At 47.0% G+C, this 60,948-nt stretch overlaps 3 protein-coding genes and 1 long non-coding RNA gene across 5 annotated transcripts; 2 read left to right on the plus strand and 2 right to left on the minus strand.

The window, feature by feature from the left end:
* Positions 1-2,537: 2,537 nt before the first annotated feature.
* Positions 2,538-6,760, minus strand: LOC135328055 (uncharacterized). The gene is made up of 2 exons (XR_010388782.1): positions 6,336-6,760; positions 2,538-3,174 (listed from the first exon to the last, which is right to left on the minus strand). It is a non-coding gene; the product is annotated as an uncharacterized LOC135328055 (long non-coding RNA).
* On the plus strand, positions 6,699-27,869 carry IGFBP7 (insulin like growth factor binding protein 7). Its single transcript, XM_026110394.2, has 5 exons — positions 6,699-7,211; positions 23,094-23,203; positions 24,698-24,814; positions 26,030-26,156; positions 27,676-27,869. The coding sequence occupies exons 1-5, from the start codon at positions 6,758-6,760 to the stop codon at positions 27,693-27,695; spliced, it is 828 nt and encodes a 275-aa protein (XP_025966179.2). The 5' UTR covers positions 6,699-6,757; the 3' UTR covers positions 27,696-27,869.
* POLR2B (RNA polymerase II subunit B) lies at positions 27,865-48,250 on the minus strand. 2 transcript variants are annotated; one of them, XM_026110373.2, is made up of 25 exons: positions 48,079-48,250; positions 47,710-47,782; positions 46,008-46,158; positions 42,653-42,765; positions 42,168-42,387; positions 41,028-41,186; positions 39,707-39,871; positions 38,956-39,152; positions 38,038-38,157; positions 37,432-37,618; positions 36,124-36,267; positions 35,709-35,848; positions 35,510-35,621; positions 35,026-35,180; positions 34,535-34,733; positions 33,315-33,483; positions 32,743-32,839; positions 31,536-31,630; positions 30,996-31,246; positions 30,819-30,908; positions 30,452-30,559; positions 29,861-29,974; positions 29,597-29,757; positions 28,963-29,158; positions 27,865-28,114 (listed from the first exon to the last, which is right to left on the minus strand). In XM_026110373.2, exons 1-25 carry the CDS (start codon positions 48,095-48,097, stop codon positions 28,025-28,027), a joined length of 3,525 nt encoding a protein of 1,174 aa, XP_025966158.1. In that variant the 5' UTR covers positions 48,098-48,250; the 3' UTR covers positions 27,865-28,024. The 2 variants fall into 2 exon arrangements, with proteins under 2 accessions (XP_025966158.1, XP_064366275.1); XM_064510205.1 differs by lacking the exons at positions 46,008-46,158; positions 47,710-47,782; positions 48,079-48,250 and adding an exon at positions 43,255-44,498.
* A 76-nt stretch (positions 48,251-48,326) lies between these two features.
* Positions 48,327-59,046, plus strand: NOA1 (nitric oxide associated 1). The gene is made up of 7 exons (XM_064510206.1): positions 48,327-49,345; positions 49,998-50,162; positions 51,281-51,477; positions 54,097-54,228; positions 56,423-56,539; positions 57,418-57,535; positions 58,110-59,046. The coding sequence occupies exons 1-7, from the start codon at positions 48,433-48,435 to the stop codon at positions 58,313-58,315; spliced, it is 1,848 nt and encodes a 615-aa protein (XP_064366276.1). The 5' UTR covers positions 48,327-48,432; the 3' UTR covers positions 58,316-59,046.
* The last annotated feature ends 1,902 nt before the right edge of the window (positions 59,047-60,948 follow it).

Consider the following 60,948-nt stretch of genomic DNA (forward strand, 5'->3'; position numbering starts at 1 on the left):
GTTGGGGTCATGCTAAATAGCAGGCTGTATTGCCTGCTGTTGTCTCCTGGGTGCTGCCAGGCAGGTCATTTTGGGGAGCCATTAGCATCCCTGGACCTTCCATGGCAGAGAGCCATTTCCCAGCTGGTGTTTGTTAGGCTGGAGTTTGCAGGACAGGAGCCTCACCTGGGATGTGGGGCACTGGAAAGAGATGTGTTGGTCTTGCCCCCATTCTGCTCTTCTTTACTCATGAGGGGCTACTTTTCAGCACAGTCAATACTGTGTGATTACAATGAAGTGCCAGAAGCTCCCACTGACAAGCACAGCCCTGTCCAGGACAGAGAGTGAGGGAGTATCCTGGAAACAGTAGGAGCTTTCAGGTAAGTCCTTTAGAGTGGTGACTGACCAAAGCTCAGACCCACTCTGGCTTTGGGGACCTGAGCACAGCTTTGGGGACCTGAGCTCGGCCACAGATGGGTGGATGGTCTCCTTGAGGAGCTAGAGCGACTGGGCATTGGCACAGCATGCCCACGCTCCTCCTTGCCCTACTCTCTGCAGCTGCTTTGGCCCTCCTGTGCCCAGCTTGGTATTACACTAGGGGGGCCGTGGATGTGCTTTATGAGAATAGCCACGGCCTGTGCATGCTCAGCGGGGTTTTGCTTGCATGCTGGCAGCGGAGACAGGCGGATGTGATGGAACTCAATCAGGCAGGATGGTGCCAGGTCGCTGGGAGCAGGGAACCGCAAAGGCCTTGGGCCAAGGATGCTTAGAACAGGGAATAAAGTCCAGCGTGGATAAGAACGTCTTAATAGGACCCAAGGTCTCTCCCTCTTCCTCTTCCCCAGGCCTCTTTCTGCTCTCCAGGGGGAAAAGGCTGGTCTGGGTTTAAACTAGGAAGAAAATACACAGGAGGAAACCCTGCCTGAGGTTTTCTTAGCACAACCTACTGCCTGGAGCCCCCCCCCCCAAAGCCTGAGTTTCTGGAGAAGAGGCCAAGCCCAGCTGGACAGGTCTCAGCCCCCAGGCCACTGCCCACTTCATCGTGCTCTCTGCCCTGCTGTTGCAAGGAGGTGGGCCAGGCACCCTTCACCTGCCAGGGCAGGTGCCCCTGCAATAGCTACAAGGTGCTCTGCTGGCTGGAGGCAAACACTGCCTTCATGGAGAAGTACGTGAGACATCTGTGCCACTGGCACCTGCATGACAGCAGGCACCAGGGACGGACTAGGAGGAGAAAGGTGGAATCACAGAATCACAGAAGGGTTGAGGTTGGAAGGGACCTCTGGAGATCATCTAGTCCAACCCCCCTGCTCAAGCAGGGCCACCTAGAGCTTGTTGCCCAGGATCGTGTCCAGGCAGGTTTCGAGTATCTCCAAGGATGGAGACTTCACAACCTCTCTGGGTAACCTGTTCCAGTGCTCTGTTTCCCTCACAGTAAAGAAGCTTCTTCTCATGTTCAGATGGAACTTCCTGTGTTTCAGACTGTGCCCGTTGCCTCTTATCCTATTGCTGGGCACCCCTGAAAAGAGCCTGGCCCCATCCTCTGACACCCTCCCTTCAGATACTGGGAGATCCCACCTAAGCCTTCTCTTCTCCAGGCTGAACAGTCCCAGCTCTCTCAGCCTTTCCTCATATGACACATGCTCCAGTCCCTTCATCATCTTAGTAGCTCTTTGCTGGAGTAGAGGGGATCACCTCCCTCGACATGCTGGAAATGCTCTTCCCAGGGTTTTCTGGGCAGAGGTGCATTGGCAGCACCAGTTTTCATTACACAAAAGATCTCCTGCAATCCTTCGGCAGGCTAAATTAGCATCAAAATCAGTTGACATTGTCCAAGTCAGACCACGAATTCATGCTCTCATCTAGAGCCTTGACTCTTAGTAAGCATTACTATTTTTACTAATGCAGAACCTCACTCAGGACCATGGTGCTAAACAGAAAAAAAACAGCCCTCTGATCATGCAGTGTGTTAATGACCTGAGCCGCTCTTGTGAAACATTAAAAATTGGACTTCTTGATCTTATCCATCTCCCTAGATGGACACTGTTATTTAGTGTTGAACAAACAGGAAGTAGATTCAAGCTGTCATCTTAATGTTCACTTGTCTACATAAATAAAACAGGAGACAGTGCAATTGCAGCACTGGAGGAAATACACTTTAAGAATTACAGAAAGATTTGTCACGTAACCAAGGGGAACATGAGAGGCGTTATATGCTGTTTCCACTCTGAAGAGCAATCGTCAGTGTGGATAAAAAGGACTTCATGCTCCTGAGTGTTTCTACCCACACACCTGTATTTATGCACACACACATTTGTAGTGTTACACTAACAATTGCACTAACAATTAACATTTCAGCAAGTGATCACTAGTCAGGAGAAAATCATACACTCTTCCAAGCAAGGCAACCAAGAAAGACCTATTTAGAACTGTTTTGCCTTCATTGTACAGCAGATTAAAAGGTAGGAAAATAATTTTAAAATCTTCGTGCTTCAACAGACCTTTAATTCAACACAAGCCTTTCAAGAATGGGTAAAATAATGCCAATATGCACACTAGCATTGGTTTAAAACACAAAATATAGTCAATTTAATGAAACCAAAAGGAAGAGAGGTATACAAAGTATGGAGACAAAAGGGCAGAGATGGTGATGCCGTCATTTATATATCTAGATGCATAAAATCAGACAAATCTGTGGATTTTCAACAATCATTGCTGAACATATGATAACAACAGCAACGAAGGAAAAAAAGCAGTTTAAATTAGTGACATTTCCCTCTGCTCCTACAGAAATAGTTTCTTTATCCCTCTGTTTCCTAAAGAAATAGCTATTAAAATTTATAAAACAAGTTTTTTAATCAAAGTTTGGTGACAGAATATTTAGTTGAAAACAATGCCAGATATTCATTAACAAAACATCTTTCATAACAGCTAAATCAAGGTCTTGGGAGCATTTCAACGAGAAAACCATTGGTCTCTTTCTGCAGAGTAGATGCTTTGTAACACTGACAAACAGAAACCTTTCCAGGATGACCTCATATAAATGACGCACCTGTAACTCTTCACCTTCTTTTTGACCCACTCCTTCGGGGGGGGGGGGTCCCATGGTGGCCTCACTGCTTTGGCCAAGCACTGTGCGATCACTGATGAACCCATCTCTCAGTGCCCACTGCGACATCAGGCCCCCGGTTACACAGCCTGGGAGGAGAAAAGGATCAGAGTGTCTCTGAAGTGTGGCTGCCCCTTTCAAGATGTCTGAGCACAGTGTCCTCCTCGAGGACCTAGGGGCCTGGTACGCTCAGTGCATTGCTCCAGTTGGCATTCAGTTGTGATTCCCAGGGCAATTTTTCAGCCGTCACTTTGTAGCCAGCTGTGCTCAGCATCTAGTAGGACCCTATGGCAAGGGCAGGAGAGAATTCAGCTTCTCAAACCAGCCTCCGCTGGCTTTAACTATGAAATTATCCTTTCCTTGCTGTAGTGCTCTGCCTTCTGTACACTGTGACTTTTATAGCAACCAAAGCAGGCATCTTAGAGATGGCAAAATCATGTCCGTTTCTCAGCCACCCTCCAACCACCAGCAATTCCTGTCTTGAGTCACTGAGAGCAGCAAGGACTTGGTAGAATGTGAATTAGAAGTGTAACACAACACATAACCTTTCATTGGGGTAATTTCCTAACATCTGAGAACTTGACTTTATAAGCTAGTAGTAGAGTTCTGACCAATGTTCTCTTTATACACCTAAAAACCAAACAGATTAAAGAACTAAACACACAAATTCCACCAATATGAAACTGTTTAGTACAAACCTCCCCCACTTCAACTAGCAGAATAACTCAGAGCAGAAGCACACAGCTCCCTTCCCTGGGAACCAATCTCTGAAAGGGGCAAGGATCTCCACCACCATTTCCCGAGCACAGGGGCCAGTTCCTCCAAGGGGCAACCGACCTGCCCAGGCTCCCGTGTCAGCTGCTGCCCAGCACCTCTGCTCTGCCTTTTCTGCAGAGGCTGGCACCAAGGCTGTGCAGCCCTGTGCTCCGTCCAGGGGCCAGCAGAACCAGCTCTGAGGATTCAGGAGCCTTTGCAAATAGTGACAATTAAAATTTCAAATTCGGAGAGGTTTTTCTTGGCTTTGCCACCAAATTGGAAGATGAAATAAACACACCTTTGGGGACTTGGCTCTGGGCTTCTTCCCAAAGCATTTCCATCCTCCTCCCGGATAACGCAATGGCTTCACAAAGTGTTGCCTTCTCTTCAAATCCTGCCACGCTGGTTTCCTAGAAACCTTTAATGTGGTGCCCTGCAGAACACTGGCATAGCACATATAGGTCAGGGCTTGCAGAGTGGGACTTTTTGATTCACAGAGGCACCCAAACTGATCTCTTCCCCTGTCCCCAGTACAAAGTGTGAAATGCACATTTCAACAGCCGCTCTCCTGAAAAACATGCTGCAAATACCACCACCGTGCTACCAAGTAAAATTGGTTTAGGAGTATATTTGAGATACATTAGACAGAGAAATACTGAGCTACAGCGGTGAGGCCAAAGTATGAGATATGGAGAGACACTAGAGGTCCTTCTATCCCAAGGGATGAGCTAACACATCCTCTCCAAGGGAAAATGTGCCCCAGGCAGAGGAAAGGGCAATCTCCTATTTCACACAGAAATGAATAGCTTCGGGGCAGGAAAGGAAACTTATTTATGCCCTTCTCCCTTACTTAGCTACATTTTCCTCCTGCTGAATGGACTACTGACAGTGAGTTCCTGTTGGAAAGGTTCACTTTGATAAGGCACTGCAGTTTCCTTAAATGCCCTGTGGCTTGCTGCTCCAGAGGTGTCAGGGCTCGTCATAATCTGCCTGAAAGAAATTTGGAGGCCTGTGAAAGAGGTGCCTGGGAACTGGCAAGAGAATAGGGCAAGCGAAAGAGGTTAATTAATTGTGCAAAATGATTTTCATATCACAGCTTACAAAATCAAATTGATTCCTATGGCCAGAATTGGGTTTTAAAGACCTGACCATACTTTGGTCCAGAATTTACCACTTTTATAGTAAGTTACCAAAGCAAAAAAAAAACAAAACAAAACAAAAAACTTTTCAAACATTTAGAGATTTGCATAATGCTCGATTATGACTACAGAAGGCTGCAATTCTCTCAGGAGAAGAGCAGAGAGCACTCCTAGGGTAACAGGAACAGACAAATCTGATGAAATGTGTGCAAAAGCCACAAAAATCAGCTGTTACTTGTATTCAGAGTTGCTCTCACCTCCAAGGCCAGTTCTTGTGGAGAGTTCAACTTTCATATGTAAGCTAAAATGATGAGACAGTGTCCTAGGAGCTCTGATGGGTGGGAGGGTGCCAGAGAGAGCGGGTGCCAGGCTTTTGGGAGGTCAAGCCACAAAGGGCCAGCAGTGTCCACAGTGCATCTCTGGACATTCGGGCATACTGATGTCTCTTGGATTCACTCACGGGGCTGAGTTCTTGGAGAAATGCCATCTCACAGTGCCTCTCTCCTGCACTGTCCCTTCTCATAGCACTGCGCTCTGTCTCTTCTCCTAATATCACCTTTTCCCTCATTTATAGCCCTTCTGCGTCTTGCATGTCTGCCCTTCCTTCCTCGCCCATGCTCTCTGAAGGCATCCAGCCCTGTGAGAAGCTCCACATGCACATCCCAAAGCCTCCTCTCTCCAGTCACAGTTCAGAAATAGCCTCTGCTCCCTGCATGGCTCAGGGCAGATGTGCAGGCCCGAGGGAGCCGATGACGAGTGTGGCGGGAGTCCATTCCCACACTGTCAGCAGCCGAATCAGCAGGAACGAGTCAGTCCCTCCGGAGCAGAGTTTGGAGTCTGGGAAACTTCCTGTCCCATAAGGCCTCTCTTGGCCAGTCAGTCTAAGTCATGGCACCAAGTACGTGGGCTGCTCTGTGTGAGAAGGGATGTGGCCCCCTCGGAGCCCAGCCGGCAAGGCTCAGGTGCTGGGAACACGCCGGGGCCGTGAAGCATTGCTCCTCCACAGCAGGTGAGACCACACAATACTGCATCCCCCAGTTTCGCAGTGAGGGATACTAATGACTTATGTTCTCCTTCACTGCAAAGTGCCACAACAGCCAACTGTGTGGACCCTGGCAGTGGAAGGGCTAGAGAAACAATGGTGGCATTGCCTTGGCCTGGACTTCCCAGCATCAGACAAAGCCCCCCCACCCCGATGCAATCAAACCAGGGTGGAGGGAATTAACACGATGACAGAAAAGACCCCTCTGTGCCACTTCCAAAGCCCACCGCCCTTTGTTTGACGAGTTTAACAGCATCACGATGCCTGGGGGTATTGCAGTTTTTGGGTGCTAACCCGAGAGATTTACACTGACCTGGAGGCAACTAGAGTAAGATTTCTCAGCGTACCCCAGTATGCTGCTGGAGAGACGGCATCTTTGAGGCAGGTGTGATGGTGCTGGAGGCCTCATCGAGCAGCACCTCCCTCGGGGCCTCGCGTTCCTCTCGATGCCCGTTTAAAACCACCGTGTTGTGGCCGAGCCGCGCATTGCACCTCGCAGAGAGGCACCGGCTGTGGAGGCAGAGGGTGATGCCGCAGCGCTCGGGACGGCAGCTTCGGCGAGCAGCGGAAAAGCGGTGCCGGGATTGCGGGCTTGGCCCCACGGGACGGGTTTCGGGGCCGGAGCGGGAGCCGGGGGCGGGGGCGGGCCGGGCCTGGGCCCGCCCGGGGAGGGGTTTCAAGCGCCGCCGCTTAAGCGGCGAGCGGGCCGGGGGGGAGCCGTGCTGCCGTGCTGCCATGCTGCCCTGCGCGCTGTTGCTGCTGGCGCTGGCGGCCCCCGCGCTGCCGGCGCGGGCGGCGGCGGAGGTTGGCGGCTGCGGGCCGTGCGAGGCGGCGAGGTGCCCGGCGCTGCCGGCGCGGGGCTGCCCGCTGGGCCGGGTGCGGGACGCCTGCGGCTGCTGCTGGGAGTGCGGGCGCGGCGAGGGCGAGGCGTGCGGCGGCGAGGGGCGCTGCGCCGCCGGCCTGGAGTGCGTGAAGAGCCGCAAGCGCCGCAAGGCCAAGGGTAGCCCGGGCCCCGCCGCCGCCGCCGCCGCCCCGCTCGGCGTGTGCATGTGCAAGAGCCGCTACCCGGTGTGCGGCAGCGACGGGCTCACCTACGGCAGCGGCTGCCAGCTGCGCGCCGCCAGCCTGCGCGCCCAGAGCCGCGGCGAGCCCGCCGTCAGCCAGCGCAGCAAGGGAGCCTGCGAGCAAGGTGCGCGGGGGGCGCCGCCGGGGGAGGGCCCCAGGCCCCTGCGGGGAGTGCGTCGCCCTGGAGCGAGGGGTGTGCGCGGAGGGGCGGTTGCTGCTGTCGGCAGGGCAGCGGGAGAGGATTTGGGGGGGAGGGGGGGTGCTTTCTTTTCTCTTCCCGGGGGCTTGTTCCAGAAACTCGGTAGCGCCTCACGGATCCCGTATCCCCCCCCCAAAGCCGGAACCCAGCAGAGGAAACCAAAAAGCGCTACGTTGCGGCGGGATTTAGCCACGTTGCGGGTGTCGTCTGGTTTCTCTCCCTGCCTCTGTTAGAACAAATTGCATTTAGTAAAACAAACTGTGTGCTGCGCACTCTGATATAAATAACATCGCCTAGGAGATTGTCTTCCTCTTATAGCTATGTATGGGTTGAGCTGTGTGGGAAGCCGCATCTGCATGCTGAGTCAAACTCATGCCAGGCAAGTTAAAAGCTTTGTAAAGACAGCTTTTTAAATATCAATGACTAATTCATACACCTGCCTGTCCACCAGGGCTGGCACAGCCCTCGTAGCCATCCGGGGAGTGCCAGCGGACATCCAGCTGTGCCATCTGTCTTTCCGCAGTGAAAAAGCTGGTCCGGAATGTCCCTCGTAGTGTTTTATCCTATTGGGATGCTTATTATAAAGTTGAAATGATTTCAAAACCACCTTAAATGGACTTGAGAATCCAAGTCACATGAAGCTGCCTAAACTTGGAGTAAAACTTTAGCTGTGTCCCGGAAATACACAAAAATGTAGCCACTCTCCATGGGCTTCCAGCTGTGGGAGAGCCACGCAGCCCTGCTTTGCTGTGCTCAAATGTACTTTGCCTGCAGCTTGTGATTTGGGATGCTGTGACATGGGACGAAAGGCTTGAGCCATCTGGGGGAGGATTCAGCAGGGGAAGCTTACAAACAGTGAGAAGAGAAGGTTTGGAAATTTTCTGATTAAATGGATGTGAAAGCTGCAGAAATTCAGAGTCAATGTTATCATCATTGCCTTGTTCTGGTTTGAAGTGAAAACAGCGGCTTTCTTCGAATTGGCTCATAGCAATTTGTGCTCGCAGCGTTTCCAGTCAGAAGGGCTGCATTCTAGCAGGAGCTCCAGTCTTCCCAAGCTTTTGCTTAGAGAAAGTGCTCTAGGAAGAGAAGTTTCTGCTGCAAAGCCTCTGCTAGAAAGCCTGGCTTCCGAGCAGTGCTCCAGCTGAGCAGTTATGAGAGTGGGTTTTGCTGGGAGGCAGGGTGGGACAGGACACCCCCGCTGCGCTGTTTGCAGCACGTCTCAAGGACAGTACTGCAGCACCAATGCTCTTTTGCTGGAGGAGTGTTTTCATAAACACAGTGTGTGTAGGGTCACAACCTCCACCTCCTCCCTCTCTTTCTTCCCATAACTTAGGCCAACTATGTCTTGCAAAACAATGTTTCTGGAATATCCACAGCCCAAGGAAAGCAGTAAAGGCTGGGCAAGCATTGGATTATGCACTTTGCTGTTCCCCACTAACACCTTGTGTGGCTCTGTGCGAACCTTGTGCAAAAGATCAGGCTTGTACGTTAGCCAGAAATGCTGTGATGCAAAGTGTTAACCTTGGAGGGAATGTACTGAGAGGCAGAGCAAATTAGTGTGGGTGGAGACTGCTCTACCATGTACCCTGCTTCAGGTATCTGTGCTAGCAGATATCTAAAACTAGCTTGGGTTTCTCTGCACTTTCTGTGGCAGGACAGATCCTTGTAGGCTCACTGTTCTTTGGGCCTTGCCAGTGTCCTTAAAAGGGAGGGAGGAGCAGATGCCAGAGCAGGGGCCCCAAAACACCAGCCTGTCAATGCAGTTTGCATGGGTGGCAAACTGGGGCTCCTGCCCTCATGATAAGGTGGGATGGGACAAGCACAGCCTGTGCCTGAGCCTCCATTGGGAGGCATTGGGAAAGATTTCTTTCCTTTCTTCTCCAGAGGAGTCAGAAGATGGCCACAGCACTTCCAAAAAACCGCGTTACTTCTTGGCCCTACTAACTCAGTTCAAGCAAGCAGACGTTTGGAAGATGGTGGCTGAGGTCATGCTTTAGAAGAGGGCTGTGTTCTCCATCTTCTTGCCCAAGGTTATCCAAGAGTTCATTGATACTTGTGCTGTAAGCTGCTGCCCTTCCTTGTGTCTGTCACAGGCTGGATGCCTGCGAGGCCTGGCTGGGCTTTGACCCAGGCTGCAGAGACAGAGTCCAAAGGGGTAATGGCAAACATGAGCCGTCAGACAAGAAGGCGAGAGGCACGGGGTGAAGAATGTCTCTGACCCACTAGCCTGGAACAGCTTCCACAAGACTTTCTCGATCTTCTGATCGTCACAGTGGCAGCCAGGGAGCTATGAACAGGACCAGGATGTTTGGGACATCCACCCCATGCACAAACAGCATCCTTTCCTTGGAAATGGACCCTCTGGGTGTGCAGCCATGCAGCAAGACACCTTCGCAGGCTGTCATTGGCTCTCTGTTATCCGATGTTTAAAAACTCCACTGGAGATGTGGTGATGAGTCATTGGCAAAATATCCCCTCCTTTGTGGCTCTGGGGAGCTGCTTTTCTTTTGAAAGGAGAGCTCTGACCTGGCGTTGCAGGGAAGGGAGCAGGAGAGGCAGTCTGCTCAGCAATCATGTTGCAAGAGACTTTTCTCAGCCTTCCCTCAGGTGCAGTATCCTCCCTTGAGCTGCAGACCTTCCTCTGGTGATACGCATCGCTGGCTCACAGCTGAGAGGCAGAGATTCAGCCCCCGTATCTGGTAGTGGGACATCTGGAAGTATTTCTGTGGCCCTCAGGAGTGCCTCCCAGCTCCTAGGACTTTTGGGTGGGGAGAAAAGGAGGGTTGTAAATCTCAACGCTGATTTTGAAACAACGGTGGGAGCAATACAAAGGAGCATCTCATCCCATCAATTTCTCTGTGTCTTTCCAGATAGGTGTTAGCTCTTTTCTGGGTTTCTAAAGAAATGTAAGTGCTGTGTAAGTCAAAGAATGAAAGTCTGGCCTTTTGCCATTTCCCACCACAAATGGGCACGGTCTCCTTATGGAGCTTGCTGAGGTTGGATCCTGCACAGAAGGACCCCAGCCAGGCAGGATCCTGTCTCTGTCAATCTTGTGTGCGATGGCTTCCAAGTGCATTTTGCACAGAAAGTAGCGTTTGGGGGACAGGGGACTTGGGCTTCATGCGCATGGCAGACTGGGTGCTGAAGTGTTCATGTGCAATTCCTGGACTATTGGGCCTGTGTCCTTTGGGGACAACAGGGAGCAGCCTTTGAAGTCTGAGAAGCAATCCAGAAAAACATGTTCACATGTTGACTGTGTTGGAGATATATATATGTGTATCCAACATATATATATATATATATGTACATATATATATATGCTTTTTTTTTTTCTCTCTCCTCAAGTGACGCCAGACAGAGAGGGCTTGTTTTGATTTAACGTTGCTCATTTGTACAGGAGGAAATGCAGAGCTGTGACTGCTGTTGGCCTTCACTGTCGTCAGTAGGAAGGGAGGTGGCTAGAGATGGGGCGTCTAGCGGAAAAAGAGAATGAGGCTGGGAGCAAGTTATTGTTAGATGCCCTTCCTCCCCCATCCCACCACCACAGAGTGCTGGGGGTTGAAGGGCAGGAGACAGGACACAGAGATGCAAGTGGGGCAGATGCTGACATTTTATTCCTTTCATCATTCCTGCCAGTGTTTGCGCAAACTTCACCTCCTGGGCAAGGTGGCAGTGGGTCTTCCCACAAGCACAGATTTGGGATCCTACTCCTTGTTTAACTGGGATTGCATTTCAAACTCTTCCTCCCACCTTGTCTCCCTTTGTGTCACATGTATACCAGGTATTGAAAAGGGTCTGAATATTTCATTACCTGCTGGGAGGGTCAGTCCTACTGATTTATTGTAGGCGACAGTGTGCAGGCACAGTAAGTTAATTTATTTACCTCTTCCGCTGTTTGAGTCTGTTGCGTCATTCCCTCTGAATAGTCCCACTTTAAGGAGACGTTAAGCAACTTTCTAACCACCCCAGAGGGAAGACTCACAGAGCATGCTTTTGTGTGTGATAAAGATCCATGTGCACAGAAGCATCCAACAAAATACTCAGAGATTAAAATGCATGGGCAGTGCCACTCGATTACTTGCATTGGATTTCACAAGAGATCATTTGCAGACCTAATAAAGCAGCCCAGAAACAAAGAACTCATTATAGAGGGAGTTGCATAACGTTTAGCATGCAAATTATTACTTCAGATGCACAGATTTTTCCACCACAGATTTATTTCTGAGGGAATAAAAGTTCATTAAAATGCTGTTTGACAAAGCTGACAAAATACATGGCCTGTTGAACTTTCCATATTCATCACGGTGCCTATCACAGCATTTGCTGCACAGCCCTCTGCAGCTTTTGCTTACCAAGAGGTACTGCCTGCCAGCTGGGAAAGACTTGCACATTTCTTGTTGTTAAACAGTGAAAGGAAGCAGCCATTTCTCGGGCCTGAATAATTTGCCCTGACCTTGTCCTTGGGATTTTCTTTGTGCCATGTGTTTTCCAGACCTCTCTAATCTGATGCCTGCATTCTTTGTGTGAAAACAGTGAAGCAGTGCAGAAAAAGGTATTTGCAGAACAGCCAAAATTTCCTGCTAGAGAGCAAAGGAAATCAGTTGAGAGGGGCTTGAGAGGATGGAAATAACGATCCGTGCTTGGCAGGTGCAGACGTGCAGCCAATCCTTCCTGGAGTGGCCTGTACAAAGATAGGACCATTGGGAAGGAGCTGGAGAAAGGCATAATCTCTTTGCCTGAGATTTTAACTTTTTACACTGAGACTCCTGTCTTGTTGAGACTGTGTGCCTGCCTCTGGGGCTGCGTTGGCAGGGTGCACCAGAGCTGCACGCATTTGCTCTAGGTGAACAGGCTGCAACGTTGCGGGGCTCATGCTGGCTCTGGGTTCACGCTGCTCTCCGCCAGGGAGCTGCTACCCGCAGCGCTTTCCTCCTTGCACTCCAAGAGCCTCTTTGTAACTCCGGGCCGGAGGCCCTGAGGGAGATGGGTGCTGTGAAGCTGCTTTCCAGCATTGCCTTTAAATGGATTGGCTTTTGTTTGTTCTTTGCTCTGCCTGTGAATATTAATAGCTACATTCACATCTGCTGCCAGCTCTGGCAGGCACGAGCACAAGCCGGGAGACTGCCGGTGGGACAAGTGCGGCAGGACAGCTGTGCTAGCTCCAGTGCTCTGGCCAGGAGGGAGTCTGCGGTGGCAGCTTGGGAGCTGTCCTCGGTGGCCACTTGGCTGCCATCACCCAGGTGTGTTCAGATGCTGGGAAGAGCCTCTTACGGACTTGGCGGCTTTTATTTTTCAGCCTGAAATTCATCTTGCAGTGTATGCACTGAGGCTGTTTACAGGCAGCTAGGACCCAGGGCGTGAGGACTGTGGTATCCAGTGCCGTTCAAAGCCAGCTGGCATACGGAATTAGGGTTGCATGGCTCAGCTCAAGCCATGCAGAACAAACCCTCAAAGCACCAACCCCCATCAAAAAAACTGGAAGGATTTTTGGTGTGACGATCTCTCTGAGCAGAAAAATGCCAGGCCTGCACTTGTTGCCCAACCAGTGCAAGAACAGACAGGCTCAGGTTCAGGACAAATCCCGCCTTGAGTCACTGTTATCATTAGCTATTGGCAAATCCCTGCTTTGAGGAACAATTTGCAACTGCTTGAATACCTCTGAAGTTGCCTTATTACAACCCATAGGACTTGAGGGACCTGCAGGGCTTTGGGGTTTGAAGTCCCCGATACTTGTTCCTGCAAGCTTGGGGTCTCCAGGTTGTCTTGCCTTGTCTGTCGAGGACATGTTTTTCCTTGCTATAGTTTATGCTCACTTCTGCCTTGGGCATGGAAGCCAAGTGCCAGTTCTTGCACAAATGCAGCGTAATGCAAAGCAGCTCTTGGCAGATGGCAGAGAACAGCGTTTTACTGTCAGGGAACTGGTACTGGTTTGTACCTGCCCATAGAATACCTGATGGAGGTAGAGCTCAGGGGCTCCTCTGGCTGAAGGGTGGATTTGCTGTCTTGCCAAGTAGCTTGCTTTATTTCTGCTGCTCTGAACATGGTCCACATCCCACATCCCATTAAAGTCCTTTCCCAACATAAGGATTGGGCCCATCACAGAGAAGACAAAGCAGTACCTTGCAGGATCCATCCTGCAGGCTGCAGAGCTGATGAGGAAGCAACAAAGCAGGGATCTGCCCCCCCCACCCCCTCCAGCCTCCGCAGTGATTTGTTTTGCATATTTGAACACAGGTCACGTTTGTTTTCTTTCACAAAGGGGAAAGATGTGGAGCTGATGAAGAGGACGCAGTTTGCAATGGCAGCCAGTCAGTTGTTTCTCTGGAGAACCCAGTTTCCATTGCGGGGCGCTGCGGTCCCCACAGAGCCACTCAAGGTCTGCAGCACGGAGATCAGATCCAGGATCTGCTGTAAATCACTTCCCCAAGCATGGAGACATGCCTCTTCTCCCTAGAGGGGAGATTTCTGGGGTGAGATGATAGGCTTTTCTGTAGGAAAATTTAGACCAAGCAAGACCAGGAGAGAGTCTTTTAAAGCTGCCTGTAACCAGCACTAAAGGATGCCCAGTTTGGGGAGATCCCAGTCACTACAGCTGTGCTTTCCCCATGAGGTTACGGATGCTGTGCCTCTGCAGCAGAGGAGCGTTTTTTTTGGGGGGGGGGGGGGGGGTTTGGCTTGCCAGATGCCCAGGTAGCATCTCTCCTGGAAGGGTTTTTGGTGGGTGCCTCCAGCCAGCACAGGGTCTTGGGAAAAGGTGGGTGCAAGGTTTCTCAAGTGTCTACAAGGATTAAAAAATGGTATGATGGATGTAGGATGAGGCCTACCAGGCTCTTTTGGAGATTGACAGACCTGGGGGGAAATGTGCCCCTGCAAATTCCTGCCACTTCACCCCAGCAGTGCTTTTTCCTTGCAGATGCCCCAGCATCCCATAAAGCTACTTCTGCTCTGCAAACAGAGAGGAACTGAGTTCCCACAGATCGATTTTAAAATAAGAAACATATATCACTTGCGGGCTTGTTCCATCCAAATTCAGCTGTGGTGGCTTTGCCAAGGGTATTTTGTTTTATTTATTTTTTTAATCCACTGCCAGAGTAGAGCAGGGCATTTTAGGGAAGGACCTTGGGAGGTGGCAGACTTCTGCTCACCACTGGCATAGACTCATATTCTCCTGACATAACTGCCTTAAATTCAAAGGCTCCTGAGTCTTTCAGACACCAGAGAGCATAGCTCATATCAGATCACATTTTGCAAGAAATGCCTGGATTTCTGTTTTTTTAATTAACAAGTGGCTTGGATTGCTTTACCTCTTTCCTACTGCTCTTTCTTCCCTGGATTTTAAAGGACTCCAAAGAATATCCACATTTTATGAGCAGTTTCTAGCTGTTGGTGAGAGGATTAGGGCAGTTTCTGCTAGTCAGAAAAAATCCCCCATTCCTCCTGTGCAGCTGGTTTGGGTTTCTGCACTGGATGGTAGCAGTGGCCTGCTACCCACTTTTTCCCACTGTGAACAAGAGCTGTGCACTTGTGGGTGGATCTTGCAAGCATCCTTGTGCAGGGTCCGCAGAGATCGTGGCACAGCAGAGTCATGTGTGCAGGTGCTGGGGGAACGTGGTTGTTCGTACCACAGGGCCCTTTCAGATGGAGCATTGCGGGGGGCATAGAAGCAGCTGTTCTTCAGTGCTGTGCTTGCTCTTCTGGCACATAGTGGATTAGGATTTTGAGACACTATTAGTAGGGCTGAAGTTGTGTAATTGAATTTTTAAAATTCATCTACAACTTTGGGATTTTCCACTATTAGAGAATAGGCCCTAATTCCTTCTTAAAAGGCATTTAGTTATTTGGAAGGGTTTTGGTTCACTGAAGCTTAATACACTTTGAGCTTTTTATGGTTACCATGCTAAGATCTTACTAGGGAAGCTGTTTAATATATAACTTGGCAGTTCAGAGCACATTACCTGGCATGCCTCTAGGAGAGCACGAGCATATCTGGGGCTTTTCAACACCTCGGCTAACCAAGAGTATCCCATATTTTACCTGTGTCTTCTTTCAAAATCATGGCATATTAAAATTGCTAGGGAGGAATGATTTTAGCTCAGCAAATTCCTCCCCATGTTTGTTATTTCTGCTGCTGGAAAGGCATGCTGTGTTTAAAAAAATCTTTTTAATCCTTTGTTGGACAGAGGTTGATTGAGGTTCATACTAAATTGGAGATTACCAAGTAACGAGTCTAATCAGGTTGGACTTTTGAAAGCCCTGCTCACTTTACCATGAATAAATGCTGCCATGCCTAGTTTCCGCATCTCCCAGCCCTCACACTGCAAGCTTTTTGCATTCCTTCCAGCTTTATATCTGCTTGACAAAAGGGCTCTTGAAAGGAGGCAAGCTGATTAACAACCAGTATCTTGCAAGAACGGGGTCCTTTCTGCTCAAGAGGGTGGCTTACGCCAGCTCGGCGTGTTGAGCAGCCCCAAACAGTTCAGCCCATGGTTTGCAAGCACGGGTTGTCAGTGAGGGTGTTCTCAGAGGTTCAGTTACTGAGCCATCTCCGAGATTTCCTCTGCCTTGCCACAGTGCACTCCCACAACCACGCACCAATACTTTCTGCAACTCCCCCAACTACACATGCACCGAAGGGAGCAGCTCCGGACAGTGCACTGTGGTGAAGCTGGGACTGATGGATTGCTAGGCTGAGCATTAACACACTCACTATCTGGAAGATACACCCACTGAGCTGCTGATTAGCTCTTGTCTTGCTTGGCTTCAGCTCTTGGTCCTTCTCGTGCCATAACAAGTTTTCTCTGTAAAACTGAGCCAAGGTTACACAAAGAGAAGAGGGGAAACTGAGGTCAGGAGGGGAAGAGTTTCTTTACAGAGAAGAGGTCAGGGACAAAACACAAGTGTACATAACAGACAAAGCTGTGAAGCTGTGAAGGCATCTGCAGAAAGCCAGCATCTGTATTGACCACAGGGACAGCAGCTCTTAGAGACCAACACAAGGAAGGTGAGATGGGTAAAAAGGGCAGGAGAGTGAGGGAAAAGAAAAGGCAGTTGTCATAGACTGGCTTGTTGCAGTCCATTAGCAAGGGCTGTTTCATCTTTGCTCAGAGGTCTTGGCCTTTCCCCATCACACAACACCACAAGTGCCGAAACACCTTTTGCTTATGGCCTCCGCCATACTGGCCTCTCTGTTATTGCAGCTTTGAGATCTGGGTTGCATTTAGGGTGCTGCTAAATATGTCAGAGGACTGTGCTTGGCATGAGGCATGCAGAATTGCAGCCATTTCTCTGTATTAAATGTTGGAGCCAATGGAGAATTTGTCAGGGAAGGGAAAAATGGGTTGGGTTTTGCTCTTTGCAGTGCCGCCTCCTTTCCTTTTACCCCACACATAAACCCCCAAGGAGGACTGGTAAGTAGCTATATAAAGATCAGACACAGGGTCTCTTTATGTGATGAAGGTAGCATACCTGAACTGTGGTAAATAGCCAGAGTGGGATTTCTAGCCGTGCAGGTCCATGCTCCCTGCTGAGCCTAGAGGGGTGGGAAGCAGGAGGTCTGTGGTAGATGGTATCCTAGCTTCTGGGCCTTGCCTCGTGCTGCCCCAGTCTCAACTCCCCAGGGCCTGGGGCAAGGAAATGGCTCTTTGGCAAGGCTGCGTCTGCATTTCCAGCCTTTTCAGGGTTTGCTGAAGTCTGAGAGCAAGAGCAGGGAGCGTATCCAAGGAGGCCCAGCATCTGTTATCTCCTTTGGTCTGACATCCTGCAACACATTGCTCTCAGAGGACCTTTCTGTAACTTCTTGGTCTCTTTGAGTTCAGGTTCAAGGAGGGAGAAAAATGCCTTCAGAAGAAGGAACCACACTTGCAAATCTACCAGAAAAGAGCAGACAGCTTTGAAAATGGGGAAAGACAAACTGCTTTGAAGCTATTTAGACTTCCCATCTGCTGTTGCCCCTCCCAGAGCGTTGGCCTGGGAAGGAGCAGATGACAGCATGTAAGCTAGAATTAGAAAATGCTGCTTACAGAAGGTTTCCCCTTCTCCATATAAAGTCATTTTGAAGGGAAAATACTTTCCTGGCAGCTTAGGAGAGTGGAGTGGGTTTATTTTCAGGCTTGCAGGAACACATGAGAGTGAAAACTGTCTGGGTTTGCTTTGATTTGTCGTCTCAAAGAGAGTGTTCCTAGTCGGTGTTTTATCCAGAGCTGCAACACTTGGGAAGGCTGCCAGGGAACCAGGCTAACGCCCACACAGGCTTCTATGCAGTACACAGCTTCCTATTTTTCGGCTGGGACTTCCCACGCACACCGGGGTGACAATGCGTACCCCACACTGCTTAGGTGTCGGGCCTATTTCTGCATTCGGTTATATATCCCCTTGATTTCGGCAAGAGTTGTTGCTCTACCTGCCAGTGTATGCTTGAAGCCTCGTTCATTGCTTCTGGCTGTATTCATCTGAGCTGTACTATCCTCTTGACATTGCTTGCTTGACAAGGCAGTACCTTTAGGTCACCAGCCTTGCCCTCGTTCCATTAAGGCTGTCCAGTAAATGGCCATGGCTTGTCTACATGCCAGGCAAAGACAGGTCACAGGGGTTAGTGTCCTGGTTCCCATCGCCTCCTTGTGCCGCTTCAAATTATTTTGTTTTAATGAAGTCACAGGTCTCCGAGTCTTGCAAGAACTCAAATGCTTTGTTCAGAGAGGCAGCTCTGAACGGGATTTGACTGGATTCACTGGCATAGCTGGGGAAGAAAGGCCAAGCCTGCCAGTTGGTGTGTGTTGCACTTCTTAACTGGTCAAAGTGAGATTTTCAGCCCTCACTGGGGAAAACTCCAAGAATTTAAAAGGCTGAATTACCACGTGTTTAAAAGCTTGTGATTTCTAAGGTGCTCCTCTGACCTCGTGATTTTTGGGGGACTCGGGGAAGCTTATTGAAACTTTTTTGAAAGCTCAACAGCCTCCAGGTTGTGCAGTCCTTGACTGCTGCCTTTTGGGAGCATTTTATTCCTTGTGTGCTCGGAGCAACCCCTTGGGGTATGGAGTAGGGTAGCTTTGTCCCACTGTGATCCGGCACTTCGCCCCCAGCAATTGTGGGTTTTGTCCTTGTTTTCCTAGGAGGAAGCCAGAGCAAGGGAGGATATGTAGGACTGAGCACCGCAAAGACGTCAGCATCAATATTTGCAAGGAACAGCTAATGCTGAGCTGCAAAGGACCATACTTGTGGTGCGAGTGAGGGGCGTATGGGTGGGCTGGTCTTGAGAAGTAGAAATCTGGCATCTTGATGCATGGGTGAGCAGGGAAGAGGTGCCTCAGGGGTGCTGGAAACAAATACCAAATGATAACCTCACTGAGGAAGTCACAGGCTCTGCCGCATGGTGCTTTGGCAGAAAAGCAACTAAATAACAGCCATGGGAACTCCTCTCTGACTGCTGCTTGTGACATAACACAGACCATCAGCTCCCTATGATCTGCAGAAAAACAAGTCCTGAGCTTGCAGGCTCCTCTCCCAGGGTGAATGAGCTCACTGGCTCTGTAAATAAGGCTTCTTCCCTGCCCATGGAGAACTACTTGTCTTAGAGCAACGGGCAGAGCTGTACAGAAATGCCTGCAGCACCTATGGAGAGCAGCCATTCTCCATGAACAGCCTGCACTCTCCATTTAGCCAAAAATCTTCTGCAGAGTCAGGACAAGTACTGGGGGGGGGAATATCCTATAGAACCACAGTGCCCCTGAGTCAGTCCCGGGGGGGAGGGGGGGAGGGGGCCGGGGACCACTCGGCCAAATTGATGTCTCCATCATCTTGGGGGGGGGCTCCTATCTTGGTGACCATTTTCATCAGCAGGTGTAAGCTGCAAGTCCCCAGCCCAAAGGAGGCAGAGAGAGAAACATTCCCCTTCAAGGGGAGTGCTGCAGCAAAAAATTAAGTTGAGCAGAAAGGCCATTAGATGCAGGATGCCTACTGAGGGCCAGAGGGGTGCTCATTAGTGAGGGCAGGACTAGCAGAATGCTTGCTGGCAGGAATCAACTAATTTGCTCTGTGCTAGGTGGGATTGTTTTCAGTCCTGCCAAGTACACGGTGGCCTTGCTCCCTTCTCCAGATCCCTGAAGCAAGAGGGGCTGCTTGCAGGAGGAAATGTGCTCACATCCTCCAAAAGTCCCTGCAACGCTCAGGCATTCGCTTCCTTGCCTCTCATTGCAGGTTGTCGGGTCCCCTGCCCATCTCTGGGGTGAGGGGTACTTGGGGGGGAGAGAGGGCGGTGGGAGAGACTGTGACACTGTGAGTGACATTGTACCAACATGAGTGGTAACCAGGGTCTCCTTCCAGCATGTGGGTACCAATGAGCTGTGTCAGGGGTGTAGCTATCACTGAATTATGATGGTTTTTTTCGTAACGGGAACCAAGTGGTGTTCCCTAAAGGGTGAAAAAAATCAGGCACGGTCTGTTCCTAGTTTAAATCTGCTGACTTCTTGACCCTCCTCATCTATTTTTAGTGGAGGAAAGAGTCTAACTCCAGATTTCTGGATATCTGCATTCAAGTAAAATAACCCAAGAGACCAAACTGACTCTTCTCATGACGCTGGTGCCTCTCTCAGGATGTGTATGTAGCCCCTCCCAGTCTCAGCACTGTCAGATGGAGACGGAGGCCTGTGAATGCTTCCAGCTCAGTTTCGCAGCTGGGCTTTGCAGCCAAAGGCAGACCGCTCACATTCCTCCTCCTTAGATCAGGCTCTGTGTACCGGGCTCAGGGCTGCCTTCAAGCTCTGTGCATGCTTTGGCTTCTGTGCCAAGCCAGCCACAGCTTAGCTATGAAGCTGTATTGCTGTTTCCAGGGCAGATAAGCAATTTCTCCTCCCAACCAGGTTATTGGTTGAAATTCCCTCTCTGTTTTCCTCTGCCAGCAGTTGCTGCAGAAAAGGCCCGGTGTGGCCTGCATCTGGCAGGGCGAGCAAAATGCCCATGGGCAGAGGGCGGCTGGGGACTCCGGCACATGGTGGAAAGGAGCAGGTGTTGTGCTGAGCTCCCAAACACGATGCTCAGTGCATCAGCTCAGCTCCCTCATGCTCCATGTCCATAATGATACAGGCTTAAACTCAGTGGCAGCTGAGACTGAGACACCGCAATCAGCGAATTCAGTGCTGTGTTGAGTGCTGCCAATTCCTAGCCAGGGAATAACTGAGCCAGATCATGAAAGAGCATAATGGTGCCTTAAAATCTGCCTGTGTTTTAACATAAGAATCAGGGTCTCTTCTATTCTGTGGAGGGAGGTGGTGGCCATTCTTTTGGCAGCCCTGTTTCTCCTGCATAACAGAGAACCCCAGCAAATGGTGATAAAGAGGAAGGTGTCATACAGGGGTGAACTGAACCCTGCCTCCCACAGCTTCCCCAGGACAGGCCTTGAGCTCTGCCCTGGGAAGGGCACCTTGCGTGTGGAGGGTCTTGGATGGATGGAACAGAAAGCAGCAGGCGGCTACACTCAGTGCACATCTGTAGGAGGTTCTTGCTGGGTACAGGATGAGCTAAGCAGCTGGGGACATCCTAGTCCCAACGGAACTGCCAAACGCCCTATTGTTTAAGGGATACCAGAAAAACAATAGCAGGGCTCCATCGGAAACAGCCGCACTAGGGCAGGGGAGCAGACTGTGTGACCTGAGTTGGCCTTATCACAGGGATGGTGATACCATGAGCCGGCCACAGTCCTGCTGCTGCACAGGGGCTGGGCAGTGCTTTGGGCAAGAGTGTGCCAGGGGTGTTAGCCCCACGGATCACCGTGCTGCAATGTGCAGTGGTTGTACGGGGGGGGGGGGGGCAATCTATGGTGGGGTGTTGCTGAGAGTGTAGAGCTGGGCACTGCTGTAGTGCTGCTTGTGCACAGCACTGCCTGGAGGTACAGCTGTGCTCTTGGCAAAAGAACCGTGCCCCAGCAGCTTGGAGCAAGGATAACTGCAGCGAAAAAGTCCCTTCCATGTTGGAAAGGGTGCTGTGACTCTCTGGAACACCCCTCTCCTGGCTAGTGCACAGGGAATCAATCTCTGCAATAGTACAACCATCAGCAGGTTAAGCTACCTAATGGAACACTTAAATCCTTTTATCAGCTAGTTCTGTGCTGCCAAAGAGTGCATCTGGGTTTTAATGCCTCCCTGGTAATGTGATACCCAGCTGCTACCTATCACTGGTGTGGTTTTTCACCATTCCCTAGGGCTGCACAGATCCCCCCCCCTCCCCCCCACTGCTATGCACCTGATTCCTGTTAAAACCAACAGGACTGGGATACCTCTGTAATGGAGGATTTGGGTTGCAGACACGCCTGGTCTCTGCAGAGATTCCCACCAGTAAGACATGCGCAGTCATTCCTGGCCAGGGAAGTCACTCAAGAAAGGAGCAAACATTTCTCTGGGATCACACTAGCCACCCATGGGTGGGGAGCCATGCTGCCATCCTTTATGCTGAGGCAGAGGGATGGCTGATATCCTCCCACTGGTGACACCAGTGCAGATCTGCTCCCAGATCCCGAGGAGGAAAAAAGCACCATCTTGCTGTTGGAAGATGTCAGTCTTGGGATGCACCTGAAACCTGCTCCCTGCTGCCTGTGAGAAGGCAGCAAGGCAGAGTGGAGGTGCAGAGCTGAGGTCAGTGCTTGTTCAGGACCCCAGAAGTAGCATCAGGACCCAAACTTGCCCATCTTCTGTGGAGCTGGGGATGAGCCATTAGCTATGAGCAAGCATGGCCAAGGCCTTCCAGTCAGGCTGAGTCAGGGGCACTTGTTCCTACAGGAAACACCTTCTCTTAGGTGAACCTCAGTGTCCTGTAACTGCCTGCCTCTTCAGAGGAGAAGGGGAAAAAATCATCTGTGTTCTTCAAGCTATATCAACAAGTGGAAATAAACACTATGTGCTCCTTTGGGCTGCACTTCCTATTGTGGGAAATAGCTGCAATTTGCAAAGCAGCCCTGCTGAGGAAGGATTAAACAGAAAAGGCCATTCTTCTTTCTCAAGATATGGATTACGTCTCCGACAGTTCCCAGCCTGAGGGGTAAACATCTCCAGCCAGATCTGTAAAACAGCTCTGTTCCTGCCTGGCCGTGGAAAAAAAACTCCCTGTTCAACCAGGGATCAGTGCTCTCTGGGGAAATGAGAGCTTGGTATTCCCCTGGTCCCTTCCCTCATCCCCCATGTGGAGAGCTTTGTGACCCTCCGGCCAGCCCCCTTTTGCTGAATATATGCACACAGGTAACACAGGAACATGTTTTACAGCATGACACTGACTTAGACCCCACTACACAACTGCCATAGGCTTTGTTATGTGTTAAAATCATGGCGGGTAAAGAATGCTGTGGAGCTAGCTGAGCTCTCCCCACCATGGAAGAGCAGCCCCCCCCCCCCCCATCTGCCTGCCACCCAGGGGGTTCTCTCCACACTAGCCAGGTGCCCAGTGATAAGATGCACGCGGCAACCCCATGGTGAGTAAAATCGTGCCCAACCCCTAAGATACCAGAACACAAATGCTGTCTTACCTTTAACATCAGTCTTGGGAGTAGCCAGAGTGATCTCCTGAACTGCTCAACACTTGAATTTCCATCTGGGGCAGGTGACCAGGACAGTCATCAGCCTGTATAGTTTAAGGCTGGCTGCAGGTACAGGCTTTGGAGAGAGAAATGCTGTGATATGAGAGCAGTCCAGCAAGCTTTGCTCCAGACAGAGCCCCACTCACCCCGTCCTCAAAACCCCTCAGAAGCGACTGGTCCCACTTAAAAGGCTCTCAAGGAGATGGACTTGGAGTCACCCAGTGCTTAAAAGCATTTCTCCTCCTTTGCAGGACCTTCCATTGTGACTCCTCCTAAGGACATCTGGAATGTGACGGGAGCACAGATCTACCTGAGCTGTGAAGTGATAGGCATCCCAACCCCCGTTCTCATCTGGAACAAGGTAAGGGTCCTGCTAGGAGCTCTTGGTGCCTAGCAAAGCTGAGGCAGATGGAACTACCTGGTAAGCAGCAGGACGTACAGGCCATAGCAAACCCCTCCTTAGAAACACACATCGCGGATGAGTTCTCCCATCTGTGCAATTCTGTCCGCCCCCAAACATCTGGCTTTGTTTAATGTTTAGTCATCTCTTTTCCTAAACTCTTGTTGATCCCGATGTAGAACTAGACTTATGTTTTTCTTGGTAGCGCCTGGTATTCAGAACATGCAGAGAATGTCCCGTGACCTGCTCTCACACTGCTGATTGCAGTGACTCTGAGATGGCTGGGTGCAGCTCACCCAGGTCATCCATGGGAGCTGCACGGGGTGGTTTTTTCCCAGTAGCCAGCAGCGTGCTGGTTTGGCAGTGTGCTTGCAACATCTGGCTTAGAGCAGGAGCCAATCTTGAGGACAGGGGGCCTTGGGATTGAGAGCCACTGCCTGGCCCCTTTAGCCTCTTCAGATGCCACAGGGTCATGGACACTTTGGAGAGGTCTAAAAATTGAGCTGAAAGGATACTACATTAAGAATACTAGGGAGAAAAACTAAATTGGCCCAAAGATCACTTTGTTCTGAGGCAGGAAACCCTATTCCTAAGAATCTCAGACAAATCCCTCTGGTGAGCCTACAATGTAGGCATGTTGATGCAGGTAGCATTTTCCACTTGTTCTCAGATGCTGTGCTTGCACTGACTGTCAGTGATGCCCTGCTCTTCGTGCCTATGAGACTGCTTGTCCTGCTGATAACAAGGGCTGAACACAACTTATTCCCTATGCTCTGCTCTGGGCTTAGACATCCAGCATTGGGGAAGGACTAGACTACTGCTCTCCCATTGATGCTGCAACAGCCCCTCACATCTGCCCCTGGCCTGTTTGGCAGAGAGCAGGTCACACAAGGGGGGGCCTGCACGCACACAGTTCTCTGCTGCTGCCACACTAAAAAGCCTGACCATCAAAAAAGTTTTGTGTGTGGCCTCTTCTAATGAGGACAACAGTCAGCTCCTGCTGTCCCCACACCCTACCCCAAGCCAAAAGGTGGATGCTCTGGCTTGGTGAACGGAATTAACATACGGGTATCAGCAGCTGCAGCCAGCAGGATCCTCCTTGTCCAGCACAGGCATCGTTTCCTGGGCTAAATGCTCCTTTGGGCGTGTGCATCGGAGTTCTGCACGTTTGCCCACCCTGCTGCTCACCCCGACCCACGCAAAGCTGGACTGCTCTAACTGTGCCCGCTGAGGAAGGGGGAATGCAGCCCCAGTGCAGACACAGAGGCATCACTGTTGTGGAGCTGCAAAACATGGAGGACAAGGTAAAATGCAGGCTCTAGAAAAACACTGCTACTGCACAAAATACACTCATGCAAAACTAGTGTTGCACCTTGCCTGTGTGCAGCTAAGGTCCTAACAGTTCCAGCATAAATAAGCCCCCAAACCCTCATGCCTTTCTGCCCTTCCATTTAGATAATTCGGGGGCAGTATGGTGTCCAGAGGATGGAGCTTCTGCCTGGGGACCGAGAGAACTTGGCTATCCAGACCCGAGGGGGCCCTGAGAAACACGAAGTGACTGGTTGGGTACTGGTAAGTATTTTGTGCATGCACAGAGCTGCATAAACAAACAGTACAGAGCAGTTTGCAAACAACTCCTGAACAAAAAACGGTACAGAAAACACACGGCAATGGATGGGGCATCTGGGAGCAGAAAGCATCTGTGTGAATCAGACACAAAGGGTGAAGGTGGCTGCTGGCTCCAGTCTTGCCCTTTGCAGTTTTTCACCACTGTCTAAGGACAGTGAAAAGTGTCTGTAGCAGTCTTTTCATCCTGTGATCAGAGAAGACTAGACCTCCTTTCTGTATGCCAGTAGTTTGCTGCTATTACTGGGAAGGAGAGACCCTCTGTGTCTAGGAAGCAATCAGTACAGAGGCAGGGCATCCTTAAGAGAGACCAACGGCTGAGGAACCCTTACGGATTTTACAGAGCGAAGTTGCTAAGTATGAAGCACATCACCTGAGAACGGCACAGTGGAGATGTACCTGCTCTCACACTCAACAGGCCTCCTGAGCTAGAGGAGTACTTGCAGCTTAATGAATCATTGCCACACATCAGAGGGAAGTGACAGGGAGGCCAAAGTGGGGTGCCATGCATCACTGTAAGGGACTTGCATCAGTCTGCAAGCAAATGAGCTTTGGCAGTATGAGAACACCCCTCATGAGGGCTCCCAGCTGCAGGGGAGCTGGCAGCAGGGGAGCGCAGCTCATTCTGGAACTGCTTGCCAAAGCAGAGGTGGAAGCAGACAGGGAAGGGTTTGAGCCTATGACTTTGCTGAGCTAACATGCTGGATGCAGCACACTCCATGAGAGATTTTTTCCTCCCTCCCTCCCTCCCCATGCCAAGCGTGCAGTGCTCCAACACATCTCCAAACTAAGCAAACACTAAGGAGCATCAAGGCATGCTCCACCTGGCCGAGCAGAGCAGTACAAACCCAGGCCTGGCTGAACTGCAGGAGTGGGTGCTTGGCCTTGGGGGCTGCTGCCTCCCAAACCTGACAGGGGAAAGCCACCACCATCTGAACCAGACCACTGATTGCAGACAGAAGAAAATCCGGTCTGAACTGTGCTGCACTCAGTATGGTCCCTACAGGTTAACTGCTGCTTCTTCCACTAGCTGTTTGTCTCTCCTGTTTGTTGCTGTATTACCCATCTTGAGCTATTCAGAAGTTATAAAAGGTATCTTAAAACAGAAGCACTCCTAACTACACACAGGATACTTATTGGGGGGTGGGTTTCTTCCCTTAGATATCTCCTCTGAGCAAAGAGGATGCTGGAGAATACGAGTGTCACGCATCAAATGCCAAAGGAGAAGCAACAGCTTCTGCAAAAATCCACGTTGTGGAAACTCTACATGAAATAGCCCTGACCAAAGGTAGGTATTGTGCATAAACAGTCAGCAGCTCTTTCCCCTGAAAGTTTGCTCAGCTCTCTGATACAGAAAGATTGCCTCTATTTAATGCTTTCTGCAGAAAGTTTACACTGGAAATAAATAACAGTTTAACATGCAGCTTTTCCTCTGTTTGGCAAAACAGCCCCAGCAAGTCTGAGTTGCTAGAGTTCTTAAGGGGTTGTCAAATAGTGCCCAAGTGCTGTTAAATACTGGAGATTAAGATAAAAATTAAAAATAGATTTGGGGATTTTAACAAAAGAACTTTCTGTGGTTTTCTAGCCCTAAATTTGTATCCTCAAGATACCTTTCAGTGTTCTCAGAACACTTCCAAATGTGCCATCTACTTTCCTGGGAGCAGTACTGGCATAACCCTCCCCAAGACACAGGGTACTTCACGCACTTGAATTCCTACCAAGTCCTTGCACCTCCTTGTTCTTCCCCAGTCTGAAAACAACCTAGCCCCTTTACCCTGGAGTGTCAGACCACAACAGGCCTGTGGCAAGACCTGTAGCCTCTCCTTTCCAGCCTGACCCAGATTCCGTTTGCTAGACTGCATGCAAAGCTGATGGCAAGCCAACCACCCTTATTCCAGATGCAAAGAGGATTGCTTAGTACCAACATTGTTTGTGCTTAGGAGCGAATCCTGAAGGTTGGGACAGTAACTATAACAACGCTGAAGGCAGAGGCGCTGGGGGCCAAGCATCCAGCTAGAGATTATTGGGATGCCCAAGTCCTCTTTAGAACATAATCCTAGTTTGAATCCCACTAGCTTTGTTGCTGCTTGCTAGCCTTTATCAGAATGGTAGTCTTGAGTTCCTGGATCCTTCTATCCCTGAACAGCCACAAGATTTCCTTTAGGAGAACGTTAACAGTGCCTGGCAGTGAAATAAGAGCATAAAATGAATTCCAATATCACTTATGCATAGGATTTTTTAGCTATTCTCTCTCCCTTTTCAGACATCTTACTTACAGAGGTGACTGAAACTGAGTTTTACTGAATTGTGCCATGAGCAGCACACTTACACTTGGCCACAGCTCAGAAAAGATTTGCTCCCTCTCATAGGAACACCACTGCCAGGCTGTAATAGCACTGTTCCTTCATGGTTGGTTTCTTATATGCACCCCACATGCTACTACTGCTTCTTTTCAGCTGTAGGAAAGCTCTCAAAGAAGCAGGCCATAGCTAAGCAACAAGCTGGCAGTCCACAATTATGTAAAGGATACTGATAATGGAATCTAAACTCTCAGACAGACTCCTCCATGGCTACACATTCAGAAAGTCTGTGGCCCATGTTCGAGTGACCTCAGCAGGGAAAAAGGTTGTCAGTTCCCACCCTGTACTGCTGGACTTGCGTGGGGAGGGAGGGGGGGAAGAAGGACCAAGCTGTTAAGTCTCATCCTCAGCTAAGACATGAAAAACTCTCTCCCTGTGCTAATGCCTGAGCTGTGATATTACCCTTTGGAACAATACACAGCATGACATGTTTTTGTTTTTCCACAGATGATGGTGCAGAGCTGTGATGTGAGGACTTTCACTTACGCAAGTTTTAAGTTAGTATTTTGGAAAGCTGCACAACCTCTGGCTTTTTGTAGCCCACTGATCAATAGTTCCCTCTTACCTTCATTATTCTTTGAATACCAATTTGCTTGCACGCTTTTTTGCACATATACAAATAAACAGATTCACAAGTTTGATTACAAATTTTAATTCTATTTACAGGAAATAAACACACGATACTTTTGAGCAGTAGACAGCAGATGTGTAAAATTGTATTTTGAATACAACCTACACAAAATGAAACAAAACCTGAGCACTTCAGTCTCACCATTTAAAAAAATCCTTTTAAAGGCTAAACACTCATCATTCGAGGTGCAATACTCATAGACATCAGTTCTTGGAAGAGGAGCTTGCAGGCATAGGGCATTCGAACCAAAGAGATCTAGAAATACATTTCAGAAGACTTGTGATTAGCACTTCTAAAGAATGAACTTCCACCACCCCCTCCATAATAACCTGTCAAGTTTTTGGCTCAAAGCTAAATCTGAAGTTATATATGGAAGCATTTAATGAGAACTACTCAAAGGCAATAACAACGCAAGAGGGAGGCTGAGACAGTCTACAGAGGCTACACAACAGTTATTCAGAATTCATTTTTAGTGATAAAACCTGCGGCCAAGAAATCTGATCTTAAACAAGAGCCACTTAACAAGGGAGTACGTGCATGGGGAAGCTTGTTTGGCATGCACTAAATGTAGTTAAGACTTCTGGCACACATCTCTTCTTTAGCCCAAGCCACTGTTAGAATTGCAGCAGTTAGTCCCCAGCACGAGAACAAGATTGTTCAAGATAAAAATCGTTATCTGTGCTGCCACTCCCTTGACATAGCTCTGTAACCAAGCACACACTACAGAGTTTTGGGAACATAACATCTTCATGGGGACAGTCACAAGAGTGACAGCTCTGAATTCTCGTGATTCTGAGCTTTACTATTTCAATATTCTAGAAATAAGCTCTCAAGTCTTTACTTTTCAAGTCTCTGAAAACCCTGCACTGCAAAATATTTGAATGACATTTCCTGCCAAGTGACAAGCCAACGCTGCAAACTCAGAAGGAAATAGGAGAGTTAACTAGGACACTATAAACACTTGAACACTTGTACTTATGAAGCCAACCTAGCAATTGTTCTGGTGTTTCTTTAACCATCTACTTCCCCATCATCCTGTTCACCTGCACGACATTTCTTCCTACCCACTGAAAGAAACACTGGCTAATGAAACACACACCTACCTGAGTTTTATTACGGCATCCCCGGCATTCATAGGTGTGAGTCCTTGTGTTTGCAATTGCCATGATTCCACAGAGGTTACAGACATGGACTTGGTATGGGTCTGAAGCTTCAAACAATCTCTCTCTCAAGAACTGGGCTGCTCCATGAGCAATCTGGCAATCTCGTTCCATTTCTCCAAAGCGAAGGCCACCATCGCTGAGAAGGAAGAAAAAAAGACCTTTTGAGTTCACTGGCAAAACACATCAGTGCTTGTCGCTGGGACAAGTAACTTGGCAAAATCACAATGGCAGTATTACAAGGCAGGAACAAAGCTAAGCATTAATTTTCCTCTAACTCTTCAGAATAAAACTCTTAGGGAGAATGCAAACACAATCATTTATAACTGCTGCAGTCATACGGCTGAGCAGTTCTAAAGCAAATGTCAGACAGCTAACAGCCACAGCATAACCCCACAGCAAAATGATTTAAGTGATTAAATCAGGCTGTACTCATCTTAAGCCAAACACACCAAAACAGGTAGCTAATCAGGGTAAGCCAATTAAGTTCTAGATGCACAGCTAAGGCAGCTAATTTTTAGGGCCAAGACTCCAAAGTAAAAGAAAACCTTGCATAGAAACCAATAAACGTCCTTACCGAGATCTACCTTCCATGGGCTGTCTGTTAAGGATCTGGATTGGCCCTCTTGCACGAGAATGGATTTTGTCATCTACCATGTGCTTCAATCGCTGATAATATGTAGGACCAATGAAAATCTGTGATGTGATTTTTCGGCCAGTAAATCCATTGTAGAGGACCTGAAGTAGTCAATGCAGTCACTGAATCATAAGCCCTGCTGTCCATAAAATGTATATTAAAAAAACCAACCAACCAAACAATAAAATGACATCTCAGTTATACCTCATTTCCTCTTAGATGATAGCCATAATCTGACAAGAGATTGGAAATCTTCTGCACATTGACAGCATCATTAAAAGGTGTAGCATCACCAATTTCTCCCTTGTTTGCCGATACCTACAGAGAAAAGATTTGCAAAAGCCTGTCAGATTTCTGAAAGGCTGATCAAACAGTTCTAACTCTTAATACCAGAACTTAAGACTTCATGCCAAGGACAGGAGCCTATCTTGCTTTGTTTATCAGCTTGATGCCAAGGACAGGAGCCTATCTTGCTTTGTTTATCAGCTACAGAATTTATAGCTGAGATTTTCGAAAATGCACAGTATCAACAATCTTGCTACTCCTTTTCTTAAGTGACAGGGACTATTTGGAATAAATGAAAACAACTGATTACAGAGTACACTGTAATCTCACTTGCTGGACAAAACTAACAGGGCTGTAGGCCCTCCTCAAGAAACTTGCTTCTGATATCAAGTAAATAGAGAACAATTGTGACTTTTCAGTGCATTAACAAATACCAGGGAGTAGTATCCTAAAAAAAGAAAACTGCTTTAATTCATATTTCTCACACATGCAGCAAGTCATTCTTTTTACCTTCCCCTGAAGACATTCAATCAAGTGACCTATGGTCATGCGGGAAGGGATGGCATGGGGATTGATGATTATATCAGGTGTGATGCCTTCACAGGTGAAGGGCATATCCTAGAACAGGAAAAGAGATGGTCAGTACTTCCCAGAACACCAGTTTAAGAAAAGCAGTTCCATGAATTCACATTAAATATTTTAAAGCATTTCAGGGGCACTCTAATAAGATAAGGAGTTGTGTCCCTTTCTAAACACATTCTACCTAAATTTAAATTAATATATCACACTCTTAATAGTTTTCCAGACAAGTCACGTAAGGTCAGAAATAAAGTGTTCAAAAGAAGGAGGGTAGAAAAGCAAAACAAAAAAAAACTACCTCTTGCCTGTACTGGATTCCACAAGTTCCCTTCTGACCATGTCTGCTGGCAAATTTATCTCCAATTTGTGGGATTCTTACAGAGCGTACCTGTAAGCCATAGGTAAACATTCAATGGATAACTCAAGTCCTGAAGAAAAAGGATTAAGTAGAAAATGCACACATGTCAGTGCTCACCCTAATTTTGCAGAACTTGTATCCTTCTTGATTAAGGGTTACCATGACCTGATCTACAATACCAGTCTCACTAGTTCGCAGAAAAGTGCTACAGTCTCTCTTTGTGAAACGTCTGTTAGTGCTTTCCAGTTCATCTTCATTTTCTGGCAAAGTTACCGTTTTGCCAATAATGACATCATCCCCGGACACACGTACCCCCGGTGCTATCAAACCATCATCATCAAGTTTGTCATAGATAGCATGTCTCATGCCTGAGGAAGCAAAGAAAACAAACAAACAAAAATTAGATTCCCAAAATTTTCAACACACTGACTTTGACATTTTGTAGAAATTCAACAGGTGTGCTTGCAACTTCAGCCTAGTGCTAAAATGTCCAAAGATCATTCTAAACGAACATCTCAGCCAATGCACTTTGCTAATATAGACATTTCTGCTGCTGTTTCAAAAAAAAAAAAAAAAAAAAAAAAAAAAGTAGCTCAACAACCTTGCCCAGAAAAAATTAATTAACAAACTCAATCTTTATATACTACTGTATCTTACCTTGGCAAGTTTCACGGGTAGGCTTTTCAAAAACTTCCTCTTGGTCATACCCTTTTTTGGACTCTTGCTCTTTGTATGAGCGATAGAACACAGATCTGAAACAAAGTTATAAAGCTTTCTGCTATGAGACCAGCATCATTCATCCTCAACCTATACATCTCAATTCCATTATAACCACATTTTGCCACATACTATGGCTACTGTTATTAACGACAAACAAAGCTAATAACATTCACATGCCACACAAACTTTACTCTGAAGTCCTGTTAATCTGACTGTCACTAAGGAAAACTAAACTGTTTCAGGTGGCATTTTAATGGTCACTTTTCAGCTACTGCCAAAATACCTAATAAATAATATACTAGTAATCGATGAGTTGCAGAGACCTTCAGATCTGCATGATCTCTCAACAGTAGTTCTTATTCCTAGGGACTATTCAAATCTTTGTCTCATCATTCTAAGATTACGTTTTTCCTTCTACCTGCCATTTTGCAAGGATTTTTAGGCTTCTACTGCTACCTCTAAGCTCCACTCTCAGTACAAGTGAGCTGCAGTGGAAAACACATTTAAATGCTTCTGTGAACATGGGAGGTTCTATAAAAGTTTGTCACATGAGCCGTAAAATCCAATAGTCTCAATACTTATTCTACGCCAGGATGTAGTAGATGCAAGGCACCGAGCGTCCACCTTTTAGGTTCAGCTCAGGCAAAAAGCAAATAAAACCAGAAACTCATTGACCAAGATATTATACAGTTACATCACTGTCATCTAAAGAGCAGCAAAAGCGATAATGCACAAAATTGCATCAGTTGCCAGTTGTCTCAACAGCAGCTACAATATTAAGGAGAGGAACATGCCAGTCCTCACAGGTAGCAACTGTCATGCTACTAAAGATATGACTATATCGCAAAGCTGCAATACTGGCATCAAGGAGTTCATAAAACTGGCAACTCAGGCAGCAAAGAATCCAAATATTTTTCCATTTAATCACTATACAAAAACATTTAACAGAGTAAACAAGAAAACATTCACCATTTTCATTGTGCTGCTGTTCCCTCCCCCCACTTTTTTTTTTTTTTTTTTTTTAAATACTTCTCAATCTGAACAAATTTGGAGAACAGAGTCTTCAGGTGTAGAATGAGCTTTTCTCGAGCCTCTGGACAACTTATGATACTGTTTTTTTTTCAAACTCTCAAAAATATCACACCTGAAAAAGCCTCTATCCACAGCAGAACGGTTCATGATGACGGAGTCTTCCTGGTTATAGCCTGTGTACGACGCAATGGCTACAATCGAGTTGATACCTATAATATGCAGAGCAAATACTTTGAAAAGATGCATGCATACCAGACAGGCATTACTTATAACTCAAAATAAGTCGTATTTTGTACATGGAAGCTGATCTATCCTTTCTTAGATAAAATCTCCATAAACCGCACGTGAAAACCACATACTTACTAATCAGTAAATGCAACTGTGAGTAGAAAAGAGATTAGAGGTTTTATCAGGACAAGAATGCCCCCTTGTGGAGAACCTACCAAATACCAATGCAAAAAATGCACTTTTCACTTAGACATTAGCAGACTACATGGATAGTCTGAGTTGCAACACTAATAGCCTAGTAATGTTTTTTGCAGTCTAGGTGCCAAGCTGCAAGTTAACATTTTAACTTATCGTTCATTTAAAAATTAAATAAATTTGCTAAGTATTTAGATAAGATATACCCATGACATTTTTAGCTTAAACACAGTTTTTAATAAACATTTACAGACAACATACCTGCCGGTAACTCTCTAAATCGCAAGTACTCCATAGAACGAGTTGTTACAAGGGGCTTCTGAGGATAATACAGCACATGTGCCAGCGTATCCATACGAACATGGAAATTTGTAATGTAAACTCCCATAGCCTGTTTACCCATAGCAGATTGGTATGTGTTCCTAGGAGACTAGACAGAAAAAGAAAGAATGATGTGTGTGTTGGCAGGGACCTCTGGAGATCATCTAGTCCAACTGCCCTGCTCAAGCAGGATCACCTAAAGCATGCTTCCCAGGACGCTATCCAGACAGCTTTTGAGTATCTCCAAGGATGGCAACTTCACAACCTCTCTAGGTAACCTGTTCCAGTGCTCAGTCACTCTCACAGTAAAGAAGTTTTTCCTCATGTTCAGATGGAACTTCCTGCGTTTCAGTTTGTGACCACTGCCCCTCATGCTATTGCTGGGAACCACTGAAAACAGTCTGACCTCTTCCTCTTTCCAGCCTCCCTTCAGATATTTCAACGCATTGATAAGATCCCCCTTCAGTCTTTCCTCCTCCAGGCTGAACAGCCTCAGCTCGCTCAGCCTTTCCTCATATGGGAGATGGTCCAGGCCCTTAAACATCTTAGCAGCCCTTCACTGCACTCGCTCCAGTAGCTCCATAGCTCTCTTCTACGGGGAAGGCCAGAACTGGACACAGCGCTCCAGCTGTGGCCTCACCAGGGCTGAGTAGAGGGTGAGGATCACCTCCCTCATCCTACTGACAATGCTCTTTCTAAAGCAGCCCAGGATACCATTGGCCTTCTTGGCCACAAGGGCACATTGCTGCCTCATGGTCAACTTGTTGTCTCCCAGGACTCCCAGGCCCTCCTCTGCAGAGCTGCTTTCCAGCAGCTCTGCCCCGACCCTGCCCTGCTACATGGGGGTTATTCCTCCTCTCCGCTTTCTGTTACTGATCTTCATGAGGTTCCTCCCGTCTCTCCAGCCTATTGAGGTCCCTCTGAACAGCAGCACAGCCCTCCGCTGTATCAGCCACTCCTCCTCGTTTTGCATCATTGGCAAACTTGCAGAGGGTGCACTCTGTCCCTTCATCCAGGTCTCATGTATATATGTACACATATGTATATCTACATATCAACCTCTTTACACATATAGCTGTGGGTTTTCTATCGACCTTAAAAACAGGACGTTTTTAGTGATTACTAGTTACTAGTGATTACTACATAGTGATGCTACTAACCTGGTTGTGATCAGGGAAAGGGATAATAGATGCACATACTCCCAGGATCATAGATGGGTGAATCTCACAGTGTGTGTACGTTGAACAATATGCAACACCTTTCTCTTGCAAGTCATCCGGAGTCATTGCCAGCATTACAGTCTCTTCTTCCAGGGTATCGATATACTCCACTACACCACTGGCCACAAGATCTTGCCAACTAAAAAAAAAAAAATGTTTGAAATACTCAACTAACACATAAAATGGGTTTCTTCAGCCATAACAAGAACAAGAACTTCTCCTCCTATTATTACCACCACCACCACAGCATGACCAAAAAAAAAAAAAAAAAAGAAAAAAAAAATATATATAAAAATTACATTACCAGACAACAGAGAAAGCAGCTTTGCACTGCACAAAACTTTAAACATTTCCGACTTCAAATCTGAAGGAACTTGCAGCTTCCACTATGGAAAACTAGGCATCCGTTGAATTTCAGAAACACATCTCACCTGTAATTGTTATACTCTCGCTCCTTCAGTTGGTCAATATGCCTTTTCTTCAACAGCAACTTCTGTTTTTCCACAATTAAAAGGGGTCGACAAATTCTGCCTGCATCTGTATAGATGCGGATTTCTCGCTCCCGGATATCCCTAATCATTGAGACCTGTAGAAGTAAGCAGTGACACCCAGTGATTAGAGTCAGAGCCTCGAGTCAGAACTGTGGCACACAAAATAAGGTAACAAAGTTCCCTAAACCAAAGACCTTATAGCTGCTGTCAGCAGCACAGAAAATTTATCACACTCCTATAAACAGAAGTATTTCAGGAGACTGTTTTAGTAAGAGCATTTCACAACAGGACCTCTTAAAAAAGCAACGTGACACGTTCAAAAGGAGACTTGCAGGTAATTCTATTTGGAGCTTGCAAAGCAGTCTCAGTCCATTATCCTCCCTAATTTAAAGGGATATCCACAGTCTAGCTGTAAAAGTTATACCTCTGACACAATGATGTCCATCTGACGACGCAGCTTTCTTAGCGTATTCATAAGTTGTTCTGGATCTTTGTGTATTCCTACCCAGCAGCCATTAACAAAAATCTTGGTAGCACTAGAAAGAGAAAAAAAAAATTACTTAAAACACTATGCAGGATAAAAAAAATCTCAAGTCTGTTTAGACAATTTCATTTGCACATACTCAGCTATTGCTGCTGGAGATATTTCTTCCAGGTTTTCCATACTCCACTCTTCCAAGAATTCCAAAATTGGGGATGGCTGAGACCCCACAGAAATGTAAGCCATCAGGGCTAAGTTCTTCACAAGCCCTACTGCATGACCCTAATAGAAACACAAAATAATTCTGTATTTCCAAACCAACAGATTCCTCAAGAAGACAAGCACTTAAACTTCAAGTCCTCTAGAGACTGGACACACAACATCCTATTTACTAATTTCTAATATTCAACTACAGAGTTAGGTATAAAGGTAAATACTAATGTCAGTATTTCAAATAAAGTGCAAGTGATCATTGCAAGCGCTAAGGCTGTAAAGTGACAACCAGATAAAAGCAGTTAGGAATGAATAAGTACTAATGTAAATATTATTTTCATTACCTCTGGAGTCTCAGCAGGACAAACCATTCCCCACAACGTATTGTGCAACTGTCTGGGCTTTGCTAGTTTACCATCTCTACCAATTGGAGAATTCAGGCGTCTCAGATGGGACAGCGTAGATGCAAAAGTCAGACGGTTTAACACCTGCACGTAGTAATGAATTCAGTTAGCTAAAGCTTCCTAGCTGTGTCCTTCTAATAGGCATTGTAAGACATTAGAGGAAAGGATCAACACCCATGAGAATGTTTTTGAAAAGAACTAAAATACCTCCAATTTTTGTTCACCTCCAGTGATCTTAGGCTAATTCTACCCTTAAAAGCTTTTGCCGTTACAACAGCGCTTAGGAGCATAAGTTGTTTTTTAGAGAATTCTTATACCATGGCAAGCCCCAGCACCAATGCAGTTACATGAGTAGAGAGGTGTTTTTGGTAATATATCTTATTCTGATCAGATAATAAAAATAAATGATACTTGCAAAAACACTCTCTAAGCTATATTTTCACCAGGAGGGCCCGACAGTACAGTGATACTGAGAGGTCTTTTCAATTGCAGACTTAGTCATTAGGAGCAAAACAACATTTGTATTATCTTTTCAGAGCCTGCTCAAAGCTTCTCAGAAATTTAAAAAAATTTAATTTTACAGCTTTGATTGTGAGAACTTACTCAAAAAACAAACAACCCCCTTACATACACACAGAAAACAAGCCATCTAGTGACAGCTACCATCTCCCCTCTTTCCTCACTTTGCTTTCCCCAAGTTACAATCTCATAAGGGCCCCAGAAAACAGAATGAGCTGGCATTCAAGAACTCTCACTTATTTCTTATTTCCAACTTTACGAGGAACAAGCTCAACTAAGCGCTGCTCTGGGCTAATGAAGTCAGTGCTGCTCCTCAATAGCTGTGGAACATATACCTGTAATGTTACAAGGTGCTACTCAAGTTTTTTTAGCCCGCTGTGAAACACTGGAAATAATTAAAGGAAAGAAGTTCATCCTCCCTGATTATTCCCTGAGACCTGACCAGACACACAAGAATATGCTCTAACACAAAAAGGAGCGAATACAGAGTAACACCGACTGTCCTGTAGAGAATGCAATAGTTAAAAACAAAGCAAGAAAACCCACAAAACCCACCTCTTTCAGCTATTTGGATCCTCACCTGTTTCAAGCATGGAAATTTCCTTCAGAGGAAAGTTGTGTTTAAGACATAGCAGCGGCCTCTGGCTGCAGTGTTAAACTCTTCCACGATATAACTTTACTCTTAGGTAAACCTGACAAATGCCATCATGCTTTATTCAGCTATCTTACCTGAGATACTCCTGCTCTGGCCTGATGAGCTTTCTTCTGATCACCCCAGTTTCCAGTCGCCAATGAATACTTCAAACCATCTGAAATAATTCGTGTTTTAATTGCCAGTTCCAAGTTGAAATCCTTCCCTCTGTCAATAAACTTTTGTGCATATATTCTCACTTCCTTCAGCAAATTCTTAAACATTCTGTAAAAGAAGATGCCCAGAAACATGGTTAAACAGTACTGTAGCAATTCAGCCTATCTAGCACGACTTGGAAAAAACGTCACTGGCCTCCTAAACAGGAGCAAGTAATTTATACCTAGAGAGGAAAAAACTTACCTGTTTGTAAATGTGCATAAGGGCTGGACTGAATTACATTAAAAGTGATAAAAATATGGCAAGATATCAACCTCTTATGTTTCAAAACATAAACTGATATTAATCACCGACTATTAAAGGAAATCCACCCCAACTCCGCAAACAAAGCCATAATCAGACACAGGCTGTGTTGCCCGAGACTGGCTATCAGACACGACAGAACAGTCTGATTTAACTAGAAGCATAGAATTTGCCACCCAACTCCCATTAGGTATCTCCAAAGAATATTTATCTATTTTATTTACCCTCTGAACAGGAAAGCTAACAGTGGCCCAGCAAGATCCAGTCTTTTGTTGCCATAATGATCTCTGTCATCAAGCTCTCTTCTTCCCAGTGCTGCCAGCAACAATCTATGAACCATATACCTAATCAAATAAGATAAGTTTATATTTTAAACCATGGGCCAACATTCATGACAAAGATTAATACTTTATAAGATACATCAGTAAACCATTTCACAAACACTGTCAATTCTAGATCAAATTAAATCATTGCTTTTCTAACACAGACCTCTTCAACGCACAAATCCTCGAAGCTGAATGACCCACTGCAAGTTCAGATAACTGCAAGTGAAGTTAATATTTATACCACAATGGCAATGCACCTTGGCCTTCTGCTACATGTCTGTCCCATACAGTAAGATGAGCTAAATTTAAACTAGTGGGACTATGGATGAGATGCGTATCAAAAGTAATGTGGAATCAGGTGTAAAACGACAGGACTCCTGATGCTGTGATTCATTTGCCTATCAGTAAGCAGTGATCACGGGAACACGCTAATAGTTTTTAGGAGTGGATTACATTACACACAGATTGTCAATAGTTATCAGCCACTACAAAAACATGTTGTTCATGCAATGTGATGTCAAGAAAAGTACTTTGTCATGACCATCACACCTAAATTAAGATTCTGGGTGTGTGGAGGGGTTGTTTTAAATTTTTTTTGCTATTTTATCATCATTTGCCTTTTCTCAGCTGGGAAAACATGCAAGTGCCCTAGGATTTATCACTGAGTATGCAGACACTGTAGCTAAAACAAAACTCGTATTCACTGTTTGCTTTTACCAATCGTATACCTCATAAGAAGCTAAACTATGAAACAACCCGTATTCAGTGTCCATTTGCAGACATGTGACAGCACACCGAAGAAAAAAACTGACATACCCTAGAAAATAGGCCTTTTTGGTTTCACAGAAGTCACTGACACCAACATGTGGGAGCATTTCTTTCTGCAAGACTTCTTTAGCATACTTGATTCTTTTCTCTTTGGTGACACCTGGCTTTGCACCTCTCGATCCAATGAAGTTTAGAGCAACATTTTGTTCCTGGATGACAAATGCTTCATCCAAAGAAGGTTTGACCTAATGCACAAAATACAGCAAAACTCTGAAGCATCCCCTGCCCTTTGGGATTGAAGAAAACTACGCAGCAATTTTTTGACAATTCTTTTCGGGAACTGCTAATTACAGATCCAATTCTAACAACAGTTTCAGACTTTAATATAGTAGCTCTTTCAAAAGCAGCAGAAAACATTAATGGATCACAGCAGGAAGCACACAAAACAAAAGTTTAGTTTTCAGAAGACGGCTCTGATTCAAGTACCTTCTCAGCCTGTTGCTGGCTCAAATATAAATGGGGATTTTTTAAGTAAAATCAATGGCAGCAGGATAAGACTCTACCTTTCCAAATACTGATTAGCCTTTTAAAATTTCCACTGCACTTTGTTCACTTAAAGCACCTATCAGAATGGGTTTAGGCAGAGAGCTTTTGCCATTTCTAATATACAATCCACAAAAATAATGAAAAAATAAATTACAATTGGGAAAGAAGCAAAATACTTTAAATACTGTAAAATTTGCCACACCTAGACATCACCTAATGTTCAGCTAGGAAATAAGTTATTTCTATTTATTACCATTTCCATCATTTCTGGATCTTCAAAATCATAAATGATGTGCTCTAAAATGTCCCTGTCGGACACAAAGCCTAGTGCACGAAAGACAATTATGATGGGCACTTCTTGTTTGATATATGGCAAAGTTGCGACAATGCGCTGGCCAATAGCACTCTTCTTTGCACCCTAAAAGATAGAAAAAAACATTAGTCTTAAATGATTTTGCCTTTAAACAAAAATCTCTTTCTGGACTTAAACGATACATTATAAATGCACTGATTCAAGCACTACAGGAAAACATGACTTCTCAGCAGGCTACTTAAGGGGCTGTTCTGAAACCTTACTCCAGCAGTCTTTTTTTTTTTCCCTCCCCTTTAACGTTTCCACCTTTAAGCCTACAAAAACTTGAAGGTTTCTTCCTGACACAAAAAAAATTAAATACCTTTCATTCACTGGTACGCATCACTGTCCTCCCCCTGTATATTTATAAAGAGCAATCCTCTCCACCTTCCGATTGCCTTTTGACAGCCTAAATAAATCAAACTTTTCTATTCCACTGTGTGAGACTCTCTATTCCAATGATTATTCCAATAGTTGTTCTCTTTCTTCCTCAGCAAGCAACTTACATTAATTGTGTGGTGGGATACAGAGAGACAACTGTTCTCATGCCGGTGGGCCTAAGGCATCCTAAGTATTGCAAGGCTTCTGGTAAAGGTACTCTCTAAACACATCTGGGAATATCCAAACACCAGTAGTGGTAAATGGGTTCCAAGACCCTCTGCATATGATGTCACGAATAGCATTTATTTCTCCTCACAAGACTATTCTGGTATGGGGAAACCACTGCACAGTGCCTGGACTTTGACAAGTGCCACAGTTTTAAGATGCTAAACATAAGTTAATATGTGGCCTGCAAAACGCATCTAAATGCTAACTTGGCTCTTAGCAAAGACAGTGTCCCTACTCCTACTCTTGTCCTTTGTCAAAAAACAAGCAGCTTGTTTGGATTTTTTAAAAACTCATTTACAGTAATTCTAAACAGATTCTTTAGCCACATCTCCCAGCCTGCCACAAAGAGAGTCTTCATTTCAGCCCCCAAACCGAACTATTTGTCCCAAAGACAAGCATGATCTATGATGAACGAAATACATTTTCATACAATTTTACCTTCTTCACAACTTCACATCAAAAGAAATTTCTACTCAAAATCCCCAAAGGAAATGACATGAGAAGACAGTAACAGAACTCCTAAAACAATCTTTAATATAAGGCCAGACATAGTATTAGCTGATTCCACCAGGGTGGGGGGGAGGGGAGAGAGCGTTTTACTGCTTAGGCATACCTGCCCACCTCTGGCCAGCATGCTAACCCATATAGTGCTTGTTGGTCGAGAGGAATTTTCCAGACAAGATCTACACTCTCCTGTGTAAGCATATTTTGAATCCTTCTTTGCAAACACATACACTGTGTTTGTAGCCATTTTCTCCTGAGCAATCAGAACCTGTGTTAGAAACAAGAACACTAGTAAATAACTGACAAAAAGGTATGCTGAAAGTAACATGCACAGTGTGTTTCTTTCATTCCTTCAGGTGCCCTACCTTTAAAAGCATTGCTAGTGACACAGTATGAAGTCAACCTGCCAAACTCATTTGGATTATTCTCTACACCTTAGAAGTACAGTAGGAAGCAAAACATACACCTAGTTAAGACAGAATACCAGAAACAAAAGACACTGAGAACACTGTATTCTCTATGACACACTTACCACAGCTGCTAGCTGTGCTGAGACATTTGTGCTAGCTTTAGCAACAACACCGATAAAGAAAGCATTTCCCTACCTCTGTTTCCAAGGCCAATGCACTACACGTACAAAGACAGAAATGCCAGCCCCAATGGTCAAAAACAGATTCTTTTTGGTAAGAATGATACAGAACAAAAATATAGTTCTACTTCTTTTGCTGGGTTTGCCCAGGTGTCAGTTACAAAAAACTGACAGTATCATTGACGGGGCACAGGAATATAGAGGACATGCGTTGCTAAAGCTGGGTCTGCAGCTTTGAAGGGAAGAAAGGAATAGAATAAACCTACTCTTACCAAAAAATGAACCTACACGGCTGTGAACAACCTGGAAAAGATTGCGAGTAAGGAATTATCTTCCTCCAACAGATGATCAGGTTTAAATTGAATGTTGCTCTACAGTGTTGAAAATGGAAAGGAGAAGATCCAAGTACTTGGCATTCAATACAGAACAGTTTACAAAACTGTAGAAGGAACCGTGTCTCACAGAAGGAGGAGAAAAGATGGCTTAAGGAAGTGCTGAACAGAGGACAAAAAGCTCATCTTTCTACAAGAGTATGAGGACCTGAAGTAAATGTAGCACACTGGGATAAAAGTGCTCATGTTCCTGGCAAAAGACATGTCAATGTGTAATGTAAAACTCTCAGCATCTGTAATGCAGACTGTGCAAGATATCATCCCTTACCTTTTCTGATCCATTAATGATAAAGTAGCCGCCAGGGTCAAGAGGGCATTCATTCAGTTCACAAAGATCACGGTCAGTTAAGCCATTCAACAAGCAGTATGTTGAACGTAACATAATAGGGATTTTTCCTATAAAAGTTTTCTGATGCTGTGTCTGTAACTGGTCTTCTCCCTCTTTAATAACTGTTTTAGTTATATCCACGTACAGAGGGGCTGAATACCTACAGAATAAAAATAACATCGTATTACCCCTCAGTTATTACTCCAGACAGCACAGAAGGACGATGAAAACAGTTATTCAAGCACTCACTGGCAATAACAGGCATTATTACCAAATCATCATCTATATTCAACAACTAGACATCGGGATTTAAATGGAGCAGTAATTATTACGTTTTCAGTGCATGACTAAATTGAAAAAGACTCAGTTTATAATGCAGACAACTGTTCCTTCCTTGTGTTACCCTCTACAGAGGTCTTTCTTACGTGAGGTTTCTCAGTCTGGCTTCGTTGGGCATCATGGGTGACGGCGCGCCATCCCTTTCCCAATGCGTCGGTTTGGAGAGATAGATTTGTTCAAACTTCAGCAGATACCGGGGCTGGAAAACAAGAAGACATTTACCTGTAATAGAAGAAACATTGGTTTTGGTCGTATAAGAGCAGCCCTGGAGATTAAGATCCAGCGCTGCTGCATGTCTTCAGTTCAGGGTAAGGAAACAATCCCTCTTCAAATGGCTACATTGAAAAAGCGCTTAAAAACTTCCAATAATTTCTAACCAGATCACTAATAAAAACACGTAGAGAAAACTGACAAGTCAAAACCTTTGGCAAAAGAAGAAAAATAAAGCATCCCCATAGGTCTTCTCCTGTGAAATAGCTAGCAAATCCAAAATCTGCCAACTCAGTGAGTATATTAACAAACAGAATATGCCTTTTTTAGAAACTTGTTCTGTATGTAGGTTTAGCTAATGCTAGCAGCTTTACGATGCAAAAAGTTGCAAGTAATTCAGTACTTACAATGAGACAGTTTACATAACTAGATAGGGTATTGGTTTTCATAAAGCATTGCTCCCTTGCATAGAACATACCAAATTTAGTAGTTTTATTTTTAGTTCCACTGAAATCCTTTCAGGTTGCTACAGCACCTTCAACAACAGAAGAATTCTCAGGATCTTCACTTCGCTCCAACCTCCAACTCATCCCATTCAGAATCCTACTGTGATGAGACTTACAGTATTCACCTTATCTAAACCAAAAACCTGGCTTTCAAAACAAAGCTCTGTAAGTTTTAAAACAATATTCCGATCGAAGTGCATTTGTGGATTTGGCACGGGACCTAGAACTTAAAAGAAAGCAAGCAGTTACACAACAGTAATTTTGCTCAAGTGTTTTGTATGCGTGGTCTCAGGCCTGATGCACAAACATGTAGAAACTGAGCACAAGCTTGGCCTGCTTATGTGCCCAGTGACCTACAGATGAGACACTCTATTCACAAAGCATTTCTTCACTGATCAAAATCCAGGCACGTGGAAATATAAGCAAATCATCAGACCTGCAAGTACGCAACTTGAAGGACCCATTGACTTAAAATCTTCTCTTCAGTTCCTAGCTCACACTCTGTCCTTTTATGGAACAGAAGCTCATCCAAATAAAGAACTACAGTGCTGCCACCCCAATTAAGTATCTGCTTAGAAGCCAGCTATTACTAAAACAGAACCTGAATTCCATGTAGACACCTTACCGTATCTGAGCCATAAGGACTCTGCTGTAGCTTGCCACTAAAGCAGCACTTGCTTTAGCAAATCAAGCTCTAATATAGAGCAAAAAAAGTCAGCTTATGGTAATGTCGCAGGTGGTTGTAGACTTTCTAAAGTCTATTTTCAAAGTCCTCACACTCAACCCTCTCTCTGGACCCACTATTAAAGGCAAAAGAGGAAATCGCCCATTCCATCCGTTCTGTCCTACACAGAGCTACAGAAAACACTCTTTTAACATCCGAGGTAGATAGTTTTGTTTCTTCTATAGATTAAACAGATTATTGCATTAATGTATCAAATCAACACAACTTTCAGACAAAATGGAAGTCTCACTGCTGCTATCCACAAGAAATATTAATAACTAGCCTTCTGTATTCAGGATCTTCTCTCTTTCTTACTACTAACCAAAACTGTTACTGGATAAGGGTGACCATTTTCAGCATCTGAAAACATAGCAAGTTGGGTAAAATCAGTTCCTAGGATGATCCTATAGGATCAATAAGCAAAGTAAGACTTGAATTGTCTGAAAAGACCTGAAAACTATCTGATTTTAAAAAAATGCAACAGACAGAAAAGCTTCCTACAACAGTAGGTAGCAGAGCTGCTCCCCACCTTGTTCGCATACATTTTGTAGGTCAAAACATTCTCTCAATTCTTACTCAAATGGACACCTTTTCTCCTGGATTTCCAGCAGCACCAGTCTGATGCACCAAGTTTCCCAATTTATCTTGGGAGCAATGAAATACATTTACTGTAATTCTTATTGCTCAGCACGGCTGTTAAGCCTCCCTGTGTGCTATAAATCTAGCCCAAACAGCCTTCAAAATTCAAGATTGTGAAGTGAAGGGAAGAAGAAGAATCAAAAAGTCTCCTTAAATGGGTCAAATAGCCTCATATGTGGCAAGAGATTGTCTCTAAGTGAGCCTAAAGGTAAAAACGGGTTTTCTTTTTCTCGTGTCTTGACCTAACCCTAAAAAACTTTAATATGATGGTAAAAATAAGAAACCTAAGCTCTCTGATTCGAGAAAGTTCAACACCATATTTTGGTAGAGAAGAACATAGGCATGTACCATGCCTGTGATCTGAACCTTAACCACATAGAGCAAAGGTCTTTCGCACACCTAGAGAACTTGGTATGATATACACTGAATAACAGAGGGAACATCAAGGGCAATTATTGTGAGAAAAAAGTTTATGAACTGTATGTCCAGCCAAGAAAGGAAAGAAATCGTAGCTATTCTCTATATAAAACTGTTTGCCCACAAAAAAATGCAAGTGGGCAGTCAAACTGTGAAACAAATTGGGCTGTTAAAGTGCTTTTAAATCTCTACCAGTGAAGCAGCAAGGTAGTGACTGGTGGTAGGGGACTGGATCATCCCTCTCTGCACCTGCAGAATGGGGATCAAAATACCATATGGAACAGACAGATGAAAGCATTGTGGCCCACAGAGAAGGTACACACAATTCGTGAAGAGCCATCACACAGAGCAGACCTTAGACGATTTGTTCTCCTTTGGAACATGGTACCAATGGGAGATGATGAGCAATGCACCTTCTGAAAACCCAGGCCTAACTTCAGTTAAGAAAGCTAGCACAGAACACTTTAGTCATAAACCTTTCCTGCCACGATAAAGCTACTGAAAATGCAAAATCCCATCAAAATACATTTGCTTTCGGCTAGCTGGCTTGTTCCACTATATCCCTGTCAGTGATGCTTACTCCCAATCCTGACTGGTATCATGCAGTAACTGACAGGATTACAGTAGTAAATCAGTCATTCCTTGACTCAAAGAACAATTTAACTACCAGGAGTCACTAACTCTACAGAAGAGGAAAGTCTGAATCCATGTATGACAACGCTCTTGCATGTTTTCCTTGACAGTAAGCTTGACTATTTGAAAACTTGGGCATGTATCTCATAGAATCCAGACATTTCACACTTCTGTCCCATTCACCACAAGAGCAGTGTCAGACCTCTTGACTTATTTCTGACTCCTGAGAGGGGAGTGAATAAAACCCACCTACATAACAGAAAATCATTTTGCATTGCAAAACCAAATTAGCTCTGCAGGGTCTTCACTTACTGGCTCTTCCACTTCTCCTGTGGCATGCTGGGCTTCAGCTTGTAAATCAATTGGTGGAGCATCTTCAACAATTCTCTGCACAGACATCTGAATAAACTCATCAAAAGAATCCAGCTGTTGCCTGACTAGGCCTTTCTCATCAAAGTAGGAGCTAAAAAAAAGAAAAAAAAGGTGCGTTACTCAACAAGAGCTCTTACATACTCTATATATTGACAAGTCCAAAATTTATTACAAAACCTTCAGAAGTCATTAAATACAATATGAAAACACAAACACTGACTTTTTCTGAGGCACAAGTTTCAAACATAGCTGCTCAGTAATGTTAAAAAATAAATTCTCTCTGTCCTCAAAGGCACAGACATAACAAAGTGACAGACTTGCTGCCAACTCTTGACTAAGCTATGGCTGTATGCACAGCCTATCTCAAATTTGAAGTGAAACATGATGACTTAAACCTCAGTAAAGGCGGCTTCAGCTAATATTTTCTACAATGCACATGACAAATTACTTTGCTGCAGATCATCTTCCAAGCTGCGGTAAACTGAGTGCACGCAATTGTAGGCCTCTAATTCAAGATAACAGTTCTCAGAATTTTTTTTAGCTTGGATCCCCTCAACTCCAAACACACAGAGATTCCCAGCTTCACCCCCCTGCCCCCGCAGCCTCTGGATTCTGCCTAATTTTTGTGTCACCTCCCAACACACCCTAACTGTGGCAATCCAAACCTGAATGCCAGTCCCGCATCCTAGCTTCTAATGGGATGATCTAAACATGTTTGCTGCATTAGCTCCGGCCAGCAACTTCCTCTCCTCCAGTGACCCTGCATTCCTGAAGCCAGCCAGGGAACCCTTACTACCCTCACTTCTGCCCCATCACCTACCAGATCTCTGGAGAAAACTCATAACAACTACCCCCCATCAGTAACTTCAGGCTTCCCCAAGAAGGGAAACATAGCCTTGCCTACTGAGCTGCCGCCAGAGTGCACCCTGTCAGCACAGCCTGCCGTTGCATAAAGGGAAGGAGAGAGGGAGGGAAAGCGCAATCTAAATCCTCATATAGAGTGAGCTCCAGCTGAAGGATTTGGGCCAGTTCCCTCCCACCTGACTCAAAGCAAATGTAATACTCATCACTAAGCTGCCAGACAAGCAAAAGGATCTCTCCTTCTGCCTCCAAAGTCTCTTATCCCTACTCTCTATCTAGACAAACTACAGGACTAGCTCTGCAGGTACACTCTTCTGTTTCAGAACTGCTGCTTTAGGACATCTAGAGAAACGCTTTTTGCCTAGTTCCACACAGCCTTCTGCTCTCTCAGAGGCAGAAGCTGCAGGGCCTGGGCCTTCATGTAGTACTAATAGAACACTAACATGGCAAACGGCTAAGTACTGATCTCCTAATGACAGCACCTACTGTAAGAGTAGTGGACAAGATGACGTGGGTCATTTGGGATCAAAATCATTTCGTACTTCAGTCAAAACAGTCTAGCTGAATTAGGAGTCAGTAGGGTTTCTCATTCTCTAGCAATTTATATACAAGGCCAGCTGCCAAAACCCTGCTGTTTCTGCTTAAAGCCCTTCTGTTCAAAAAGTGATAAAACATACAATTTTGTACAAAGAATTCTGGAGTTTCCATCACATGTTGCTACCAAACTAGATTTTACCTTTAAGACCCGAAGCATTAAGAACAGTGAATTTTAGAAAGTCACCTAATAACAATCCAGCACGCTTCTTGCCACAAGTCAGGCGTGATTTCGTCATCGTCCTCATCATATTGCATATCTGTCCAGGAAGCATAACATTCAAGTCAGACTTCAATCACCTCAATCACCACCTCTATTTGCCGACTAACGGGGGGGGGACGGCGCGGGGCCGGCAGAGGGTCGCCCCGGCTGCGCCGCAGGAGGCTGCGTAAAAGCCCCTCACGGCGGCGCCGGCAGCTCCCCCGCCCCCACGCGGGCTCCGTGCGAGCCCAACGACTCCCCTGCCCCCTCCCCCAGAAGCAGGCCGCGCGCGAGCCCAACGGCTTCTCCTGGCCCCTCCGCCGGGCCCGGATGGGAACAGCCGCACGGCCTCACCTTCGTCCGCGTCGTACATGGCGGCGGCGGAGGGAGCCGCGGGCAGCGGCCGACACAAGAGCGAGAAGCACGGGAAGAGCGCGGGGCACCACCGCCGAGCCGCTGGGAGAGAGGGCGGCGCCTGCACGCGCCGCGTTCACCGCGCACGCGCCGCGCGCTGCCGTCAGCCCTCTCGCCCCACCCCCCGGGCCCGCTGGAAGCACCGAGGCGGGAGGCGCATGCGCGGTCGCCAAGCCACGCCCTTCCTCTTCCCGCCTCACGGCGGGCTGCGGTTGGCTGGGCCGCGCGGCGGGGGTGCCCCCGCGCGAGGAGCCCCGCGACCGCCGGCGGCGGGTGGCGGCGTTCGCCAGCGCCATGCACCGCCTGGGCCGGGCGTTCCTGGGCGGGCTGGCCCGCGCCCGGGCCTGGCGGCCGGTGCCGCGGCGGGGGGCTGCGGCGAGTGGCGAGGAGGAGCAGTTCGTCTTCCCCGAGTACGAGCCGGAGCCGGTGCCGGAGCGGAGGGAGGCGGCGCCCCACCGGAAGGCGGAGCCGGTCGCGGAGCGGCGGCGGGGGCCGGGGGCGGCGGGGCGGCCCGACCCGTCGGTGCCGCCGAGCGGCGTGAGCTGCTCGGGCTGCGGGGCCGAGCTGCAGTGCCGCGACGGCGCGGCGCCGGGCTTCCTGCCGGCGGAGAAGTACCGGAGCCTGGCGGGCGGCGCGGCGGGACTGCGCGCCGCCGTGTGCCAGCGGTGCTGGCTGCTGGCGCACCACGGCCGGGCGCTGCGGCTGGAGCTGCCCCCCGAGCAGCACCGCCTTGTGGTGCGTGCCGCGCTGCGCCGCCCGCCGCGCCACGGCCGCGGCCCGCTCCTCCTCTACCTCCTCGACGTGCTGGAGCTGCCCGACCCGGTGTTGCCGCAGCTGCCGGCGCTGCTGAGCCCCACCGCCCCCGCCGCCGGCGTCCTGGTGGTGGGCAACAAGGTGGACCTGCTGCCCCGCGACGGCCCCGGGCACCTGGGGCGGCTGCGGTGGCGGGTGGCGGCGGCCTGCGCCCAGGCGGGCCTGCGCGGGGCCCCGCTGGTGGGCATCTGCCTGGTGAGCGCCAAGACGGGCTTCGGCCTCGAAGGGCTGGTCAGCCAGCTGCAGCATTCCTGGCGGGGCGCGGGCGACGTCTACCTGCTGGGCGCCACCAACTCGGGCAAGTCAACGCTCTTCAACGCCCTGCTGCGCTCCGACTACTGCAAGTCCCGCGCCCCCGACGTCGTCGACTGTGCCACCGTCTCGCCCTGGCCAGGTCAGGGCTGCCGCCGCTGTTTCCAGGGTCCTGCTGGGCACGGAGAGGCTGGCTGGCCGCGGCAGACCCGCCGGGCCCGGCCCTGGCACCCCTCACCACTGACCTGGCAGTTGGCCTGCCGCCCCAGCGCCGCGTGAGCTCCCGTGCAATGCTGTAAAGCGTTTGCTTATCTCACGGCGCAAGTACATGCCATAGCACAAAGTGGGCCAGAAAACCGGAGCTGCCAATCTGCACGCTCCGGGGGACAGGGTGATCTGGTCCCCGATCTGTGCACCTTGCTGTCTCGCTGTAAATCAGGGATGCTCTCCAGGCTGAAGAAGGACTGGGAGGTGGACTTGTGAGGGCCTGGAAAACAGTCGTAGGCAGGCCCAAGCTGTCTGCGAGCGGGACATAGCTAGGTGTGTTGAATCAATCTTAATGCTGCAGTTAGAGAAGCGTGAGGTGCTGACCGCCCTCCTGAGAGAAGGTTCAGCAGTTGGTCCCTCTGTCAAAGGGTTAGCTGTTTGCTTGATGCTTAATTCCCCCTCCAACTTTGTGTCACTGGTTTTCACCTAAAAGTTGGAGGAGCAGTTTTTTTGTTCTTGTTGCTCAGAGCTTAAATATGCCAGGTAGTAAGAGACCCAAATGTGGTTTGTTTGGTTGTTTTTTCCAGGAACAACACTCAATCTGCTAAAATTTCCAATCATTAACCCTACGTGTGACAGGATATTCCGAAGGCAGGAAAGGCTGAAAGCAGAGGCGGAAAAAACAGAAGACCAGCTGAGTAATGAAGAAATAAAGTGCCTTAATCACCTTAAAAAGCAAGGTTACTTAGTGGGTGAGTTTTGTCTGACAAAAGCTATCACTCTGTCCCGATGAAAATACTGTGTTACAGGAAGAGCTGTTAACTCCTTAATTTGCTGTAAAGTCCAGCTATGGATGAGTAATTTCTTCCCACCCTGAAGTAACTCATTTTCATTTATTTACAGCAAGAACACACTAGCTACTATGACAATAAGAAACTTCCAAATAGGCGTTATTCTGACCAGTTTTTATTCCCAGTAATGTATGCAAGAGCTCTAGCTCCTCTCAAAGTAGTATCATTAGTATTTCTTTTGAGTACTTATTTTTCAGCTGTCGCAGTAGCGTGGCAGAGGTTTTCTCTGTGCAGTGCACCTCCCATCAGTTCAGATATCATAGTGGATTACAAGGATACTGCATAATAGCACATCTCTTTCATTCTTAAAAAAGATAAGTTGAATTTTAATGACAACATTTGGGTAGCAGGCCACAGTGGCTGTACGTCAATTTAGTATGTAGCCTAAAGAGGAGGTTGCTAGAAGGTGGCTTTGACTTCAGGAGCTTGCAATGTCTGTGAAATCTGCAGTCAGCCATGAAGTTGTGGTTTGGATCATCCTTCATTGCACTATATCCAGAGCAAAAGACAGACACAATCGTTCATGTTTAAGTGGAGGCATGGCCTTTGTCTGGACACCTGTATCATAAGACTGGTGTAATAATTACACAAAGCCAATCTAAGAGGAATAATTCACTTCCTCTAAAATGGAAAAAGGACCTTGTTGCACTGTACGCGCGCATCTGAATAATTAGGTGTTTGAAAGCTTAAGGCTCTTAAAGAGAAAAAAAAAAAGAAAAGAAAAAAAAAAGAAAAAAGGCAGTCTCCTTTATAATTAAAAGAAATAACAGGGTATTTGTGACCTGGTCACTGCTAAGGGTTTGGGTTTGGGGAGGGCTAAGCAGGAAATATAGAAGGAATTTATTAGTCCCGTGGCTCTTGAGCAGCCACATTTCTAGCCGCATATCATCTTTGTCACCGTTATATTATCTGTGATGCACCTCTTTTTAGGTAGGTAAGGAAGGGAAGGGACAGACATCCAATTGAAGGAAATGCAACTTAATAAATTAATTACCAGGAAGCTTTACATTTTAATCCAGGAAGAGTTGGAAGAACATTTCAACGGCCGAAGCGTAGCCCTGTGGTTGACTTTGACCCTGACGCGCTCTCGTATAGCGTAGACGAAGATCCTGGCTATCCCCCTCAGAAGCGCGAAGAAAAGGAAGAGTTCACGTACAATGAAGTGAAGGATGCTCGCTGGTGTTTTGACACACCAGGGATTGCAAAGGAAGACTGCGTAGGTACTCTGTGGTGCTGTGTCACAGGAGGTCAGGGTTTGGGAGGCCTGTCCTGCCTTAGTTGTGCACGTGGGAAAGTATTTCTGCTGCGCTCCTAGGTTTAGGATTCTTTCAGTTTGGGTGATTGTGTTAAAAGGTGGGGGTCTTTTGTTTCTTCTTGTGTGTTTGTTTTACCTGGGAAGGGTGCATTTTGTAACACTGCTGCATTCCTGAGTGATGTACACTGTGATCTTTGCAGAGGAACTGTGCAGGCAAACTTTTTTAACATTTAAATGAAGAGAAGTAAATAGTACTGTTATAAGCAAGTTTATACCAGTGTTGCCCAAGGAAGTTTGCACTGTTTTAGCTCTGCCAGCCTACTGAGCAAGGTGAAGTTATCGCATATGGAGCATTAGGAGAATAACCGGTATTGTGTGACTGGACCAAATCTTTGAGAAAGACCTGAAGCATCTTCCCGTCTTCCTGAAGCCAACAGGATCTGCAGTGCTGCCATTAATAGCCCCTTTATGTGAAGCCTGACTCGGTTTCACTAGAGCAGCAGCTCTGAAGCTAGTGCTGATGCATTGCATGTGTCTGAAAAAGCTGTGTTTTGCTTTTCTTTTTTTTCTTCTTTTTTAATTGTTTTGGAATCTATGCAGAGCTGAAGGTTATCTTTTGGGGAAGACTAAAAAGTACAAGAAGGCAGGAAAGTTCCACAGAGAATGAAGTGCAAGAAACTGAGGCTGCATAGCTCAAGTGCAGGTGCTGCTTTTACAAGCACTGCTACCAGTTTTCTAATAGATGTGTTTGCCAGATCATAACCCACTTTGCCATGACCCTTTGCTCTCTGATGGCTGCTAAGCATCTGGTGTAAAAGGAGTCAGGGGCTTGGAGCCCTGGTTTGGTAGCTAGAGGTTGGGCATGTTCTTCTGAAGTTGAATAAGTGTGGAAAATGAGTGGGTTTTCCTGCATCCAGGAAATTCATGATGCCATTTCTGATTCTGATTTTCCTTGCTGTGCCTTTGGAGAGGGTAGGTGGTATATGTGTTAAGTTTCAGATTGAATTTTGTTTCTGCAGTCAGCGTTCGCTCTGGCTGGAGGACAGGCAAGGTGATCTGTGTGTCAGATTTTGGCAGGGGAAATTTCCAGTTATGGGTGGGGGGGGGAGTTTTTTGTATTTTGGAAGAAGAGGGAAGGAAAGCAGTTGTTAACATATTTGTCCATGTTCCTTAGAGGTTTGTTTTTTAGCTGCTGCTTCATGCCTTCCTACAAAGCCAAACTTCTGGAAAGCACAGCAGAGGGTTACTAGTAACTGTCAAATTTTGATTTAAGCATTGCCAAACATACTAGAAAACCTGCAGCTCGCAGGACAAAGTCTCCTGGTGTTTCAGAATCCCTGTTAAAGGCTGCTGCAGCTTTCAAACTAAAGATCACCTGCTTGCCAATGTAGGAAAAGCAGTGGTGCTTCTGGCTGCACCACAACTCTTGTATCTCGATCTTTTAATGCCGAAATGAGACAAATCCTCATTGCTAAGCTGCTAAGTGAACTTGAATTTTCATGAGACTGTGGCATGGTTGGGCAGCAGTTAGAAGCATTTCTGTTGTCAGTTCCCTGTGTTTAGGGAAGAGGGATGCTGTCAACCAGATGCTGAGACCAGTCATTTCCTTGAGGTTAACTATGATTTTCAAGGCACCGGTCCCCAAATTTTTGTGCCTGTGCATTTGTTCATAGCTGGATTTGAAGAATGCTTCTTTAGGATGTGATCGGACTGCTGTGGCTGCAGTGCTGGCAGTTAAGTTGCTGGCTTTTTAGTAGACTTTTTGACCTGGATCCTTTCACGGAATCAGGCCTGGACAGATGAGTCAGGTAAGCCAGGGGAAGGAAGGGAAGGTGGAAGAGAGAAAGACGAGCAGCAGGAGCATGTGGGAGCTCTTGCAGATGAGATAGCTCATTTCACTGTGCCCCAAGCAGGAATCCACACTCTGGCAGGCCAGTCACATTGCAGTTTTAGTTGTTTCACAGTGTGGTCTGGCACTTTGCTCTCACTGAAATACTTGAGACTTGCAGCTAACACCTGAATCGATGCAATGCTTTACATAGCTAGCTAAGTAGCTGTAGTTAAAGGTGGCCTCCAGTTGTTCTGCAGATGGTTGCACTCATGCTAAAGCATACCTAATGCAAGTAAAGATTTTCCTTGCCAAAGAGCATAGCATATGGACCACAAACTGTTATTTTTGTGGTCTGCACTCTTGGTATTGCAGGCAGAGTTGTTAAGAGCATGAGCATATTTTAAAAAAGAAAAAAGATGAGCAGCTTTCCAACTGAGCGTGAACTATGTACTTTGTAGTGCTAGCTTGTAAAATTTGTGTGAGCTTGATTCAGCTTGACCAGGATTCTCAAATCCCTGGTCTAGCAGGCAGCTGTTGGACTTCGTTATGGACCTTGCATTGCCTTGCAGAATGGGCCTACCCCTACTTCCTCCTGTTTATCACTTACCGTGTAGACCAAAGCTGGAGAACTATTCTGTTAGATGTTCTCCACACTGCTCTACTTGATCCTTCTCCTCTATAAAGTATTAATTTCATTGTCTCCGTTGAAACATCTGGAATGAGTCATGGCTGTGCAATTTCTTTTGCAGGTTTTAAATCTTCTGACAGAGAAGGAAGTAAAGCTGGTTTTGCCAACGCATGCCATCGTTCCACGGACTTTCATCCTCAAGCCAGAGATGGTCTTGTTTTTAGCAGCCTTGGGACGTATAGACTACTTACAGGTAGGGGGGGAAGGATTTTATGAGCAATTGTTCCCTCTCTCATTATAGTACCAAATGATAAAAGGCTGTTTGGGTAGCTTTCTCTCCTCTTTCCTTATCTGCTGCTCTTGAGATAATGAACCTGTTAATAAAGCACCGCATAAAGTAAAGGTGTCTTAGGATGGGGAGTTGCAGTTGAAGGGTCTGATACTTGTTACCAGCCTGGAATAATTACATTGTGTAACGCTCACTGCTTTTGAATGCTGACCAACACTTTCAGCTTGGTGGGCTTCCCACGACATACAGATTAGCACAAAGCAGGGAGGGACGAGAGTGCCAGAATTAACTGGAGAGTGTGTTTTTCTTCCTCATATTTCATGAGAGCTCTTTGCCAAGAGAGAGAAATGTGGGCATTTGTCTGTCCTGCCAAGGAGCTCTCTGAGGATTTTCTCCAAAGAAGTGAGGAGATACACATGGATTTTAGTGTCTGTAAAATATATATTTTTAAAGGCTCTTTTTTTTCCACCCTAACCTCTTCCACGTATTAGAAATCCTGTGTGGAGCATCTTTGAGCAGTGTGGAGCTGGCCTCCTGTGACATTACCTTCAGAAGGAGTGGTTCCCACTTGAGTTTGTTGAGAAGGGCAGCATCCTTAGCACCAGTTTGACCCATTTTGGGAAGGAGGACCTATAATGGAGAGGAGATGTAGGACAATCCCTCTGTTTCAGTCAGCTTTCCAGGATCACTGTAGAAATGCTGGATTAGTACTTTGCTGAGGATGCTCTTGGCCTGCTGGAGGAAAAGCAGAAATGTGAAGATAATGGGATGCTGTAAGTAATTGTGTGACAGTATGGCAGGAGAGCTCCAGGATAGCTATGGGGAGGACCCAAAACCCTGGCCTGAAAACCAGCAGCATGGAGGTGCAAAGCCTCCCTCAGGAAATGTGCTAATGGTGAGGAGAGCAACCCAGCAGGAAAAACAGCCTTTACCTGCAACATCTTGGGCAAAGCTATCAGCAAATGACTTCCTGGTGAGATGGGTCAGACATCATCAGGGGTCTGAGGAAGCACTACGTCTTTTTCTAAGCAGGACAGCGATATGGGTGACACCTTGCCTGAAGAGGCTGCGTGTCACAGCCAGCCAGCACCCTCTGCAGAAGCACTGCAAACTCAGGAGGGTGCATGAGCGCAGATGAGGCCAAGACAGTTCTCGTGCGATGCAGAGGAGAAGGGTGGGGCAGGCACTCCAGCTGCAGGACTGAGCCTGGGGAGGGTTTTGTCTCAAGGGACAACTTTTGCTCATACAAGTTGTGAAGAATGCAGCTGATGCCAGCAGCCTGGGGAACCTGAAGTCAGGGCAAAGAAGCATAATGCCATCCCCAGGTGGGAGAATCAGGCTCAGAGAGACATCTAAGGCGGCAGGACTGGCGTCGGGGCTTTGTGCCATAAGCCTGTTCTCCATGTAACAGTGCTCCTAACAAGCAGGGCTGTCCCCACTTGGAGCCCCGCAGCTCCTCAGTATTTGCCTCAGCCCATTGCCTAACTCCATCCTCCAGCGACCTTGAGGAAAGACTGTTATGCCCAGACCATGGTAGAGGAGCCCCTGCCTCAAATTAAGTCTATGATGAACTTAGAGTGATTGCTGCCCTTGTTTTGGGCTGCTAGGAGTGTGTGCAGAGCTCTCCCTGCTCTCTAGCCTTGTTTGCTTTGCATGCAAAAGGTTATGAGAGCACCTGCTGGAAACTGCTCCCCATCAGTCTTTGCAAAGCTCAAAGGCAGCTCAGAGCTGAGCACGGTTCAACAAGAGTTACATGTTAGATATGCAAAGTGATAGGAGAGGATGCACCCGACAGGAGATGTCCGCCAGCCATCATGTGAAATAACTGCAATGAGTTTGTTCTTGAGAACGAAACTTGAGGAAAGACATCTTTTGGATGATTTTGCCTGAGCTGGGCAGATACAGCAGAGGCAGCAGTGTTGGGGAGGCTTCGGAGTGGGATGGTAAAGCCGTGAGTGCTTCTCTCTTGAAAACTCAGCTCTGTGATATACCCTGGCTGCTCTGCAGTGGCACAGAGGCAATGGGCTGTCCTTAGGCAGGAAAGGGATGCCACTCAAACAGGCTTCCAATGCGTAGGAGAGAAATGGAGCATGAGAGAGCAGTTGGGGGTCCTTTTCTGTTATCATAAGTAACATCACCTCCTTTTGATGTATATCAGGGAAAAAAACCCGCCTGGTTTTCTGTCGTGGCTTCTAATCTGTTGCCAGTCCACGTTACTACCATGAGTAAAGCAGATGCCATCTATGAGAAGTATGCTGGCAAGGAGTTACTGAAGGTAAGAGAAGGAGGTGCTGTCATGGGCTTTTGATTGCAGATAGGCAGGTCATCCTGCCTTGTGAAGTGTCCTGGCTGGGGTGTGATTGATTGGGAAAAACAGCGTGTGCCAGGAGTTTTGTTTGCTGGGACTCCTGGGGTGGGAGGATGGAGATCTTTGGTGCAGAGCGGTCCTGCATAGACCACATGGCTGTGGCTCTGTTGGGAAGATCACCCTAGCGAGGCTGTGGTGTGCTTTTAGGGAGAGTTGATGCATTTTCAGCACAGCTTCTGTTTCCAGCATGGAGGCTGACTGCAGGATTTGTGATGCTCTGCTCCTTGATGCTTGGCCTTTTTTAGAAAGTTGTAGAGTACTGGCAGCTGTGGGGAACTTTTCTATGGTAGACTTCAGATTGGGGTTTCACAACAGGTTGTAGCGGAAAAACATACCTTTCCCATTCCTCACCTGCTGGGTCCTCTACATCCTTGCATATTTTGGTGCTCTGACATGTTCCTTGGTGCTGTCACAGACCATGCAGCACCCACAGGCTGGTCAGGGACAGGGTGAGCTGGCCTCGTCTTGGCAGCTCCCTTCCTGCACACGTTGAGAGCAAGTATTGGTGCTTGTGCCAAGGCAGCCAGTACCGGACCAACTGGGTCCTGTAGCGAATGCTCCATATTTGCTCATCTCTGAGCTCCCGCTGGGTTGCTCTGGATGTGATCATGGTTCTACTCTTGGCAAGCCTGGAATAGCTCTTCTGGGGGTATCTGAGACAGCTCTTAGTTGAGTAACAAAGGTGTAATATCTTTAGTTCTACTTGTGTCTTGCTCACCAGTTTAACTTAGGAGTTATGAGGCATCTCGTAGCTGTTAAACCCTTTCTCCTTGTTTTGATGTTAGGTTCCTATGGGCGGTGAAGAGCGAATGAAGGAGTTCCCCCCGCTTATCCCTCAGGACATTACACTGGAAGGAATTGGTACCACTGAGGCAGTCGCGGACATCAAGCTTTCCTCCGCAGGTAATTTAGCATTTTCTCATTACAGTTTACTATGCAGGATCTGCATCCTAGAAACGTCAGTGGGAAGAGGCCTCTGGAGGGCTCAAGCCCTGCTTCCCACTTAGAGCAGAGCTATCACCAACGCAGTCAGAACAGCTGTGACTGTCTAGCTGAGGCTTGGCAACCTCCAGGAACAGAGGGAGATGCATAACCATGCTTGTGCAGGATGATTGCATTTGAATACTTTATGCTCCTGCTACCAAACAAGTACTGTAACATCAGCAGTGGCTGTGATACTGTGCAGGCCTTTGGATAAGTGAAAGGGAAGGGCCTGTAGATTGGAAAGCTCTTTCTTTGTGTCACTGGTAGTTCCCACCATCCCCCCAAGTTCACCAGGAAGAGATATATTTTAAGTGCTGCCTTGTACTAGTAAAGGGCTGGATGTTGTCTTCTCGTCTTGGTTTCTCGAAGAAATCAAGTCTAGGTAGCTCAGGTAGTTCTTAACCAAAGTGGGAGGCACTGAGTTTGTGCGGGTGCCCTCAATCAGAAATGAGTGACCCTCCTCGCTGACTATCTCTGTTTTTTGGCTGTGCAGGCTGGGTGGCAGTGACAGCTCACCCGCAAGAGAAACTGCTGCTGCGAGCCTACACTCCCAAGGGTACTGCGCTGGTAGTGCGGGAGCCTCCCCTTTTGCCATACATCTGTAACATCAGAGGTGCTCGGATCGCAGGCACTGCTGCCTATAGGACCAAAAAGCCTCCTTCCCTGGTGGAAAACTTGAAAACCACAGGGAGCAGATAGCAACCAAAGTCTGCGCCCTTTGCTGTCTGAGAAAAGCAGAAGATGGAGGGAAAAAAAAAGCCTCTGGAGAGCCTCGTTGCTTATTGATGCTCAGGAGAGCTTGGACTCCCTTTAAAACACAAGCATGTTCTGGAGAGCAAACCTGGGGGAAGTAAAGCATCTCATTCAGGACTGCACAAGCCCTGGTCTGCTGAGCTGCAGCCATCTCAAATGAGGCGAGTGGTTGGTACCTTGTGGGAGGTGAAATATAACTTTTCCCTGGGACCAGCCAGTGTCTAAGAGTTCCCCTTCCCCCCTCCCTCTTGAAATATAGGATGGAAACTCATTTGCCTGCCCTGGGCTGGCTCTGTGCTGCTTGTGGAGTAGGACTTCGCAGACCTGCTCCCTCTGGTTAGAAACTGTCTCGCCTGGCCCTTAGAGGCCTTATGGTGTTGCTAAAGTTGGTGGAGGTCGAGGGTGTCAGCCTACTGGTTGACAGTAAATCAACAGCTTACATCTGCAACTTTATACTGACCAGAAATGAGGTCCTTTCAGTCCTTCAACATCTGGGGCAGACTAAGGAGTACAGCGCCCTGCTTTTGGAGATGGGAAGGGTGAATTAACAAAAAGCAGGGCTGCTCACGTGTGTGAAGAGGAAGCTTCTGCAACTCGCTGCTTTGGTTTGATCTCTGTAGCTTGTGTAAAGATTTCTGAAACTGCAGGTGTATATTAAAACCTTTCAAAGATGTTTACTCCTTAGTCTCCTTTTGAAATCACTGGCAAAGCACTCTTGTGCAGGCATAATTGTCCTGCTAACTACACAGATGCACCAGCAGGATGACCTGGACTGAGAAGCTGCTGTAATTTGGAAGATGCTCAACCATGCCTTTTTGTCAGCCTGTGCTGCAGCTACATTTAGGCAGATCGGCATGGCTGGTCTGCAGAAATGCTGAAATGACAGTCCCAGCCAGAGCAAACAGGCATTGGCTTTTACTTAAGCTGGTACACAACTACGTGATGTTTTGTGCTGTGAGGAGAGCCTCTGTCATACTGGTAGCATGTTTAATTCAAACGGTGGGTGTGGGAGAAAACAGCAGAAAACGCCTCTTATGCTAACGTCTCCTCATTTGTAGAGGTTATGTGGTGCAGTCCTGGGAAAGCAGGCATGGAAAAAGAAACAACTCTGTCAGCTAAACTGGGAAACAGGAAAGGGGTCTGTCTGCGGTCTGTTCCAGCTAGCTTGACAAATATAAAACAGGCATCCCCTGTAACACTCCTCCACTGCTGTAAGTCTGGGAAAGATAAAGCAACATAAAAGGTGACCAACTCCACATGCAGAAAGAATAACTGAAAGACCTGCCTCTCTTACAGCATTGGTCCTCAGCCCAGAGGCTGGATATGAAAAAATGACGACAAAGCAGGTGTTCACTGTAGCAGGTCCCCTGGTTTCCAAAAAGCAGCCTTTTTGCAAGGATCGGTGTGTGGTGTGTGGCTTCAGGGAGCGTTGGAGCAGCAGCCCGGAGAGAAGGCTCTCTCTGAACACAGGGATGTGCAGCAGGGCCAGACTCCTGTGCTGAGTGTCTCTATGTTAGCCGAGACCTGGAAGCAGGGCAGCTGGGATAGTGCAAGGAGGCTGAAGCTGTGTGGGTGTTCAAGCATTTTTGCAAATGCTGCGCCATGCCTATTGGCTCCATGGGCCACAAGAGCACTGAACGGTTAGCACCAGCCCTGGTTAGGCACAAAAATGTAGGTTCCTGACAGATGTTAAAGATTGGCATATAGGAGGTTGTAACATGGGAGCAATTAGCTTGATGGAAGCCTAGAAATGCCTTTTCTGAGCTCATGGGGCTGAATTGTGCAAGAGCTGAAGACCTGCTCTGAAATGCTTCTCAACATGAGCGTTTGTGTCTATTTTATGCCTGTGCCAGACAGTCTGAAAAGCAAGGCAATATTTAACATCTCTTTGGACAATAGCTAATTGAATGTTACCACGGGAGCCAAAAACAAAGGTGGTTTGAGTCTGTGCACAAAAATAAGGCGTAAGGAAGGGGCTTGGAAAGCCCCCAAACCCTGGGAAGATCTGTCCTTTGTGGCTCTCTGAGTGTTCACTACCTGGGTGCCATTATTTATAGCTGCTCTGAAGGAGTGGAGAAATTACCTGAAAAATGAGTATTTGGAGGAAGAGCTCAGTTTGCTGGAGAACCGAGCAAAAGTTTGCTCTTACCTCAGCGTGGGATGGTTAAAATATGGGTAAAACCCTACAGGACGGATTTGAACAAACAGCAGCTAAAGCTGGCGGCAATGCCTTCAAGAGGCTGGGGGGGGGGGACAGCGATTGGGGTGTGTGTGTCCCTGCCCAGGGCAGCACCCCAGCTTTCTAGCAAACCAGAGAGCTCAGCCAAAGCAGGGGAACTGTGATGTGCAGAGCCAGGCCAGGCACGGGAGGGTTGTGTCTTGCTGCCGCCTAGCAAGCAGAGACATGCTGCTGCAGCTGGGAGCCCAGGATCATTTGCTCTGTCACGTGTCCGTTTGGCGCTAACTTGCCCCCCCCCCCAAAAAAAAAAAAACAAAAAAAAAAACAAAAAAAAAACAACCAGCTTCCTTTCCCTGTGCAGTGGCTATTTGCTTTTCAGGCCCTAGGTTGGGACTCCCAA

This window comes from Dromaius novaehollandiae, chromosome 4 (genome assembly GCF_036370855.1).
Source record: "Dromaius novaehollandiae isolate bDroNov1 chromosome 4, bDroNov1.hap1, whole genome shotgun sequence".
In the NCBI taxonomy this organism is placed as follows: domain Eukaryota; kingdom Metazoa; phylum Chordata; class Aves; order Casuariiformes; family Dromaiidae; genus Dromaius; species Dromaius novaehollandiae.

What these genes read in the sequence shown, in the direction of transcription:
- IGFBP7 (XM_026110394.2), top strand. Translation starts at nt 6,758, where the DNA reads ATGCTGCCCTGCGCGCTGTTGCTGCTGGCGCTGGCGGCCCCCGCGCTG. An exon ending in CAAGGGAGCCTGCGAGCAAG is followed by an intron (nt 7,212 to 23,093) that starts GTGCGCGGGGGG and finishes CCTCCTTTGCAG; the next exon opens with GACCTTCCATTGTGACTCCT. An exon ending in AAGTGACTGGTTGGGTACTG is followed by an intron (nt 24,815 to 26,029) that starts GTAAGTATTTTG and finishes TTCTTCCCTTAG; the next exon opens with ATATCTCCTCTGAGCAAAGA.
- NOA1 (XM_064510206.1), top strand. Translation starts at nt 48,433, where the DNA reads ATGCACCGCCTGGGCCGGGCGTTCCTGGGCGGGCTGGCCCGCGCCCGG. An exon ending in AAAGCAAGGTTACTTAGTGG is followed by an intron (nt 50,163 to 51,280) that starts GTGAGTTTTGTC and finishes ATTTTAATCCAG; the next exon opens with GAAGAGTTGGAAGAACATTT. An exon ending in GGATTGCAAAGGAAGACTGC is followed by an intron (nt 51,478 to 54,096) that starts GTAGGTACTCTG and finishes TTTCTTTTGCAG; the next exon opens with GTTTTAAATCTTCTGACAGA.
- POLR2B (XM_026110373.2), bottom strand. An exon ending in GTCCTGCTGAGACTCCAGAG is followed by an intron (nt 35,849 to 36,123) that starts GTAATGAAAATA and finishes TGTTTCTATTAG; the next exon opens with GGTCATGCAGTAGGGCTTGT. An exon ending in ATCATCTAAGAGGAAATGAG is followed by an intron (nt 29,758 to 29,860) that starts GTATAACTGAGA and finishes TGACTACTTCAG; the next exon opens with GTCCTCTACAATGGATTTAC.